At 40.1% G+C, this 72,089-nt stretch overlaps 2 protein-coding genes across 2 annotated transcripts; one reads left to right on the forward strand and one right to left on the reverse strand.

The window, feature by feature from the left end:
- Nucleotides 1-5,999: 5,999 nt before the first annotated feature.
- On the forward strand, nt 6,000-21,441 carry LOC308380995 (aromatic-L-amino-acid decarboxylase-like; the record flags this gene model as incomplete). The annotated part of the gene is made up of 13 exons (XM_080858477.1): nt 6,000-6,284; nt 7,774-7,887; nt 8,226-8,345; nt 9,681-9,815; nt 10,348-10,491; nt 11,086-11,152; nt 11,299-11,393; nt 12,710-12,777; nt 14,046-14,122; nt 15,957-15,976; nt 16,302-16,400; nt 20,913-21,014; nt 21,241-21,441. The coding sequence occupies 13 exons, from the start codon at nt 6,000-6,002 to the stop codon at nt 21,439-21,441; spliced, it is 1,527 nt and encodes a 508-aa protein (XP_080714603.1).
- A 42,652-nt stretch (nt 21,442-64,093) lies between these two features.
- On the reverse strand, nt 64,094-67,331 carry LOC308380617 (single-strand DNA endonuclease ASTE1-like; the record flags this gene model as incomplete). Its single annotated transcript, XM_080858025.1, has 4 exons — nt 64,094-64,415; nt 65,125-65,272; nt 65,692-65,905; nt 66,024-67,331. The coding sequence occupies 4 exons, from the start codon at nt 67,329-67,331 to the stop codon at nt 64,094-64,096; spliced, it is 1,992 nt and encodes a 663-aa protein (XP_080714151.1).
- Nucleotides 67,332-72,089: the final 4,758 nt, after the last annotated feature.

Here is a 72,089-nt window from a genome sequence, read left to right on the forward strand (position 1 = left end):
CACCAACCAGTGTGGTCCTAGTGTGTGCCTGCAACAAGGTACTGAAAACCTCCTGATCAAGTGTCCCGCTTCACAGGAATACTTTTACCTACCCTAAAAGTCTTTTTGAAAGACAAATGCTATGTCTTGTTATGTATGAAATTTACATTAGTATGTAAAATATGTTATGTTATAATTTAACTGCACAAATGTCTATGAAAGATTGTCAATGTGAACACAACCTTTTTGAAACCATACCTACATATAGTCCAACATGGAAAAAGAGTGTATCGGCAAAACATATAGTATACGCAAACACATTTGATCACAAACACACCAGATTTTTCATGTGTGGATGTTTAAATGATAGTGCTATTCCACCAGAGGGAGCAAGAGAGTTTTGACTGGTTGACTGAAAAAGAAGCATGAACAAAAACAGACACTACCCATTTTAAAACACATGCCATCAGAAGCATACTCTTTGGTTATGGTTTTTCGATGGAAGTGTGATATTTGAGAAGAAAAAAGAGGGTTGAAGAGAAAAGAAGAGCAATAACCAGCATTTTAGGTATGATGCCATTTTAGGAGGAATTTAATGCGAGTTACAAAAATCTCAAATGGAATGATGACAAATAAACATCTATAAATGGTATTTATGGACCATTTATTTATTTCACCAATCAACACACTTTAGCTTAAGTTCTCTAAACATGTAAAATCAAGGTTAAAACTGAGTCACAAATATTGATGTTTCTGTCCCACAGAAGCAAGAACATCCTAATCGTGTTTTTGATTTTTACTTGTGCAGAGTCATAAAAGGGTCATACACCAAGATGATTAACTATCCAGCAATTGTTACTTTCCACTTTATGTGGTCATGTGAATGTTAATAGACTTGTAACATGGACATCCTGAGGTTCCATAGATAAAAGGGATTTATTTAATTCCGGTATGTTAGTATGTTAAGGCTGCACATATGAAAAATAGAATTTCCCATAGGGAATCAATAAAGTTCATCAAAAGAACGAAATATGTCATTAACAAACAGTTTACAACTCTGATGAATGTAATGATGAAGCATATACAGTACAGTGCCCTCCACAATTATTGGCATCCTTAGTCAATATGAGCAAAACAGGCTATGAAAAGTTAAATTATTGAAAGAAAAAGAAACTGTAGACTTTAAATAAATATTTTTTTCCAAAGCATGTGTGCCACAATTATTGGCAACCTTGGAAAATCTAACTGAAGTATATTTCCAGTCATGTTTTATATTTTTAAGTTCACCTGTTTGATTAAGAAGTCTTAAAGTGGTCAACCATGACTTCCATCTTCACTGAAGTATAAATATGAAGTGACACAGGCCAAATTCCCATAGTCTTTCATCACTATGGGAAAGACCCAAGAACAAAGTGACGATGGGTGACGAAAGGTTGTTGAGCTGCACAAATCAGGAAATGGATATAAGACCATCTCTGAACAGTTGAAAATACCCATGTCCACTATCATGGAAATAATAAAGAAGTTTAAAGCAACAGGAGATGTTAAGAATCAGCCTGGAAGAGGACATGTGTGTTCATTGACCCCACACACTGTGAGGAGGATGGTTCGACTGGCAAAATAATCTCCAAGGATCTCAGCTGGAGAATTGCAGAGGTTAGTTGAGTCTTGGGGTCAGAAAGTCTCCAAAACTACAATCAGACACCGCCTACATCACCCAAGTTGTTATTGAGGGTTGCCAGAAAAAAAGACTCTGCTGTCAATCAACAACAAACTAAAGTGCCTACAGTTTGCCAAGGTTAAGTCAGACTTTCAATGGGACAAAGTTATATGGTCAGATGAGATGAGATAATTCTTTTTGGCAACAAACATCAAATGTGGGTTTGGCGTAGACAGACAGATAGCCATACAGAAAAGCACCTCATACCCATTGTGAAGTATGGTGGCGGATCCTTGATGGGCTGTGGGGCTGTTTTTCTTCCAAAGGCCCTGGACATTTTGTTAGGATACATGGTATCATGGACTCCATCAAAAACATGGGCAGTGGTTGGACCTTCCAGCAAGACAATGATCTGAAGAACACCACAAACCCTGAAAACACACAATGTTACATGGAGCTCAGGGCTGAAAGAACACCCTGTAGCTAAATGGTTACATATTGCTCCCCAAAACACTGTCTCCTTCCTGTCCACAAAACTTCTTTCACATTTGTCTCCTAAACCCAATACTGGGGAATGGGATCGATCGATGGGGCTTAGAGGGAGAACTATACATTGGGAAACAAGCTGGCATAATATATGTAGAAGCTCCCACAATCCTAATCATCGATTCATTCACATGAAGATTGCCGATAGAGCATATCTTACCCCTAGAGTCAGACACTTAATAGGACTAGCACCACATCCATTATATACTTTTTGTTCACAGAATACGTTAGGGACATTCATGCATGTAATGTCGGACTGTCCCAAAATATATGATTTCTGGATTAGAGTACTAGATTGTTTGGCTGATCTGATCGGTTTACAACTTCCCATAGACCCTGCTCTACACCTTCTCAGTGATGACTCTCTAATTAGTTTGAATGAAAGATCTAGGAAAATCGGGCTTGCCGGTTTAACAGCAGCCAAGAAGATTATTGTACAAGTCTGGGTGCCACCCCACAATTTATCATTCGATCACTGGTTGAATACCCTTTCGGACATTCTTTTTCTTGAGCTTTCCTCTGCCAAAGTAAATGGTGCAACCCCAAAAACACTTAAAACCTGGAACAATGGCAACTCCAAAGTGAAGGCTGCATTATAATGAAAAATAACTAATTTGAATGTGAAACCTGTTGCCATTAGTGTGCTTTGATGATATGATTTGTTACATGAATATATCTCATGTGAGTAAGGGGGGACGGGGTGGGAGGGTTATGACATGTTTGGGATATGTTATGGCATACAGTATATGCTTGAAATATTGTATGAAATATAAGTATGAAATATTGTAATCCCAATTTAAACCAATACAAAATAATTGCCAATAATTGTGGTACACCTGTTTTGGTGGATATTAATATTTATTTTGAATGTCAAAAAAAAAAATTGTTTCAATAATTTTACTTAATTGAAAAGGTAAGAGTTTTGTTAATCTTTTGAGTGAAAGACCAAGAGGATAAACAGCAAAGACATATTTTTTCATAGCCTGTTGCTCACATTCACTAAGGGTGAAAATAATTGTGGAAGGCACTGTACAAGTTACCTTGGTACATGATACTGGTACATATTACTAGTTAAATCACAAGAAACGCATCATCATGTACAAATTTGTCACCAATGCAACTAGTGGTCAGATTGGTCAATCCAACCTTTGATCAAACAAGACAAAAATCCTCCTGAATTGTTGTTCCTAAGAGCCCTCTGCATGGAAAGTGAGAATGATCTTATTAACCCTATTGTGAATCAACCCTTCCGGCTTGCACACGCCACTCTCTGGCTAAGTGCCACCCTTCCATTGGCTGGCTCCAGGGAGCCCTCAGCTGATAAAGGCTCAGTCTGCCTCTCCTGCTCCCCATCACTCTGCTGAGTCTGCCTCTTGGAGTGAAAGTGTGAGATAGGGACTGACGACAGAGCGGAGGACAGTCCAGTGCTTGATAGTGTAAGTACCCTCTATCCTCACCTTACCTAATCCTCTTGAGGTGGGCAGGCTCTTACTCTTAGTGTATCTCTGTGTGTCAATTTATTTGTTCTGTTTGTAGGCTATTTGGTTGTGACAAGGGAGATCTCCTGAATCATTATTGTGTAAGATAGAGTGTCTGTGTATAACCTTAAAGAGATACAGTGTACTAACATGACTTGGTGTGCCTGTGTATGTGGGGGGTGGAGAGAGATAGGTAGCACTTGTTGAATGATGAGATTATTAGCCATGGTCAGCGTCCACAGAAAACGCACATGAGCGCGAGCCAGAAAGAAGATCACTGTACCTGTGTTTGGCGCTAGAAACGTATTGGTAATGTCATGGCTGGATGTGGGAGTGGCGTTTTATATATTTGTTCAGGAGCAACTACACGTTATAATATTAGGCAACAACAAATATATATATATTTTTATAGGCTAATTACTCTCTCGGCAAGTAGGGACAGGGCAAGACGTAGCCTAAAACCAACAGACGGCTCGAAAAAGATCTTAGGTACAATTCTTACATTCCACGATCGTTTGACTACAGTATAAAGGTTTGAGCTATAAGTAGTGAAGTGATTGGGGTAAATAATTTAACACTGAACTATTTCAACCGTAGCAGAAATTTCCCAAAGTTGGCCACAGTAATATCTCCTCACCAAGCAATTTACTTTTAATCCCAAACTTAAATGGAAAAGTCGCCTGCATACCTCGCCAATATGTCTGCAGTCCCCGTTTCATACAGGTGTTGTACCCGATTCAGCCCCCCCCTGTTCAATTCTACTAGGAAGGTGTCACATGCATGAAACTCACTGTGCTTACTCATAGGCTACTAGTCCCATGTCTGTACTCTGAAAAGCATATGATGATCGGATCAACAGAATTATTTTAAAGGGGGGGGGGGGGGGGGGGGGGGGGCATATCACGACAGGCCTATTTTCACACCAGTCAGATTGCTATTATCCGAGGTTTTTGGAAGAAAAACATCGGTTGTTTGTACTCTTTAGAACAGTTCTAAAGACTGTAATCACTTGTGTTCTTCTCTTCCATCTCTTTCACAAATAATGAAATCGTAGTATAGTATTTTCCCATGCGTTTATTTAGGCGAACTGCTTTCCTTTCCGATCAAGGGGGGGGGGGGCTTATTCTGACGGGGGGGGGGCTGAATCGGGTACATCAAATGCTTTTCAGAGTACAGACATGGGACTATGAGTAAGCACAGTGAGTTTCATGCATGTGACACCTTCCTAGTAGAATTGAACAGGGGGGGGGGGGGCTTATTCTGACGGGGGGGCTGAATCGGGTACAACACCGGCCATAGTTTTAGACCTGATAGCATTCAACACATGCTCTGTTTCGGGCAGCAGTTGTGAAGTTTATCTGAACGACAGTTGGCATCAGGCTATTGTAACCCCAAGGCGGCTTTCGGTCACTTCACCATTGCTCGACATAATACATCACCTGAACAGAAGTGTTACAGTTTGGCGGTGGTTTCAGCTGTGGGATCCAGATCACAATCTGCAAGGCGATGGAACATCTGCTTTTTGTGCTTTTGAAGAACTTTAGGCAAAGTTCATAATTTATTAGTGCGGTCTTATTCATCGTAAGATCCTCCGAGGGCTGTCAGGTGATTTTCTTAGCCTATCGGAAAACAGTTAACAGCCTACCACTAGAATAAATCTGACCGATATAACAATAGACCACACCACAGCATCATGTGTTGTAATATTTCAGCACGTTTAGGATGTGATTATTATGGGAAGGGATAGCTATAGGGATAGGAGTTTTTTTTCCTTTCGTTTTTGATTTTATTGGAGACACTGTGCAAATATTTCGTTGTATGAACGTACTAAGGGCTTGTCGGATGCCAGACCTGGAAGGACCCATCACTCACCTGTATTAGTGTGCATTACATTGGATTAGACGCAGAAAGTGTTTACGCTGGTGAATCCGGGGCAGGGAGAATGGATTAGAGGCCTTTGTAATCACACTGGCTCAACGGGGGCATAGGCTGATACACACAAAATGTAGACTTGTTTATGTATACCCGAGGTAATGATGAGGTGACAATATAATTCACACTCTATAATTCATTTGAAACGAAGAGCACTTTCCAGGTTTAGCGGTAGAGACTGAAAATTAGGCCCACCTGAGTAAGTTATAGTCTGAGCTAAAAACGTGTAACCATCTAAAAATATTCAGCACTGCCCATGCTGAATGGAATCAGGTAAGATGTCTGTATTCTTAGCATAGCCATGGATACAACAAATGTGCATATGTGCAATGTGCAGATTCTACACTGAAAACACTTCTATTGTTTTTTATTTGATAGCTTTCATTGAGTTAATTTCCTACATTATGGAACATCGCCACCAAAGCCCTGACACACCTGGAAGCTGTTTTAACCTGTTCCACATGTGTCATTGTGTTTTAGCAGTGGAGATGGATGCAACAGAGTTCCGGAGACGTGGGAAAGAGATGGTGGACTTCATTGCAGATTATATGGAGAACATTGAGCAGAGGCAGGTCTACCCAGATGTGGAACCAGGCTACCTCAGGTGTCTGATCCCACAAGAGGCTCCTGAGGACCCAGACACCTATGACAATGTGGTCAAGGACATCGAAAGAGTCATCATGCCGGGGGTAAGAACGGATAGGCTACCTGTTGAATCATGTTGAAAAATGAGCACATCCATAGGTATGGCAGGTCACATTTGAACATTTGAGTTGCGGGTGATGACAATGAAAGTCCATATATCTGATAACTGTCATTTTGCTTTAAATATGGTAGAATGTAAAGCGTATTTGCTGTGACGAGATCTTAAAGTCACTCAAGACTTTATTTGGTTAGATTTATCCTGTTGGATTAATGATTTATCCAGCTGCTGTGTCCCAGTCTTCTACTACAAATGTATCCTAAATGTTCAAAGTTCATAAGGCCTATTGCATAATTGGCTTTTTTATCGTGAAATATCTGAACTTCAGAGCCTTCTCATTTGACTGCACAATAATTCTATCAAACTATCACAGTCATAGACTCTTGCCTCATGACCTCCTAATAAATTATTTTCATCCAGTCATAAAGTGTTCCGTTTTATTCCCTTTCATTCCATTTATTCCGTTTGACTGTCTAAAATGAATTTTCCCCCCAACACCTCTTTCTAAGTGATTTAAGATACGTAAGTTAATGAGTGACTCACCCCTGGAAAATCCTGCAAGGAAGGCAGAGCTATAGACTGCCTCAGGCCTCTCTCTCTTTCTCTCTCTCTCTCTGTCTCCCTCTCTCTCTTTCTCTCTCCCTCTCCCTCTCCCTCTCTCTCTCTCTCTCTCTCTCTCTCTCTCTCTCTCTCTCTCCCTCTCTCTCTCTTCTCTCTCTCTCCCCCTTTGCAATGATTAATTCTATTTGACCCTGCCAAGTCACTAGGTGAAATGTTGTTTGTGTGCATGCAAGCTGCAGCCATAACAGAACAGAAATGGAATTGAACAAAGATGTGAGCAATTATCCTTCAAGAAGAATGATGTCTTTTAGCTGTACATTATCAGCATGTTGCTGTCTTCCATGGCAGAGACAAATGTGCGGAAAATAAATGTTGTATTGTTCTCCAGTTTAGTAGATTTACTAATTAGTAGGAGATGTGACAACACCAAAAACATAAACAAAGATTTCCATACCACTGTTATTGCAGTGCATGGGCTGCCATGGCACCTCTTGTACTGGGAAACACCTCGTGAAAAAATAGGTTAATTGAAAATGTTTTGTTCCAGTGTAGAGGCCAATGTTTTGCTAGGTAGAGAGAGTGAGAGAGTACATGACAGGAATCAGATGACAGGAGTTTATTCAGAGTCAGAACTGTTTAGAGTAAATACTGTATATAATTTGTGACTACAGCTGAGATCTCACCTGATCTGAAGTGTAGGCCACAAGTTTGGACATTTTGTCAGCCTCAGTGCGCTCAGGCTGCTCAGCTAGGATAAGTTGGTCCTTCCTGGGTCGAGTGTCAAATAGGGATCATTTGGAGATAATTTCCAAACTGGTGGCCTACACTCTGTTTAATCCTAGTGTTTCTCTTTTCATTTTCATACTGCACTATTTCTGTGTCTTTATACTGAGGAAATTCCTTCTGCCTCATAGGTAACCCACTGGCACAGTCCATATTTTTACGCTTACTTCCCCACAGCCAGCTCATATCCGGCAATGCTGGCTGACATGCTGTCTGGTGCTATTGGCTGCATCGGCTTTTCCTGGGTATGACAAATACGTCTTTGTTTCTTTGTGGTTTCTTTGTGCAATTTTTTTATCTGCCATTTGTGCTGTTAAATAGTCATAGAGTGGCAAAAATACTGAAATGGCTGCCATTTACACTTGCAATTACATGAACACAGTGTTTGAATTTAGACACATACACACACAAAGTAGATACATGTTCACACACACAAAGCTTAGAGTGCAGACTACTTAGAAAGTCAAAGTCAAGTCAAATGTATTTATAAAGCACATTTAAAAAACATCTCACATACTGAGAAAGCTGCTATCGGAATAACAGTGAATAAGTTTAAAGCTTGTGGCCATTTTGTATTCTCTAGGCTGCCAGTCCAGCCTGCACTGAATTGGAGACAGTGATGCTGGATTGGCTGGGGAAGATGCTGAACCTGCCGGAGGACTTCATAGCTGGCACCACTGGAAAGGGGGGCGGAGTCATACAGGTGAGCTGGACCATTAACATTTACCAGTCAAAGTGAGACGCAGATGTATGTGTTCAGTTTATTGATTTAATAATCATGTAAGGTAACAGGGCGAGAGAGATTCACGGCACATTCGTACTCAAATTTAAGCTAAGGTAAACACTGAATCTCAGATTACGCTATTGATGTCACCATAAACATCTAACTGGCTTCTTCATCGATATTACATTAGAAAGCATAACTGACAAGACGATTGCTTATGGATTGATGGGCTACTGCTGTACAAAATGAAAGGAGCATTTCAGTGATTCCACAGTGGTCGTGTTGCTGCTCATTATATTCAGGTTTTTGTTTGTTGTCTCCATGCACTTGAAATAACATGACATTTTTGTGTGGATCATGACAACAACAAAAAATCTCAAGGTTGAAAGCTGGTCCGGCGATATTTTGTTTTGTCTGGCAGAATGATATCCTTCCCTTGCTTCAAACATACAGCAAACAATAGAGAGATTGGGAAAAACAAACAAGTAGTGTAATTTGTTGTATAGCCACAGTTTGTCATTGATTGCTACCCTCTAGCGTCACCATGCCTGGAAAAATGGCAGGAAATTGCCTTTTAACCTGTCGATCGAAAGCAAATGGTGGCGAAGCGTATCGTGACAAGGGCAGTTTCCCATTCATTATTGGCCAGTCAACACCGCCATGCAGCTGTGGTGTGATGATGACAGATCAGTTTATTCCTCTTCAGCGTGGCCTCTACCTCTCCTCCTCCTCCTCTGTGTACAACATGTCTGCCTCACTTACCGAGGGTCCTTGCCATGGCAACAAATGACACTAGCTTGCAAGACTAATGAGCCCCCTTTTGTCATTTTGAAGCCTTTGCTTATTATAGAGCAAAGCTTGTTTGAATAAATTAAAAGGTGAGACAAACAAAACTGAAGGGGATTTTATTGACATTTGACAACATGTAGTTGAAACATAAATTGAAGATGAGATGGCTATGAAAGAATCTAAGGGAGGTGTAACATGTACAGATGTGCCCCTGTGTCACAACCCCCACCCCCAAACAAAAGTTTTTGTGCTAATACACCTGCCATTGAAACTGACTTGATTGTTTCTGGTATGTAACATTTTGTAAAGCTACAAAGAAATGATTAGATGATGAATGATCCAGACACTGGGCTCTGTAAAGCGCCTTGAGAACATTTCATTGATTTGGTGCTATATATACTGTATAAAATTGAATTGAATTGAATTAGCCACAAATATTCTCCGAAACAGAACAGAACTTAACATTTAAATCTTGACGTACATGCTTTGATGACTGACCTTCTAATATACACCGTGTGAATTCAGGGCAGTGCCAGTGAAGCCACGCTGGTAGCCCTACTTGCCGCTCGGCGCAGGAAAGTCCAACTGGTCCTAGCTGAGCAACCTGAGCGCACTGAGGCTGATATAATTTCCAAACTGGTGGCCTACACTTCAGATCAGGTGAGATCTCAGCATTAGTCCTCTTCAAACATGGAGCTCTTCACAAAATATATATTTACTCTAAACAGTTCTGACTTACACTAAATTCCTGTCATCTGATTCCTGGCGGTTGCATGAAAGATAACCTGTTAAATGAATTAATGTACTTTTAGTAAAGAGGAGTTTAGAGGGTAAGAACATATCCAAATATACCAGAATGGAAATAAATATCAGTATTGTTTTTTGGAGAACATTTGTTCTTTTTTAGAAAATGTAATTTACACCCACTCACACTGTGCTGTTTAATGCACAATAAAACCTTTTGCTTCATCTATCTGTTGTGGAATAATTCTGTACTCACATGACGACAAAACTCACAAGCTGGAGTGTAAGGCTGTGAACAGCCTTGGAACCAGTTACACCTGTAACCCGTTAATATCATTGTGCATAGGTGCACTAAACGCACCAAAATGATCTTTCAGTCTTTTCCTTTCTGTTATTTAAGCCTTTCCACACACTGGTGTATTGACCATGACGTGGTTTTCTCTTGCAGGCCCACTCCTCTGTCGAGCGAGCTGGTCTAATCGGTGGCATGAGGATGCGTAAGGTTCCTACTGATGAAAAATTTGCAATTGGGGGAGAGGATTTGATAAGGATCATTGAAGAGGACAAAAAGGCTGGCCTTATACCCTCCTTTGTGAGTGAGCAAGAGTTCTCATTAGCTGCCGGGGGGGGGGGGGGGGGGAGAGCTGCTCATTTCCTGATTTGGGTGAGTGCCCAATTCCGTTGCTTCTATATTCAGTGACTTTCTCCACGAATGTGATAGTAAACCAAGCAACCTTGCCAGTGTTAGAGAGGACTTTGCATGACTTGAGTAAGAGGTCATCCAGACTCTGTTGCTGTGTTTAAGACATAATCGCATCATCCTCTACTTTCTCTCTGAAACTGTTGCCTGAGGCCTATCTGACCACTAATATAATCAGTGAAGGCTTTCTCGCCATCATAAGTGAATCATGAGGTCACCATCTAGTCTTAAACCCTGGTGGACAGGCCTGTGTAACAAGAGTTTGGTGAAGATTTTTTTTTTCAAAATGTAAAATATTTCAGCATATTCACCGAAACAATACTGACATTGCCAGAGTGAAATGAAACCAGGAACCCTTTTACAGTTCATATGGCATGGAATTACTTTTCTTATTTTTTTTTGCTTCAAAAGACAAAAGCCAATACAAAGACGTTCTGAAATGTTTCACATGCATTAACTAATATGTTCTTAAATCTGTATTTGCAGTTCTGTGCCACACTGGGAACGACTCCATCGTGTGCTTTTGACCACATCACAGAGCTGGGACCTATTTGTGAGCATTACATTTCATATTACCTTTGTCTTTGGGATAGCTAATCTACAAAATATATATGTAAGTGGTACCTAGGAATATATATACACATCAAATGCCTGGCGAGGTTCTAGGATTAACACTTGGATTCATACACTCTGGCCCAGGTAATGCAGAGAACATGTGGATGCATATTGATGCCGCCTACGCCGGGAGCTCATTCATCTGTCCAGAATTCAGGCCCCTTCTGGATGGTATTGAGGTAACAACAGCAGCACAACATCACACGCATAATGAAGCATATCAGGTTTTCTTAGATCAGACATTTTTTTAAATGGGAAGGGTTCCACAAGCAGTGGTGTGTCCAGTGTATGGATTATGGCCGAACTAATATTTTCTTCCTTTTCCTGCTGAAGTATTTCAGAGTATTTCTATAACTCCTGTATAAAACACATTTCTCAAATGTGTTAGACCATTTAAAGGATAGTTCAGACTAAATAAATACAAAATGTCAGATATATTGATATAGAACTATATTCAAATATGTATATTCCATTGTATCCATCCTCACAAACTAATGCAAAGAAAGGCTCAGTATGCTCTGAGGCTAACAGGGGCTGCCTGCACTTGCATGGACAGAGCAGCATTTAAATGTCAGGAGAGGGGTTCACAGGGTGAGTGATGTGTTTAGAAATCTGTGCAAAATTAGACATTCTTAATCTTCCATTGAATTTCAAAGCCTCTCCTGCTCCTGCTGTGCAGTATTGCTAGTGTGATAAGGGTAAAGTAATTTCCTGAGGCACCAGCAGACCTTTAGATAAGTCACCAGCGGAAATATCACTGTTTATTGTCAGCATGAGTTCAAGCAATGGTGGGGAATAGGGCTCATCTGTATGGAGAAAAGACCTAGCCGTTATCTATGACTTGAACAACAGTTGTGTCCAGTAGGGTCCGGAAGTGTCCTGCCTTAGTTACGGTTTCCAGGAAGTGAAGATAGACCCTGCAAAAAGAAAGCCTTCTCATAATGTCTGTGCTGTCCTTTTGTCTTCCACTGACTGTTTTTATTGCAGCAGATGGAGAGGATATTTGAAAAGCAGAACAGCAAACAGATGAAAAGCAGATATGCCAGATCTCCATCATGATAGTGGACAAGTGTGAACCGGGATTATTAAACTAAATAATTATGCACAAGTGTTTACAAAAAAAAACCCGGCAGAATTGAAATTGACATTGCTAAAATGTAAAATGTTATGATGAAGGCCTGATGACAAAACAGTGGTAGTGTGCCCATGAATTACACTGTAATGCACTTGATACAACCTATACAAACTTTTCTGAAAGCGCTACCGGCTCTATTTTCTCTTATTATATAATTTTACATGATGTTCGTCATTAAAAGTGGGTAGATGCTCATCACCTACAATTAAGCAATTAGATGATTAGAAGTGAAGCCCTAGAATGCCTCCAGCTGCATCAATATCACAACCTCCCATTACCCATTTAATGGCATTTGTTATTGTGGATGGTGGGGAACTATGGTTTGTGTACCTTACTATTAGTCATTTTTGTTCCTTTCAGTTCGCAGACTCGTTCAATTTCAACCCTCACAAATGGCTTTTGGTCAACTTTGACTGCTCTACAATGTGGTGAGCAAACAGCATTTTCTTTCTCTCTGATGTTATAATAGATTAAATGGATTAGTCTTATAAACTCATACACAGCATGCAGCTGTTCTACATTTACTACCCCACCCATGTGCCTAACTTTGATTTTAGTTGTGAATTTGTATTTTAACTTGCAAGAAAAATAAATATTCAAATTAATGATTACAATTGAACAAGTTGACAACGTGACAGACAAAATGCAAAAGTATTAAACCCCCTGAAAGTCATTCCTACTTTTGCAATTACAAAAGTTACTATCACATATTTTCCCAATCAAATTGCGATTTTTCACTATGCTCTAGTATATTTCCAAAGGCAAAAAAACATTATTTGTCTACTAACATTAAAAAATAAATAAATTAAAAGTATACTGCTTGCATTAGTGCTGTTGAGTTCCATATTTAGAAAGAAGACAAATTACTACCTAAAGTAAAGATCTCCTTCTGCATAAAAAAGTGACCTTGGAATGTGTTTCCCAAAAGCATAGGTGCTACCTACACAATAGTTTGAACTATCAAGGTAACTACGTAACTTACATAGTATGAACTGTCGTTAACTGATGAAGGTGTTTCTCAAAACCATAGTTCAACCGAACATTCGCAAACACATAAAAACATAGTAACAGAGGATTACAAAGATGAATACGCACAATTAAGAATCACTTAATGCAGGAATTGAACCACGACCAATGAAGATTAACCTACTGAACCACAGATTTCACAAGGACTTTGTGTTCATTTGTAAATACCACAATAGACAAACGCTCAATGTAAATATGTAAAGACCTATAAAAGATAATTCAACGGTGACAGCAATTTTCCAAGGTAAGCCTACGTAAACAAATTAATTTGCTAGGTGACCTAGAAATTCTGAAAATTATTCAGGGATGAAATTAAGGTATATCCAAAAGTCTCCGCGATTTATCCCTCATTAAAACACACGTGCCAGTCCATGTGCTACACTGCGTCATTAACCAAGTACGTTGTAACTACTAACAAACATGGTTCAAACTTACGTAGTACGATTTTGGTACAACAGTCCAGTGAAACAGTTGCAGTTTCGATCTTAGTTTAACAATTCATCGTCCCATGTTAGTTCAGTGCTCACCACTGGTCACATGTAATAATTCGGAAACCATATCAAGGCATGTGTTATCAAATCACACCTTCACTTCTGGGCACCTCCTTTATTACTGGGACATTATTTTTACAGGCCATACCATAATATTATGTTCCCCTGCTCATCTAAAGGGTGAAGAGGAGATCAGACCTGATTGGGGCCTTCAAAATGGATCCTGTCTACCTTAAACATGATCATCAAGAATCAGGTAATACATGTATGACCTTCACAATAACTGGCAAAACCTTTTACATGACTAATTCACCATGAATAATTAAAAAAAAATAATCTAGCACAATTTATAGGTTTATATTCTAACTTAAGGTTTACTAATGCAATATGGTTAGCACTTCCCCCCCTTATGTTCTAATGTTCTACGATTCTGGCGAAAGGCTGTTGATATTTAATATAATTTTATAAATGACACCCCTCCCCTCTCTGCTACCGGGGCAACTTGTTGATTGGCTGGAATTGTCTGACACACTATGTTTAGTTATACACAGCGCCAGGACTGTGTACGAACACCAGAGTTTTTTTTTAATCGCACACATTGACCAGACCAGCCAGCCAGAGGTCGGTGAGGAGCAATTCCCTAAATTTGACAAAAGGATTATTGGATCAGAATTGCGGACCTCTCCTTTAATTACCCTAGTCCAAAGCTTACACATAATCAATGATGGTGCGTCATGAGTCTAGCTGACTGGAGTGAGCTACCAAATGATTTGATAGCTGGTAAAAGCATGTGCTTCTGGCCTCCTGTGGAGAGTCCATATGTGCAATTACTTTTGTGCCCACGTCATAACCAAGAATCTATCCGCTTAGTCACCTGAAAGCCAGCCCCCCCCCCCCCCCCCTCTTTTGGCCTCATACTGAGCAGAGAAACAGTGGTGATAAAGATCAAATAAACACTGACCAGAGCAAGCACCCAAATACAATACATTGTGTGTGTGTGTGTGTGTGTGTGTGTGTGTGTGTGTGTGTGTGTGTGTGTGTGTGTGTGTGTGTGTGTGTGTGTGTGTGTGCTTGTGTGTGTGTGTGTGTGTGTGTGGGTGTGTCAGTGTGTGTGTGTGTCTGTGTGTGTGTGTGTGTGTGTGTGTGTGTGTGGTGTGTGTGTGTGTGTGTGTCAGTGTGTGTGTGTGTGTGTGTGTGTGTGTGTGTGTGTGTGTGTGGGTGTGTGTGTGTGTGTGTGTGTGGGTGTGTGGGTGTGTCTGTGTGTGTGGTTGTGTGTGGGTGTGTGTTCGGTGACAAGCAAGAGAGAAGAAGCAAATAGTTGGCAAAGATCTTTCTGGTGTGTCAGTAATGCACTGCTCCCACCAAGAAAGACTGTGAGGATTTTGCCTCTCAGCTTGTCAGTGGAATTACCTGGAATGTAGAGAGAGAGAAGCACCTGCTTGTACCTGTAGTGGATCTCCTCCTCCTCCATCCATGCTCATCTCTCTGCCGCTGTGGCTCCTGAATGAGATGCAGATAAAAGCAGCGCCTCTGTAGCGGCCAGCCTGCAGCTGTGCCTGCTGCAGCACCATAATTGCGTTGACAGGAAGACAAAAGACGTAGCCTCTTCCCTCCCACGACCTGCCAGGCAGCTGACCCTTACTGAGCTCACAGAGACAAAGCCAGTGTATATTCTTCTTGTAGAGTGAGAAAGGGAAAGAGAGAAAGAGCAAACAAAACAGGCAAATGAGATTAGAGGTTATTGCCTGCGCTGCAGAGCTGAGGGTTCTCTCTGTTTAGCGGCAGTGCACAGACATCTGTCAATCTGTGGTTTGTGTACAGTACAAGAACATAGCCCATGCAACCACTTAACCATAACCTCCAAAACAGGCGTTTTTTCATACAATTATGGCCTGTGTTGTAAGAAAGAATTATTAGTCAGTGAGTGACACAATAATTATTATATCAAATAAAGGAGCTGGTTATTTCTTTACTGTTGTTGATACATGAAGTATTGATTGAAATGTCTGATACATACTATTTTAAATAATGAATGAATAGTCCATTATCAGCTTTGGCATGTTTTATTTCTGTTCTTCCGTTTCTTTCAGGACTGGTCACAGATTACAGAGTAAGTGAAAAAATCTCTAGTATTTATGTTTTAAACCCTTTTGCTTCCACCAAAATGAGTTACATTCAGAGAATGGAAATTTGAATTTAAAAATGTACACAGCGATCTGAAACCTTCACATTCAGTAAAGCTGTCAATTTATGACACATTGTGCAGTTTTCTTTATTTTCAAGAAAGGGGCATTTCATATAAGTAGATGTGTATCTATTTTGGGTTAAGACGTCTGTAGTTGTGAGTGCAACGTGTGTGAATGTGTGTTTGTGCACGTGTTCTGATAAAGTAACCAGACATGTCATTTCTAATAGTGTCTCTCTGACCCCCGCAGCACTGGCAGATTCCACTGGGCCGACGCTTCCGCTCTCTGAAGATGTGGTTTGTCTTCCGCATGTATGGAGTCAAAGGCCTGCAGGACTACATCCGTCAGGTAACAGCTATTCACTGGCTCTTGTCAATCAAATTGGCCAGGCTGTCTCTATGCTAAATTAGGCTCTAGTGCAAGGATGCCAGTTATTAGGCCTTCGTCTGTTTCACTCTATATGCGCACTCAAGCGCTCAATGTGTGCAGCGACTTGCCCATCAACACAGAAATTGGTGTTCAACACAAACTTTAACAGTTCTCTGTATATTCTTTTTTTGTGCCATCTCAGGCTTGATAAACACCAGCTATATCACACCTACACATATTAGGCTAGCGTCTGCCTGCCTAGCTTACTTGGGACATGTGCCTGAAACAGCTGGAAACATTTCTGAACCAGTGGTTGAAATGAATTAATCTAATACAGTAACACCTGAATCAACTAAACCTTATTCCTAATAGTAACCAAACAAACAAAAGCTACTGGGTCTCAAAGTATAACCCAGAACTGGGTTTATACACACACACCACTAAAACACCTCCAATCTGACCCAGAACTGGGTTTAAACACACACCACTAAAACACCTCCAATCTGAATCTCCATAAACAGGGTAATTATTCGACCAGTTGTATAATCAGCTCGTCCTAATTAGCAGTAGTAGCAATCCCACATCTTGTCCTAAGTCTAAAGAAATGACAGGCCTTTCCACTGGAGAGAAAGGCCAGCATGTAACAATCTGTATCCAGTTTCATCATTTCTAAAAGGAAGCGCTAATAACATGATGATAAATCCAGAGTTTAAGATGAAACCATAGCATTACATCCCTTTGTGCAAGCCCCCCTCCTGTGTTCTTGAATCACTCCTTATTAAAAACCACAGCTCTTTGTCAACCTCAGTCTTGAGGGTATAAGAAAAAGGAAGTGGTCAGTTATTCACAAATTCAGGTAGCTGCTAATGATGAAATGTGAAAATGTATGCCACTAGCGGAATAGAAATGTATGAATCAGTACATTGAGCTGGCATTTTTAGACCTTGGATGTGAAGGATAATACTGCCCCCCAATGGCTGCATGAGGAACTGTTCTGTTAGAAATGGTCTGTTAGATCAGGGGTTTTCAAAGTGGGTGGGTGCCGCGGAATGGCCCAAGGCTTGATCATTTAATGACATGGAACTGGACAACCATGCTAAACTTAATGGGATACATGTGCCCGTCTTTGACTGCAGATTTTGCTAATGCGAGGAGGGATTGTGGACAGTGCAACAACTGAAGGCCGATTTAGGGTCGCTTTAGACGCAGAGACGTAAGCACGTAAGATACATAACCCCCCCTTGCACGGTAAAATATCCCCCCTTACGTGCTTAAGTGCGTCGCCCAAAATTCCTGACTATGCGACTAAAACACTACGGCCCTACGCAGCTCGCAAAGTCTGTGATTGGCCGGCTACCACAGCCTTTCACAGAGTCTCACATTTCCGGGTTAATAGCATTCTTTTTTAGACCCAGACATTTTTTTAAATCATGAATACCCTGCAGACCGTCTCACAAGCCTTTTCTTATGGATTAGGAACAAACATAACAGAAGAGGTCCGAAGACATGAACTCCTTTACAAATACTCTTTAAACACTTATGAGGACGCTCAAATTACCGCGAATGTATGGAGAGAATATCCCATTCTCACCCGCGATTGTTTGGAGAGAATGTGGTAATTCACGAACAAATAGGTACTTTCATATTCATTTTCCGCCACTTGTGAGTCATGGTGATATCTTTCATTGAGTTCATATTGACGTGAATCAATCAATTGCACCCGCGATTTTGATAGAATGAGCCCGGTCTGCTCATATACAAAAGTTAACATTAACCTGCCGCTACCTTGTGGCCAGCACCATTGTAGTTACAAGCATTGACAACATGATGAGATTCGCCAGCCGTTTACCGCCTCATCTTTGAATAATGTAACTCATAAACACATCGTTTTAAAGTCTGTCGCAGTCATTAAAAGATGTGTCACAATAAACGAACTTTTGCGTCATGTGATCTGTCTTTTTCGCCACTGGTACTGAATTGCCAACATTTGTATTTTGTGTAACACATGTATTCATAACATCAAGCCTTTCGCCCACTTCACTTTCATGCTCCGGTAAGTTTTTTTCCTTTGTCCTGCTGCAATAAATACGCTTACTTAACTCAAAATAAATCTACAGTTCTGGCGTCAATTTGCTTTGCAACACGCAACACGGCTCACAAGCCTTGCAACACGGCTCTGCGTCTAAAACGAACCTTAAATCAAAACTTGTCTAAAACAAGTTCCTCGTGTAAATTACGTGCTTACGGCTCTGCGTCTAAAACGACCCTAAATTGGCCTTGAGGCAAAGGCTGTCAGTTGAACAGGACCTCCGTGTTGCACTGTCCACAATCCCTCCTACACCTGAGGCAAAGGCTGTCAGTTGAACAGGACATCCGTGTTGCACTGTCCACAATCCCTCCTACACCTGAGGCAAAGGCTGTCAGTTGAAAAGGACCTCTGTGTTGCACTGTGTCAACAAACCCTCCTCGCATTAACAAACTCTGCAGTCAGAGACATGTGACATTAAGTTGACAAGTTGTCTGTGGAGGCGAGAATAACTATATTTTTGTGAACTTTATATTGAAGGTTTGTTCCTGCTATGTTTTGTTACTGCCAGCTAATTTATTGATTATTACCAATACGTATTTTGGCTGTGATATAGTTGTGAGAGGGACAGACTTTGTCTGTTCATATTCTGTTCACTATTTATTCAAAAGTTCTATTAAATGAGTTGTATTAAAGAGAGTGGTTCATTTGAATATAACAAGAATGAGATAAACCTAACCTTCTCAATGTAATGCCTTTAATCAAATGGCATTAAGTAAAAATATGACATAAAAAATAGGGGTGCCGTGGATGGAGAGAGATATGTTTAGAGGTGCCGTGAGCCAGAAAAGTTTGGGAACCACTGTGTTAGATAATGTTACATTTGAATTGGCAGTCAAAGCAGCACTACGTAGAATTTATTAAAATATTAAAATAGGTAAAAAAAAAAAAAAAAAAATCCGATACAATCAAATTCATTATGATGTCCTAAGGCTTCAGATATAGTCATCCAGAGGGTTTGTTGTCACTACACAGTTTTGACAGGAACTTGAATTAGGCCATTGTAAGGATTATTTGTGGCACAATGGAAATGTCTCATTAGAGTTATCTAAGGAACCAATTTTCTAAACCAATGGCGGATCTGGGAGTGGCTAAAGGTTTCTGCGTGTTTGTCTTTCTGCGCTTTGCTGAGGTTTCTGCGTGTTCGTCTTTCTGCGCTTTGCTGAAATATAATATTTATTAAAGGACCCTGTCTTGGTAAACTTAATTAATCTGGCACCACTCAATTAGGAACTCAGCCTTAGTTCCTGTTTTTCTAATGTTATATTGCTACCCTTGAGGTAGGCTGACCTAGGGTCATTTCTTTGGATGTCTACAATCTGTTTTAACTAATACCCCTCTTACTTTTTAATAACTGGTTTCTTCTAGGAATAGTGTTGCTCATACTGCCATGGCCATATTTCTAGATTTTGGCAAATTCCACAGACTCAACCTGTATAGTTAATAGCTCAGTGCTGCCACAGGGTTTACCAGTATGTTAGACTGAACCGGTTCAGGAACTGAGTGCTAGGCTGCTGTGGGATCTCAGGATAACCATTCGATCCCGTGCAGAGGCTGGATAGCAATGCACCTCTGTATAATACAGTGTAACAGTTCTTCTGCAGCGTGTCCAATTCAGGTCATTAGCCAGGTACCTCAAGACTTCCATCACTGCTTTAAGGTTTGAAGCTGATCCTAGCCAGTCGTTGCGGAAACACCGCTACCGAGCAATACTTCTCTTGTTAATCATTTCTTAAGAGACCACAGTGGGTCAGAGCATCATAATGTTTTTGTCAGGTGCAAGTTATTGATTCAGCTACACATTCAAACTAGCCTAAAGTGAATAATCTAAAGTTACAAATATCTAAGAGAAAACATATGAAACATCCAAACATTAAGAGAGTATGTACATACCTGTTTTTTCAGAGGGTGATGGCTACACACATAGAGTGCTGGATTATCTGGCTGCAGATAGTTGACTATCTTCCCCCTAAAAACCCAGTTCATTTAGTCCTAAATTAAGTCCCAAAATAATAATTTTGACTGAGACCATTCAAATGAACCCAAACATGACAAAGACACAATTTTACAATGCAATGCAACACTCAGTACCCTTCATTTTACCTTTGTGTGGAAAGGTACAGGGAGTGAACCAGAGACAGAGGGTAGATATAAGAATCTGGGGTATGAGAAACCTAGTGGAACAATGCATTTCTGGAATGTTTTTAGAGACATAATCGGTAAACAGCTGACCCACATCTAATTACTAGTAATAACTAGAGTAATTGCAACTAGGCCATCTATGTTTTACAATCCAAAGATTCTCGGCCTGCCACTAATTTTAGATTCTTCTCAAGCTGTTTATGTAACCGAAACCAACGTTTTTTTAACAGCAGTTCATTGTTGACCACTCTTTCCTCTTACAGCATGTGCGTTTGGCTAAAGAATTTGAGAACATGGTTCGAGATGATCCCCGCTTTGAGATCAGCGCAGATGTTGTACTAGGCCTTGTCTGCTTCAGATTGAAGGTAAGAATGGGATAGCACTGCCCCGTCAATAGCTAAGATACATTTCATACGTTCGATTATTGACTTCAAACCAATAAATGTAGACTTGCCAATCAATTTGCCATTATATCAAAAAACATAGTAGTTAATAGCTACATAATAGCTAAGATTGACTACTGAATTCACACTTAGCATGTGTGTCCTCATATGTATTCCCAGCATTTTAAGTGTTCACATTCTTCAACAGGGATCAAACGAACTAAACGAAACTCTGCTAAAGCGGCTCAACAGTGCCCGCAGGATCCACCTGGTCCCTTGTCAGCTGGCAGGCAACTTTGTGCTCCGTTTTGCCGTCTGTGCCCGCACCACAGAGTCACGGCACGTGCAGGTGGCGTGGCACCACATCCGTGAGCTAGCGTCAGAGCTACTGCTTGAGAAAGGGCACTAACCATCAGCTGGCACCGACCAGCTCTAAACTAAACACATACTGTCTTACAATACCCTGCCACTCTGCTTTCTCTGTGTGTGTGTGTGTGTGTGTTTGTGTGTGTGTGTGCATATATGTGTGAGTCCATGTGTCACCATATTATTTATTGGATGGGTTTGGCCTTGGCTTTTTGCTCGCACTCAAATATGACTCAAGTATGACTCAAACAAAAATGAAACCTCAATTGAAATGGTCATGGCATTGTGCCTGGTCCTATGGTTTTACTCCCATTCTGGTCTGGTCTTTGTGGTTCAGGATGATGGAAAGCCCAGATCCCAAGCTTTGACCTCTTATATTTATGGTATAATAAATACTGACAGATTGTTGTTAGCTGAAACTTTTCATGAAGTACGGAATGTGTCCAAAGCTAAGTACTCTGTGTCATCTACATACCAGTGATATTCAGTGTTTTGAGGTTTAGACTGGTATTAGTATATCAGAAAACTCAATTAGATTGGAAGGTAATTTCCATGCATTTTTGTTCCAAAGTTTAAGGTCTAAGCCCACTAGAGAAAACATAAATATAGTAACAACCTCCTAAAAATCTTTAACTTTTTTGGGAAAGAGTTACTACACAGCTAATTCACAATATACCAAAGAAAAAATAGAAGAACTATTCAACATTAGTGGTGAAATCTGGCAATAGTTACTTGTTACTTGTAAAATGGGACCCAAATAGGACACAAATTGTCTTGTCAACCTGGCATTGTCGTAACCAAATACTGTCAAAACCAAAATATTTAGAAAATATGAAGAAAAAAAGAACCAATTCCAACTTTCATTAGTCAGTGGTAATGTGTGTGTGTTAAAACAAACCTACATGTGATAACATGAGTGACGGTCTATTGAACCGGGTGAAAATATTTATTTTTAAACACGTATATGTCTTCATGTTGGTGATATTGCACACTGAATGTCATTTACTGTCTACGTTAAAGTGTCTATATGTGTGTTTGGTGTGTAAGAAAGCTGATGTAGGTGCTTAGGTTTTTGCAAAGGATGGAAAAGGTTATATTTGTATGTATGTTTTGTTTTGATTGTACGTGGTGTTTATAATGAAAGCTTATAAGATATCCATCCGAGTGCTATGGATCAAACTGCATACATCTGTTAGTGTTGACATAAATGTTTAAACAATAAACGTACGATGTAACATAAGTAATGCAACATTGTTATAGCTGTGGTCCTTGATGCTGGTAAAAGACTGTTGATATATTTGAACTCAACATTGAAGCACCTCTTGTTGTTGATTGGTTGGAACAGTGTGTTGCTTGGTCTGTTCTACTTAGTTTCCCATTTACAGAACAAGGAGTGTGTACAGAGACCAATACAACTTTTAAAAATTATTATTTGTACTTATATGGCCTATTTTTACTTATCTGATAATAGCTGTGATGAGCAGACTCAGACTGCACAGTGAACAGTAATAATTCACTTTTATACAGAAAAGCTTCCAATCATTAATGCTTAGGCCAACCCATGTCTAGAAAGATAAATAGATGGATACAGGGCCTTCCAGACTTATTGAAACCCTCTATTAAAAATGAGCAAAACGAGTTGCGAAAAAATGTCTTTCTTGTTTTGGCTCATTTGTTCCCACGGTTATGAATGACTCAATATTCCTTTGTCAAAAATCAGAGCAAAACCATTATTGCTGTCTTGAGCTATTCAATTGCTGTAATTCTCCCCTACTTAACATCCGGTTTCATTGCAATTGATTGGGAAGACATTTTCCAGAGAAAGTTACATGCACTAGTAGTGTAGTCGTATCATACAAGATTCCCATTCTTGTGACCCGTGTTCGATTCCCGGCTAGTGCAGATCTTTAATTAATGCAACTGCAATGTCTACGTCACATTTCCAAAAGGTTATGTCACTTCAGCATGCATCTTCAAAGGTTCATAAACTCAGACCAATACCGTGTGGAATTCCTGGAAGAGACAGAGTCAGGAATATCATGTCGTTAGAAGGTTATGAAAGGCGTACATTTCTTTCCACAGTTATGAATGATTCAATATTCCTGTGTCAAAAATCAGAGCAAAACCATTATTGCTGTCTTGAGCTTTTCAATGGCTGTGATGCTCCCCTACTTAACATCCGGTTTCCTTGCAATTGATTGGAAAGACATTTTCCAGAGAAAGTTACATGCACTAGTAGTGTAGTGGTATCATACAAGATTCCCATTCTTGTGACCCGGGGTCGATTCCCGGCTAGTGCAGATCTTTAATTAATGCAACTGCAATGTCTAAGTCACATTTCCAAAAGGTTATGTCACTTCAGCATGCATCTTCAAAGGTTCATAAAGTCAGACCAATACCGTGTGGAATTCCTGGAAGAGCCAGAGTCAGGAATATCAGGTCATCAGAAGGTTATGAAAGGCGTACATTTCTTTCCACAGTTATGAATGATTCAATATTCCTGTGTCAAAAATCAGAGCAAAACCATTATTGCTGTCTTGAGCTTTTCAATTGCTGTGATGCTCCCCTACTTAACATCCGGTTTCCTTGCAATTGATTGGAAAGACATTTTCCAGAGAAAGTTACATGCACTAGTAGTGTAGTGGTATCATACAAGTTTCCCATTCTTGTGACCCGGGGTCGATTCCCGGCTAGTGCAGATCTTTAATTAATGCAACTGCAATGTCTAAGTCACATTTCCAAAAGGTTATGTCACTTCAGCATGCATCTTCAAAGGTTCATAAAGTCAGACCAATACCGTGTGGAATTCCTGGAAGAGCCAGAGTCAGGAATATCACGTCATCAGAAGGTTATGAAAGGCGTACATTTCTTTCCACAGTTATGAATGATTCAATATTCCTGTGTCAAAAATCAGAGCAAAACCATTATTGCTGTCTTGAGCTTTTCAATTGCTGTGATGCTCCCCTATTTAACATCCGGTTTCCTTGCAATTGATTGGAAAGACATTTTCCAGAGAAAGTTACATGCACTAGTAGTGTAGTGGTATCATACAAGATTCCCATTCTTGTGACCCGGGTTCGATTCCCGGCTAGTGCAGATCTTTAATTAATGCAACTGCAATGTCTACGTCACATTTCCAAAAGGTTATGTCACTTCAGCATGCATCTTCAAAGGTTCATAAACTCAGACCAATACCGTGTGGAATTCTTGGACGAGACAGAGTCAGGAATATCATGTCGTTAGAAGGTTATGAAAGGCGTACATTTCTTTCCACAGTTATGAATGATTCAATATTCCTGTGTCAAAAATCAGAGCAAAACCATTATTGCTGTCTTGAGCTTTTCAATTGCTGTGATGCTCCCCTACTTAACATCCGGTTTCCTTGCAATTGATTGGAAAGACATTTTCCAGAGAAAGTTACATGCACTAGTAGTGTAGTGGTATCATACAAGATTCCCATTCTTGTGACCCGGGTTCGATTCCCGGCTAGTGCAGATCTTTAATTAATGCAACTGCAATGTCTACGTCTCATTTCCAAAAGGTTATGTCACTTCAGCATGCATCTTCAAAGGTTCATCCATATGCCGTGTGGAATTCCTGGAAGAGACAGAGTCAGGAATATCAGGTCATCAGAAGGTTATGAAAGGGGTACATTTCTTTCCACAGTTATGAATGATTCAATATTCCTGTATCAAAAATCAGAGCAAAACCATTATTGCTGTCTTGAGCTTTTCAATTGCTGTGATGCTCCCCTACTTAACATCCGGTTTCCTTGCAATTGATTGGAAAGACATTTTCCAGAGAGAGTTACATGCACTAGTAGTGTAGTGGTATCATACAAGATTCCCATTCTTGTGACCCGGGTTCGATTCCCGGCTAGTGCAGATCTTTAATTAATGCAACTGCAATGTCTACGTCACATTTCCAAAAGGTTAGGTCACTTCAGCATGCATCTTCAAAGGTTCATAAACTCAGACCAATACCGTGTGGAATTCCTGGAAGAGACAGAGTCAGGAATATCATGTCGTTAGAAGGTTATGAAAGGCGTACATTTCTTTCCACAGTTATGAATGATTCAATATTCCTGTGTCAAAAATCAGAGCAAAACCATTATTGCTGTCTTGAGCTTTTCAATTGCTGTGATGCTCCCCTACTTAACATCCGGTTCCCTTGCAATTGATTGGGAAGACATTTTCCAGAGAAAGTTACATGCACTAGTAGTGTAGTGGTATCATACAAGATTCCCATTCTTGTGACCCGGGTTCGATTCCCGGCTAGTGCAGATCTTTAATTAATGCAACTGCAATGTCTACGTCACATTTCCAAAGGTTATGTCACTGCAGCATGCATCTTCAAAGGTTCATAAACTCAGACCAATACCGTGTGGAATTCCTGGAAGAGACAGAGTCAGGAATATCATGTCGTTAGAAGGTTATGAAAGGCGTACATTTCTTTCCACAGTTATGAATGATTCAATATTCCTGTGTCAAAAATCAGAGCAAAACCATTATTGCTGTCTTGAGCTTTTCAATTGCTGTGATGCTCCCCTACTTAACATCCGGTTCCCTTGCAATTGATTGGGAAGACATTTTCCAGAGAAAGTTACATGCACTAGTAGTGTAGTGGTATCATACAAGATTCCCATTCTTGTGACCCGGGTTCGATTCCCGGCTAGTGCAGATCTTTAATTAATGCAACTGCAATGTCTACGTCTCATTTCCAAAAGGTTATGTCACTTCAGCATGCATCTTCAAAGGTTCATCCATATGCCGTGTGGAATTCCTGGAAGAGACAGAGTCAGGAATATCAGGTCATCAGAAGGTTATGAAAGGGGTACATTTCTTTCCACAGTTATGAATGATTCAATATTCCTGTATCAAAAATCAGAGCAAAACCATTATTGCTGTCTTGAGCTTTTCAATTGCTGTGATGCTCCCCTACTTAACATCCGGTTTCCTTGCAATTGATTGGAAAGACATTTTCCAGAGAGAGTTACATGCACTAGTAGTGTAGTGGTATCATACAAGATTCCCATTCTTGTGACCCGGGTTCGATTCCCGGCTAGTGCAGATCTTTAATTAATGCAACTGCAATGTCTACGTCACATTTCCAAAAGTTTAGGTCACTTCAGCATGCATCTTCAAAGGTTCATAAACTCAGACCAATACCGTGTGGAATTCCTGGAAGAGACAGAGTCAGGAATATCATGTCGTTAGAAGGTTATGAAAGGCGTACATTTCTTTCCACAGTTATGAATGATTCAATATTCCTGTGTCAAAAATCAGAGCAAAACCATTATTGCTGTCTTGAGCTTTTCAATTGCTGTGATGCTCCCCTACTTAACATCCGGTTTCCTTGCAATTGATTGGAAAGACATTTTCCAGAGAAAGTTACATGCACTAGTAGTGTAGTGGTATCATACAAGATTCCCATTCTTGTGACCCGGGTTCGATTCCCGGCTAGTGCAGATCTTTAATTAATGCAACTGCAATGTCTACGTCACATTTCCAAAAGGTTATGTCACTTCAGCATGCATCTTCAAAGGTTCATCCATATGCCGTGTGGAATTCCTGGAAGAGACAGAGTCAGGAATATCAGGTCATCAGAAGGTTATGAAAGGGGTACATTTCTTTCCACAGTTATGAATGATTCAATATTCCTGTATCAAAAATCAGAGCAAAACCATTATTGCTGTCTTGAGCTTTTCAATTGCTGTGATGCTCCCCTACTTAACATCCGGTTTCCTTGAAATTGATTGGAAAGACATTTTCCAGAGAGAGTTACATGCACTAGTAGTGTAGTGGTATCATACAAGATTCCCATTCTTGTGACCCGGGTTCGATTCCCGGCTAGTGCAGATCTTTAATTAATGCAACTGCAATGTCTACGTCACATTTCCAAAAGTTTAGGTCACTTCAGCATGCATCTTCAAAGGTTCATAAACTCAGACCAATACCGTGTGGAATTCCTGGAAGAGACAGAGTCAGGAATATCATGTCGTTAGAAGGTTATGAAAGGCGTACATTTCTTTCCACAGTTATGAATGATTCAATATTCCTGTGTCAAAAATCAGAGCAAAACCATTATTGCTGTCTTGAGCTTTTCAATTGCTGTGATGCTCCCCTACTTAACATCCAGTTTCCTTGCAATTGATTGGGAAGACATTTTCCAGAGAAAGTTACATGCACTAGTAGTGTAGTGGTATCATACAAGATTCCCATTCTTGTGACCTGGGTTCGATTCCCGGCTAGTGCAGATCTTTAATTAATGCAACTGCAATGTCTACGTCACATTTCCAAAAGGTTAGGTCACTTCAGCATGCATCTTCAAAGGTTCATAAACTCAGACCAATACCGTGTGGAATTCCTGGAAGAGACAGAGTCAGGAATATCATGTCGTTAGAAGGTTATGAAAGGCGTACATTTCTTTCCACAGTTATGAATGATTCAATATTCCTGTGTCAAAAATCAGAGCAAAACCATTATTGCTGTCTTGAGCTTTTCAATTGCTGTGATGCTCCCCTACTTAACATCCGGTTTCCTTGCAATTGATTGGAAAGACATTTTCCAGAGAAAGTTACATGCACTAGTAGTGTAGTGGTATCATACAAGATTCCCATTCTTGTGACCTGGGTTCGATTCCCGGCTAGTGCAGATCTTTAATTAATGCAACTGCAATGTCTACGTCACATTTCCAAAAGGTTAGGTCACTTCAGCATGCATCTTCAAAGGTTCATAAACTCAGACCAATACCGTGTGGAATTCCTGGAAGAGACAGAGTCAGGAATATCATGTCGTTAGAAGGTTATGAAAGGCGTACATTTCTTTCCACAGTTATGAATGATTCAATATTCCTGTGTCAAAAATCAGAGCAAAACCATTATTGCTGTCTTGAGCTTTTCAATTGCTGTGATGCTCCCCTACTTAACATCCGGTTTCCTTGCAATTGATTGGAAAGACATTTTCCAGAGAAAGTTACATGCACTAGTAGTGTAGTGGTATCATACAAGATTCCCATTCTTGTGACCCGGGTTCGATTCCCGGCTAGTGCAGATCTTTAATTAATGCAACTGCAATGTCTACGTCACATTTCCAAAAGGTTAGGTCACTTCAGCATGCATCTTCAAAGATTCATAAACTCAGACCAATACTGTGTGGAATTCCTGCAAGAGACAGAGTCAGGAATATCATGTCGTTAGAAGGTTATGAAAGGCGTACATTTCTTTCCACAGTTATGAATGATTCAATATTCCTGTGTCAAAAATCAGAGCAAAACCATTATTGCTGTCTTGAGCTTTTCAATTGCTGTGATGCTCCCCTACTTAACATCCGGTTTCCTTGCAATTGATTGGAAAGACATTTTCCAGAGAAAGTTACATGCACTAGTAGTGTAGTGGTATCATACAAGATTCCCATTCTTGTGACCCGGGTTCGATTCCCGGCTAGTGCAGATCTTTAATTAATGCAACTGCAATGTCTACGTCACATTTCCAAAGGTTATGTCACTGCAGCATGCATCTTCAAAGGTTCATAAACTCAGACCAATACCGTGTGGAATTCCTGGAAGAGACAGAGTCAGGAATATCATGTCGTTAGAAGGTTATGAAAGGCGTACATTTCTTTCCACAGTTATGAATGATTCAATATTCCTGTGTCAAAAATCAGAGCAAAACCATTATTGCTGTCTTGAGCTTTTCAATTGCTGTGATGCTCCCCTACTTAACATCCGGTTCCCTTGCAATTGATTGGGAAGACATTTTCCAGAGAAAGTTACATGCACTAGTAGTGTAGTGGTATCATACAAGATTCCCATTCTTGTGACCCGGGTTCGATTCCCGGCTAGTGCAGATCTTTAATTAATGCAACTGCAATGTCTACGTCACATTTCCAAAGGTTATGTCACTGCAGCATGCATCTTCAAAGGTTCATAAACTCAGACCAATACCGTGTGGAATTCCTGGAAGAGACAGAGTCAGGAATATCATGTCGTTAGAAGGTTATGAAAGGCGTACATTTCTTTCCACAGTTATGAATGATTCAATATTCCTGTGTCAAAAATCAGAGCAAAACCATTATTGCTGTCTTGAGCTTTTCAATTGCTGTGATGCTCCCCTACTTAACATCCGGTTCCTTTGCAATTGATTGGGAAGACATTTTCCAGAGAAAGTTACATGCACTAGTAGTGTAGTGGTATCATACAAGATTCCCATTCTTGTGACCCGGGTTCGATTCCCGGCTAGTGCAGATCTTTAATTAATGCAACTGCAATGTCTACGTCTCATTTCCAAAAGGTTATGTCACTTCAGCATGCATCTTCAAAGGTTCATCCATATGCCGTGTGGAATTCCTGGAAGAGACAGAGTCAGGAATATCAGGTCATCAGAAGGTTATGAAAGGGGTACATTTCTTTCCACAGTTATGAATGATTCAATATTCCTGTATCAAAAATCAGAGCAAAACCATTATTGCTGTCTTGAGCTTTTCAATTGCTGTGATGCTCCCCTACTTAACATCCGGTTTCCTTGCAATTGATTGGAAAGACATTTTCCAGAGAGAGTTACATGCACTAGTAGTGTAGTGGTATCATACAAGATTCCCATTCTTGTGACCCGGGTTCGATTCCCGGCTAGTGCAGATCTTTAATTAATGCAACTGCAATGTCTACGTCACATTTCCAAAAGTTTAGGTCACTTCAGCATGCATCTTCAAAGGTTCATAAACTCAGACCAATACCGTGTGGAATTCCTGGAAGAGACAGAGTCAGGAATATCATGTCGTTAGAAGGTTATGAAAGGCGTACATTTCTTTCCACAGTTATGAATGATTCAATATTCCTGTGTCAAAAATCAGAGCAAAACCATTATTGCTGTCTTGAGCTTTTCAATTGCTGTGATGCTCCCCTACTTAACATCCGGTTTCCTTGCAATTGATTGGAAAGACATTTTCCAGAGAAAGTTACATGCACTAGTAGTGTAGTGGTATCATACAAGATTCCCATTCTTGTGACCCGGGTTCGATTCCCGGCTAGTGCAGATCTTTAATTAATGCAACTGCAATGTCTACGTCACATTTCCAAAAGGTTATGTCACTTCAGCATGCATCTTCAAAGGTTCATCCATATGCCGTGTGGAATTCCTGGAAGAGACAGAGTCAGGAATATCAGGTCATCAGAAGGTTATGAAAGGGGTACATTTCTTTCCACAGTTATGAATGATTCAATATTCCTGTATCAAAAATCAGAGCAAAACCATTATTGCTGTCTTGAGCTTTTCAATTGCTGTGATGCTCCCCTACTTAACATCCGGTTTCCTTGAAATTGATTGGAAAGACATTTTCCAGAGAGAGTTACATGCACTAGTAGTGTAGTGGTATCATACAAGATTCCCATTCTTGTGACCCGGGTTCGATTCCCGGCTAGTGCAGATCTTTAATTAATGCAACTGCAATGTCTACGTCACATTTCCAAAAGTTTAGGTCACTTCAGCATGCATCTTCAAAGGTTCATAAACTCAGACCAATACCGTGTGGAATTCCTGGAAGAGACAGAGTCAGGAATATCATGTCGTTAGAAGGTTATGAAAGGCGTACATTTCTTTCCACAGTTATGAATGATTCAATATTCCTGTGTCAAAAATCAGAGCAAAACCATTATTGCTGTCTTGAGCTTTTCAATTGCTGTGATGCTCCCCTACTTAACATCCAGTTTCCTTGCAATTGATTGGGAAGACATTTTCCAGAGAAAGTTACATGCACTAGTAGTGTAGTGGTATCATACAAGATTCCCATTCTTGTGACCTGGGTTCGATTCCCGGCTAGTGCAGATCTTTAATTAATGCAACTGCAATGTCTACGTCACATTTCCAAAAGGTTAGGTCACTTCAGCATGCATCTTCAAAGGTTCATAAACTCAGACCAATACCGTGTGGAATTCCTGGAAGAGACAGAGTCAGGAATATCATGTCGTTAGAAGGTTATGAAAGGCGTACATTTCTTTCCACAGTTATGAATGATTCAATATTCCTGTGTCAAAAATCAGAGCAAAACCATTATTGCTGTCTTGAGCTTTTCAATTGCTGTGATGCTCCCCTACTTAACATCCGGTTTCCTTGCAATTGATTGGAAAGACATTTTCCAGAGAAAGTTACATGCACTAGTAGTGTAGTGGTATCATACAAGATTCCCATTCTTGTGACCTGGGTTCGATTCCCGGCTAGTGCAGATCTTTAATTAATGCAACTGCAATGTCTACGTCACATTTCCAAAAGGTTAGGTCACTTCAGCATGCATCTTCAAAGGTTCATAAACTCAGACCAATACCGTGTGGAATTCCTGGAAGAGACAGAGTCAGGAATATCATGTCGTTAGAAGGTTATGAAAGGCGTACATTTCTTTCCACAGTTATGAATGATTCAATATTCCTGTGTCAAAAATCAGAGCAAAACCATTATTGCTGTCTTGAGCTTTTCAATTGCTGTGATGCTCCCCTACTTAACATCCGGTTTCCTTGCAATTGATTGGAAAGACATTTTCCAGAGAAAGTTACATGCACTAGTAGTGTAGTGGTATCATACAAGATTCCCATTCTTGTGACCCGGGTTCGATTCCCGGCTAGTGCAGATCTTTAATTAATGCAACTGCAATGTCTACGTCACATTTCCAAAAGGTTAGGTCACTTCAGCATGCATCTTCAAAGATTCATAAACTCAGACCAATACTGTGTGGAATTCCTGCAAGAGACAGAGTCAGGAATATCATGTCGTTAGAAGGTTATGAAAGGCGTACATTTCTTTCCACAGTTATGAATGATTCAATATTCCTGTGTCAAAAATCAGAGCAAAACCATTATTGCTGTCTTGAGCTTTTCAATTGCTGTGATGCTCCCCTACTTAACATCCGGTTTCCTTGCAATTGATTGGAAAGACATTTTCCAGAGAAAGTTACATGCACTAGTAGTGTAGTGGTATCATACAAGATTCCCATTCTTGTGACCCGGGTTCGATTCCCGGCTAGTGCAGATCTTTAATTAATGCAACTGCAATGTCTACGTCACATTTCCAAAGGTTATGTCACTGCAGCATGCATCTTCAAAGGTTCATAAACTCAGACCAATACCGTGTGGAATTCCTGGAAGAGACAGAGTCAGGAATATCATGTCGTTAGAAGGTTATGAAAGGCGTACATTTCTTTCCACAGTTATGAATGATTCAATATTCCTGTGTCAAAAATCAGAGCAAAACCCTTATTGCTGTCTTGAGCTTTTCAATTGCTGTGATGCTCCCCTACTTAACATCCGGTTTCCTTGCAATTGATTGGAAAGACATTTTCCAGAGAAAGTTACATGCACTAGTAGTGTAGTGGTATCATACAAGATTCCCATTCTTGTGACCTGGGTTCGATTCCCGGCTAGTGCAGATCTTTAATTAATGCAACTGCAATGTCTACGTCACATTTCCAAAAGGTTAGGTCACTTCAGCATGCATCTTCAAAGGTTCATAAACTCAGACCAATACCGTGTGGAATTCCTGGAAGAGACAGAGTCAGGAATATCATGTCGTTAGAAGGTTATGAAAGGCGTACATTTCTTTCCACAGTTATGAATGATTCAATATTCCTGTGTCAAAAATCAGAGCAAAACCATTATTGCTGTCTTGAGCTTTTCAATTGCTGTGATGCTCCCCTACTTAACATCCGGTTTCCTTGCAATTGATTGGAAAGACATTTTCCAGAGAAAGTTACATGCACTAGTAGTGTAGTGGTATCATACAAGATTCCCATTCTTGTGACCCGGGTTCGATTCCCGGCTAGTGCAGATCTTTAATTAATGCAACTGCAATGTCTACGTCACATTTCCAAAAGGTTAGGTCACTTCAGCATGCATCTTCAAAGATTCATAAACTCAGACCAATACTGTGTGGAATTCCTGCAAGAGACAGAGTCAGGAATATCATGTCGTTAGAAGGTTATGAAAGGCGTACATTTCTTTCCACAGTTATGAATGATTCAATATTCCTGTGTCAAAAATCAGAGCAAAACCATTATTGCTGTCTTGAGCTTTTCAATTGCTGTGATGCTCCCCTACTTAACATCCGGTTTCCTTGCAATTGATTGGAAAGACATTTTCCAGAGAAAGTTACATGCACTAGTAGTGTAGTGGTATCATACAAGATTCCCATTCTTGTGACCTGGATTCGATTCCCGGCTAGTGCAGATCTTTAATTAATGCAACTGCAATGTCTACGTCACATTTCCAAAAGGTTAGGTCACTTCAGCATGCATCTTCAAAGGTTCATAAACTCAGACCAATACCGTGTGGAATTCCTGGAAGAGACAGAGTCAGGAATATCATGTCGTTAGAAGGTTATGAAAGGCGTACATTTCTTTCCACAGTTATGAATGATTCAATATTCCTGTGTCAAAAATCAGAGCAAAACCATTATTGCTGTCTTGAGCTTTTCAATTGCTGTGATGCTCCCCTACTTAACATCCGGTTTCCTTGCAATTGATTGGAAAGACATTTTCCAGAGAAAGTTACATGCACTAGTAGTGTAGTGGTATCATACAAGATTCCCATTCTTGTGACCTGGGTTCGATTCCCGGCTAGTGCAGATCTTTAATTAATGCAACTGCAATGTCTACGTCACATTTCCAAAAGGTTAGGTCACTTCAGCATGCATCTTCAAAGGTTCATAAACTCAGACCAATACCGTGTGGAATTCCTGGAAGAGACAGAGTCAGGAATATCATGTCGTTAGAAGGTTATGAAAGGCGTACATTTCTTTCCACAGTTATGAATGATTCAATATTCCTGTGTCAAAAATCAGAGCAAAACCATTATTGCTGTCTTGAGCTTTTCAATTGCTGTGATGCTCCCCTACTTAACATCCGGTTTCCTTGCAATTGATTGGAAAGACATTTTCCAGAGAAAGTTACATGCACTAGTAGTGTAGTGGTATCATACAAGATTCCCATTCTTGTGACCCGGGTTCGATTCCCGGCTAGTGCAGATCTTTAATTAATGCAACTGCAATGTCTACGTCACATTTCCAAAAGGTTAGGTCACTTCAGCATGCATCTTCAAAGATTCATAAACTCAGACCAATACTGTGTGGAATTCCTGCAAGAGACAGAGTCAGGAATATCATGTCGTTAGAAGGTTATGAAAGGCGTACATTTCTTTCCACAGTTATGAATGATTCAATATTCCTGTGTCAAAAATCAGAGCAAAACCATTATTGCTGTCTTGAGCTTTTCAATTGCTGTGATGCTCCCCTACTTAACATCCGGTTTCCTTGCAATTGATTGGAAAGACATTTTCCAGAGAAAGTTACATGCACTAGTAGTGTAGTGGTATCATACAAGATTCCCATTCTTGTGACCTGGATTCGATTCCCGGCTAGTGCAGATCTTTAATTAATGCAACTGCAATGTCTACGTCACATTTCCAAAAGTTTAGGTCACTTCAGCATGCATCTTCAAAGGTTCATAAACTCAGATCAATACCGTGTGGAATTCCTGGAAGAGACAGAGTCAGGAATATCATGTCGTTAGAAGGTTATGAAAGGCGTACATTTCTTTCCACAGTTATGAATGATTCAATATTCCTGTGTCAAAAATCAGAGCAAAACCATTATTGCTGTCTTGAGCTTTTCAATTGCTGTGATGCTCCCCTACTTAACATCCGGTTTCCTTGCAATTGATTGGAAAGACATTTTCCAGAGAAAGTTACATGCACTAGTAGTGTAGTGGTATCATACAAGATTCCCATTCTTGTGACCCGGGTTCGATTCCCGGCTAGTGCAGATCTTTAATTAATGCAACTGCAATGTCTACGTCACATTTCCAAAAGGTTATGTCACTTCAGCATGCATCTTCAAAGGTTCATCCATATGCCGTGTGGAATTCCTGGAAGAGACAAAGTCAGGAATATCAGGTCATCAGAAGGTTATGAAAGGGGTACATTTCTTTCCACAGTTATGAATGATTCAATATTCCTGTATCAAAAATCAGAGCAAAACCATTATTGCTGTCTTGAGCTTTTCAATTGCTGTGATGCTCCCCTACTTAACATCCGGTTTCCTTGCAATTGATTGGAAAGACATTTTCCAGAGAGAGTTACATGCACTAGTAGTGTAGTGGTATCATACAAGATTCCCATTCTTGTGACCCGGGTTCGATTCCCGGCTAGTGCAGATCTTTAATTAATGCAACTGCAATGTCTACGTCACATTTCCAAAAGTTTAGGTCACTTCAGCATGCATCTTCAAAGGTTCATAAACTCAGACCAATACCGTGTGGAATTCCTGGAAGAGACAGAGTCAGGAATATCATGTCGTTAGAAGGTTATGAAAGGCGTACATTTCTTTCCACAGTTATGAATGATTCAATATTCCTGTGTCAAAAATCAAAACAAAACCATTATTGCTGTCTTGAGCTTTTCAATTGCTGTGATGCTCCCCTACTTAACATCCTGTTTCCTTGCAATTGATTGGGAAGACATTTTCCAGAGAAAGTTACATGCACTAGTAGTGTATTGGTATCATACAAGATTCCCATTCTTGTGACCCGGGTTCGATTCCCGGCTAGTGCAGATCTTTAATTAATGCAACTGCAATGTCTACGTCACATTTCCAAAGGTTATGTCACTGCAGCATGCATCTTCAAAGGTTCATAAACTCAGACCAATACCGTGTGGAATTCCTGGAAGAGACAGAGTCAGGAATATCATGTCGTTAGAAGGTTATGAAAGGCGTACATTTCTTTCCACAGTTATGAATGATTCAATATTCCTGTGTCAAAAATCAGAGCAAAACCATTATTGCTGTCTTGAGCTTTTCAATTGCTGTGATGCTCCCCTACTTAACATCCGGTTCCCTTGCAATTGATTGGGAAGACATTTTCCAGAGAAAGTTACATGCACTAGTAGTGTAGTGGTATCATACAAGATTCCCATTCTTGTGACCCGGGTTCGATTCCCGGCTAGTGCAGATCTTTAATTAATGCAACTGCAATGTCTACGTCACATTTCCAAAGGTTATGTCACTGCAGCATGCATCTTCAAAGGTTCATAAACTCAGACCAATACCGTGTGGAATTCCTGGAAGAGACAGAGTCAGGAATATCATGTCGTTAGAAGGTTATGAAAGGCGTACATTTCTTTCCACAGTTATGAATGATTCAATATTCCTGTGTCAAAAATCAGAGCAAAACCATTATTGCTGTCTTGAGCTTTTCAATTGCTGTGATGCTCCCCTACTTAACATCCGGTTTCCTTGCAATTGATTGGAAAGACATTTTCCAGAGAAAGTTACATGCACTAGTAGTGTAGTGGTATCATACAAGATTCCCATTCTTGTGACCTGGGTTCGATTCCCGGCTAGTGCAGATCTTTAATTAATGCAACTGCAATGTCTACGTCACATTTCCAAAAGGTTAGGTCACTTCAGCATGCATCTTCAAAGGTTCATAAACTCAGACCAATACCGTGTGGAATTCCTGGAAGAGACAGAGTCAGGAATATCATGTCGTTAGAAGGTTATGAAAGGCGTACATTTCTTTCCACAGTTATGAATGATTCAATATTCCTGTGTCAAAAATCAGAGCAAAACCATTATTGCTGTCTTGAGCTTTTCAATTGCTGTGATGCTCCCCTACTTAACATCCGGTTTCCTTGCAATTGATTGGAAAGACATTTTCCAGAGAAAGTTAAATGCACTAGTAGTGTAGTGGTATCATACAAGATTCCCATTCTTGTGACCCGGGTTCGATTCCCGGCTAGTGCAGATCTTTAATTAATGCAACTGCAATGTCTACGTCACATTTCCAAAAGGTTAGGTCACTTCAGCATGCATCTTCAAAGATTCATAAACTCAGACCAATACTGTGTGGAATTCCTGCAAGAGACAGAGTCAGGAATATCATGTCGTTAGAAGGTTATGAAAGGCGTACATTTCTTTCCACAGTTATGAATGATTCAATATTCCTGTGTCAAAAATCAGAGCAAAACCATTATTGCTGTCTTGAGCTTTTCAATTGCTGTGATGCTCCCCTACTTAACATCCGGTTTCCTTGCAATTGATTGGAAAGACATTTTCCAGAGAAAGTTACATGCACTAGTAGTGTAGTGGTATCATACAAGATTCCCATTCTTGTGACCTGGATTCGATTCCCGGCTAGTGCAGATCTTTAATTAATGCAACTGCAATGTCTACGTCACATTTCCAAAAGGTTAGGTCACTTCAGCATGCATCTTCAAAGGTTCATAAACTCAGACCAATACCGTGTGGAATTCCTGGAAGAGACAGAGTCAGGAATATCATGTCGTTAGAAGGTTATGAAAGGCGTACATTTCTTTCCACAGTTATGAATGATTCAATATTCCTGTGTCAAAAATCAGAGCAAAACCATTATTGCTGTCTTGAGCTTTTCAATTGCTGTGATGCTCCCCTACTTAACATCCGGTTTCCTTGCAATTGATTGGAAAGACATTTTCCAGAGAAAGTTACATGCACTAGTAGTGTAGTGGTATCATACAAGATTCCCATTCTTGTGACCCGGGTTCGATTCCCGGCTAGTGCAGATCTTTAATTAATGCAACTGCAATGTCTACGTCACATTTCCAAAAGGTTAGGTCACTTCAGCATGCATCTTCAAAGATTCATAAACTCAGACCAATACTGTGTGGAATTCCTGCAAGAGACAGAGTCAGGAATATCATGTCGTTAGAAGGTTATGAAAGGCGTACATTTCTTTCCACAGTTATGAATGATTCAATATTCCTGTGTCAAAAATCAGAGCAAAACCATTATTGCTGTCTAGAGCTTTTCAATTGCTGTGATGCTCCCCTACTTAACATCCGGTTTCCTTGCAATTGATTGGAAAGACATTTTCCAGAGAAAGGCACATGCACTAGTAGTGTAGTGGTATCATACAAGATTCCCATTCTTGTGACCCGGGTTCGATTCCCGGCTAGTGCAGATCTTTAATTAATGCAACTGCAATGTCTACGTCACATTTCCAAAGGTTAGGTCACTTCAGCATGCATCTTCAAAGGTTCATAAACTCAGACCAATACCGTGTGGAATTCCTGGAAGAGACAGAGTCAGGAATATCATGTCGTTAGAAGGTTATGAAAGGCGTACATTTCTTTCCACAGTTATGAATGATTCAATATTCCTGTGTCAAAAATCAGAGCGAAACCATTATTGCTGTCTTGAGCTTTTCAATTGCTGTGATGCTCCCCTACTTAACATCCGGTTTCCTTGCAATTGATTGGAAAGACATTTTCCAGAGAAAGTCACATGCATTAGTAGTGTAGTGGTATCATACAAGATTCCCATTCTTGTGACCCGGGTTCGATTCCTGGCTAGTGCAGATCTTTAATTAATGCAACTGCAATGTCTACGTCACATTTCCAAAGGTTAGGTCACTTCAGCATGCATCTTCAAAGGTTCATAAACTCAGACCAATACCGTGTGGAATTCCTGGAAGAGACAGAGTCAGGAATATCATGTCGTTAGAAGGTTATGAAAGGCGTACATTTCTTTCCACAGTTATGAATGATTCAATATTCCTGTGTCAAAAATCAGAGCAAAACCATTATTGCTGTCTTGAGCTTTTCAATTGCTGTGATGCTCCCCTACTTAACATCCGGTTTCCTTGCAATTGATTGGAAAGACATTTTCCAGAGAAAGTTACATGCACTAGTAGTGTAGAGGTATCATACAAGATTCCCATTTTGTGACCCGGGTTCGATTCCCGGCTAGTGCAGATCTTTAATTAATGCAACTGCAATGTCTACGTCACATTTCCAAAAGGTTATGTCACTTCAGCATGCATCTTGAAAGGTTCATCCATATGCCGTGTGGAATTCCTGGAAGAGACAGAGTCAGGAATATCAGGTCATCAGAAGGTTATGAAAGGGCTACAATTCTTTCCACAGTTATGAATGATTCAATATTCCTGTGTCAAAAATCAGAGCAAAACCATTATTGCTGTCTTGAGCTTTTCAATTGCTGTGATGCTCCCCTACTTAACATCCGGTTTCCTTGAAATTGATTGGAAAGACATTTTCCAGATAAAGTTACATGCACTAGTAGTGTAGTGGTATCATACAAGATTCCCATTCTTGTGACCCGGGTTCGATTCCCGGCTAGTGCAGATCTTTAATTAATGCAACTGCAATGTCTACGTCACATTTCCAAAAGGTTATGTCACTTCAGCATGCATCTTCAAAGGTTCATCCATATGCCGTGTGGAATTCCTGGAAGAGACAGAGTCAGGAATATCAGGTCATCAGAAGGTTATGAAAGGGGTACATTTTTTTCCACAGTTATGAATGATTCAATATTCCTCTGTCAAAAATCAGAGCAAAACCATTTTTGCTGTCTTGAGCTTTTCAATTGCTGTGATGCTCCCCTACTTAACATCCGGTTTCCTTGCAATTGATTGGAAAGATATTTTCCAGAGAAAGTTACATGCACTAGTAGTGTAGTGGTATCATACAAGATTCCCATTCTTGTGACCCGGGTTCGATTCCCGGCTAGTGCAGATCTTTAATTAATGCAACTGCAATGTCTACGTCACATTTCCAAAGGTTAGGTCACTTCAGCATGCATCTTCAAAGGTTCATAAACTCAGACCAATACTGTGTGGAATTCCTGCAAGAGACAGAGTCAGGAATATCATGTCGTTAGAAGGTTATGAAAGGCGTACATTTCTTTCCACAGTTATGAATGATTCAATATTCCTGTGTCAAAAATCAGAGCAAAACCATTATTGCTGTCTTGAGCTTTTCAATTGCTGTGATGCTCCCCTACTTAACATCCGGTTTCCTTGCAATTGATTGGAAAGACATTTTCCAGAGAAAGTTACATGCACTAGTAGTGTAGTGGTATCATACAAGATTCCCATTCTTGTGACCCGGGTTCGATTCCCGGCTAGTGCAGATCTTTAATTAATGCAACTGCAATGTCTACGTCACATTTCCAAAAGGTTATGTCACTTCAGCATGCATCTTCAAAGGTTCATCCATATGCCGTGTGGAATTCCTGGAAGAGACAGAGTCAGGAATATCAGGTCATCAGAAGGTTATGAAAGGGGTACATTTCTTTCCACAGTTATGAATGATTCAATATTCCTGTATCAAAAATCAGAGCAAAACCATTATTGCTGTCTTGAGCTTTTCAATTGCTGTGATACTCCCCTACTTAACATCCGGTTTCCTTGAAATTGATTGGAAAGACATTTTCCAGAGAGAGTTACATGCACTAGTAGTGTAGTGGTATCATACAAGATTCCCATTCTTGTGACCCGGGTTCGATTCCCGGCTAGTGCAGATCTTTAATTAATGCAACTGCAATGTCTACGTCACATTTCCAAAAGTTTAGGTCACTTCAGCATGCATCTTCAAAGGTTCATAAACTCAGACCAATACCGTGTGGAATTCCTGGAAGAGACAGAGTCAGGAATATCATGTCGTTAGAAGGTTATGAAAGGCGTACATTTCTTTCCACAGTTATGAATGATTCAATATTCCTGTGTCAAAAATCAGAGCAAAACCATTATTGCTGTCTTGAGCTTTTCAATTGCTGTGATGCTCCCCTACTTAACATCCAGTTTCCTTGCAATTGATTGGGAAGACATTTTCCAGAGAAAGTTACATGCACTAGTAGTGTAGTGGTATCATACAAGATTCCCATTTTTGTGACCTGGGTTCGATTCCCGGCTAGTGCAGATCTTTAATTAATGCAACTGCAATGTCTACGTCACATTTCCAAAAGGTTAGGTCACTTCAGCATGCATCTTCAAAGGTTCATAAACTCAGACCAATACCGTGTGGAATTCCTGGAAGAGACAGAGTCAGGAATATCATGTCGTTAGAAGGTTATGAAAGGCGTACATTTCTTTCCACAGTTATGAATGATTCAATATTCCTGTGTCAAAAATCAGAGCAAAACCATTATTGCTGTCTTGAGCTTTTCAATTGCTGTGATGCTCCCCTACTTAACATCCGGTTTCCTTGCAATTGATTGGAAAGACATTTTCCAGAGAAAGTTACATGCACTAGTAGTGTAGTGGTATCATACAAGATTCCCATTCTTGTGACCCGGGTTCGATTCCCGGCTAGTGCAGATCTTTAATTAATGCAACTGCAATGTCTACGTCTCATTTCCAAAAGGTTATGTCACTTCAGCATGCATCTTCAAAGGTTCATCCATATGCCGTGTGGAATTCCTGGAAGAGACAGAGTCAGGAATATCAGGTCATCAGAAGGTTATGAAAGGGGTATATTTCTTTCCACAGTTATGAATGATTCAATATTCCTGTATCAAAAATCAGAGCAAAACCATTATTGCTGTCTTGAGCTTTTCAATTGCTGTGATGCTCCCCTACTTAACATCCGGTTTCCTTGCAATTGATTGGAAAGACATTTTCCAGAGAGAGTTACATGCACTAGTAGTGTAGTGGTATCATACAAGATTCCCATTCTTGTGACCCGGGTTCGATTCCCGGCTAGTGCAGATCTTTAATTAATGCAACTGCAATGTCTACGTCACATTTCCAAAAGGTTAGGTCACTTCAGCATGCATCTTCAAAGGTCCATAAACTCAGACCAATACCGTGTGGAATTCCTGGAAGAGACAGAGTCAGGAATATCATGTCGTTAGAAGGTTATGAAAGGCGTACATTTCTTTCCACAGTTATGAATGATTCAATATTCCTGTGTCAAAAATCAGAGCAAAACCATTATTGCTGTCTTGAGCTTTTCAATTGCTGTGATGCTCCCCTACTTAACATCCGGTTCCCTTGCAATTGATTGGGAAGACATTTTCCAGAGAAAGTTACATGCACTAGTAGTGTAGTGGTATCATACAAGATTCCCATTCTTGTGACCCGGGTTCGATTCCCGGCTAGTGCAGATCTTTAATTAATGCAACTGCAATGTCTACGTCACATTTCCAAAGGTTATGTCACTGCAGCATGCATCTTCAAAGGTTCATAAACTCAGACCAATACCGTGTGGAATTCCTGGGAGAGACATAGTCAGGAATATCATGTCGTTAGAAGGTTATGAAAGGCGTACATTTCTTTCCACAGTTATGAATGATTCAATATTCCTGTGTCAAAAATCAGAGCAAAACCATTATTGCTGTCTTGAGCTTTTCAATTGCTGTGATGCTCCCCTACTTAACATCCGGTTCCCTTGCAATTGATTGGGAAGACATTTTCCAGAGAAAGTTACATGCACTAGTAGTGTAGTGGTATCATACAAGATTCCCATTCTTGTGACCCGGGTTCGATTCCCGGCTAGTGCAGATCTTTAATTAATGCAACTGCAATGTCTACGTCACATTTCCAAAAGGTTATGTCACTTCAGCATGCATCTTCAAAGGTTCATCCATATGCCGTGTGGAATTCCTGGAAGAGACAGAGTCAGGAATATCAGGTCATCAGAAGGTTATGAAAGGGGTACATTTCTTTCCACAGTTATGAATGATTCAATATTCCTGTGTCAAAAATCAGAGCAAAACCATTATTGCTGTCTTGAGCTTTTCAATTGCTGTGATGCTCCCCTACTTAACATCCGGTTTCCTTGCAATTGATTGGGAAGACATTTTCCAGAGAAAGTTACATGCACTAGTAGTGTAGTGGTATCATACAAGATTCCCATTCTTGTGACCCGGGTTCGATTCCCGGCTAGTGCAGAGCTTTAATTAATGCAACTGCAATGTCTACGTCACATTTCCAAAGGTTATGTCACTGCAGCATGCATCTTCAAAGGTTCATAAACTCAGACCAATACCGTGTGGAATTCCTGGAAGAGACAGAGTCAGGAATATCATGTCGTTAGAAGGTTATGAAAGGCGTACATTTCTTTCCACAGTTATGAATGATTCAATATTCCTGTGTCAAAAATCAGAGCAAAACCATTATTGCTGTCTTGAGCTTTTCAATTGCTGTGATGCTCCCCTACTTAACATCCGGTTTCCTTGCAATTGATTGGGAAGACATTTTCCAGAGAAAGTTACATGCACTAGTAGTGTAGTGGTATCATACAAGATTCCCATTCTTGTGACCCGGGTTCGATTCCCGGCTAGTGCAGATCTTTAATTAATGCAACTGCAATGTCTACGTCACATTTCCAAAGGTTATGTCACTGCAGCATGCATCTTCAAAGGTTCATAAACTCAGACCAATACCGTGTGGAATTCCTGGAAGAGACAGAGTCAGGAATATCATGTCGTTAGAAGGTTATGAAAGGCGTACATTTCTTTCCACAGTTATGAATGATTCAATATTCCTGTGTCAAAAATCAGAGCAAAACCATTATTGCTGTCTTGAGCTTTTCAATTGCTGTGATGCTCCCCTACTTAACATCCGGTTCCCTTGCAATTGATTGGGAAGACATTTTCCAGAGAAAGTTACATGCACTAGTAGTGTAGTGGTATCATACAAGATTCCCATTCTTGTGACCCGGGTTCGATTCCCGGCTAGTGCAGATCTTTAATTAATGCAACTGCAATGTCTACGTCACATTTCCAAAGGTTATGTCACTGCAGCATGCATCTTCAAAGGTTCATAAACTCAGACCAATACCGTGTGGAATTCCTGGGAGAGACATAGTCAGGAATATCATGTCGTTAGAAGGTTATGAAAGGCGTACATTTCTTTCCACAGTTATGAATGATTCAATATTCCTGTGTCAAAAATCAGAGCAAAACCATTATTGCTGTCTTGAGCTTTTCAATTGCTGTGATGCTCCCCTACTTAACATCCGGTTCCCTTGCAATTGATTGGGAAGACATTTTCCAGAGAAAGTTACATGCACTAGTAGTGTAGTGGTATCATACAAGATTCCCATTCTTGTGACCCGGGTTCGATTCCCGGCTAGTGCAGATCTTTAATTAATGCAACTGCAATGTCTACGTCACATTTCCAAAAGGTTATGTCACTTCAGCATGCATCTTCAAAGGTTCATCCATATGCCGTGTGGAATTCCTGGAAGAGACAGAGTCAGGAATATCAGGTCATCAGAAGGTTATGAAAGGGGTACATTTCTTTCCACAGTTATGAATGATTCAATATTCCTGTGTCAAAAATCAGAGCAAAACCATTATTGCTGTCTTGAGCTTTTCAATTGCTGTGATGCTCCCCTACTTAACATCCGGTTTCCTTGCAATTGATTGGGAAGACATTTTCCAGAGAAAGTTACATGCACTAGTAGTGTAGTGGTATCATACAAGATTCCCATTCTTGTGACCCGGGTTCGATTCCCGGCTAGTGCAGAGCTTTAATTAATGCAACTGCAATGTCTACGTCACATTTCCAAAGGTTATGTCACTGCAGCATGCATCTTCAAAGGTTCATAAACTCAGACCAATACCGTGTGGAATTCCTGGAAGAGACAGAGTCAGGAATATCATGTCGTTAGAAGGTTATGAAAGGCGTACATTTCTTTCCACAGTTATGAATGATTCAATATTCCTGTGTCAAAAATCAGAGCAAAACCATTATTGCTGTCTTGAGCTTTTCAATTGCTGTGATGCTCCCCTACTTAACATCCGGTTTCCTTGCAATTGATTGGGAAGACATTTTCCAGAGAAAGTTACATGCACTAGTAGTGTAGTGGTATCATACAAGATTCCCATTCTTGTGACCCGGGTTCGATTCCCGGCTAGTGCAGATCTTTAATTAATGCAACTGCAATGTCTACGTCACATTTCCAAAGGTTATGTCACTGCAGCATGCATCTTCAAAGGTTCATAAACTCAGACCAATACCGTGTGGAATTCCTGGAAGAGACAGAGTCAGGAATATCATGTCGTTAGAAGGTTATGAAAGGCGTACATTTCTTTCCACAGTTATGAATGATTCAATATTCCTGTGTCAAAAATCAGAGCAAAACCATTATTGCTGTCTTGAGCTTTTCAATTGCTGTGATGCTCCCCTACTTAACATCCGGTTCCCTTGCAATTGATTGGGAAGACATTTTCCAGAGAAAGTTACATGCACTAGTAGTGTAGTGGTATCATACAAGATTCCCATTCTTGTGACCCGGGTTCGATTCCCGGCTAGTGCAGATCTTTAATTAATGCAACTGCAATGTCTACGTCTCATTTCCAAAAGGTTATGTCACTTCAGCATGCATCTTCAAAGGTTCATCCATATGCCGTGTGGAATTCCTGGAAGAGACAGAGTCAGGAATATCAGGTCATCAGAAGGTTATGAAAGGGGTACATTTCTTTCCACAGTTATGAATGATTCAATATTCCTGTATCAAAAATCAGAGCAAAACCATTATTGCTGTCTTGAGCTTTTCAATTGCTGTGATGCTCCCCTACTTAACATCCGGTTTCCTTGCAATTGATTGGAAAGACATTTTCCAGAGAGAGTTACATGCACTAGTAGTGTAGTGGTATCATACAAGATTCCCATTCTTGTGACCCGGGTTCGATTCCCGGCTAGTGCAGATCTTTAATTAATGCAACTGCAATGTCTACGTCACATTTCCAAAAGTTTAGGTCACTTCAGCATGCATCTTCAAAGGTTCATAAACTCAGACCAATACCGTGTGGAATTCCTGAAAGAGACAGAGTCAGGAATATCATGTCGTTAGAAGGTTATGAAAGGCGTACATTTCTTTCCACAGTTATGAATGATTCAATATTCCTGTGTCAAAAATCAGAGCAAAACCATTATTGCTGTCTTGAGCTTTTCAATTGCTGTGATGCTCCCCTACTTAACATCCGGTTTCCTTGCAATTGATTGGAAAGACATTTTCCAGAGAAAGTTACATGCACTAGTAGTGTAGTGGTATCATACAAGATTCCCATTCTTGTGACCCGGGTTCGATTCCCGGCTAGTGCAGATCTTTAATTAATGCAACTGCAATGTCTACGTCACATTTCCAAAAGGTTATGTCACTTCAGCATGCATCTTCAAAGGTTCATCCATATGCCGTGTGGAATTCCTGGAAGAGACAGAGTCAGGAATATCAGGTCATCAGAAGGTTATGAAAGGGGTACATTTCTTTCCACAGTTATGAATGATTCAATATTCCTGTATCAAAAATCAGAGCAAAACCATTATTGCTGTCTTGAGCTTTTCAATTGCTGTGATGCTCCCCTACTTAACATCCGGTTTCCTTGAAATTGATTGGAAAGACATTTTCCAGAGAGAGTTACATGCACTAGTAGTGTAGTGGTATCATACAAGATTCCCATTCTTGTGACCCGGGTTCGATTCCCGGCTAGTGCAGATCTTTAATTAATGCAACTGCAATGTCTACGTCACATTTCCAAAAGTTTAGGTCACTTCAGCATGCATCTTCAAAGGTTCATAAACTCAGACCAATACCGTGTGGAATTCCTGGAAGAGACAGAGTCAGGAATATCATGTCGTTAGAAGGTTATGAAAGGCGTACATTTCTTTCCACAGTTATGAATGATTCAATATTCCTGTGTCAAAAATCAGAGCAAAACCATTATTGCTGTCTTGAGCTTTTCAATTGCTGTGATGCTCCCCTACTTAACATCCAGTTTCCTTGCAATTGATTGGGAAGACATTTTCCAGAGAAAGTTACATGCACTAGTAGTGTAGTGGTATCATACAAGATTCCCATTCTTGTGACCTGGGTTCGATTCCCGGCTAGTGCAGATCTTTAATTAATGCAACTGCAATGTCTACGTCACATTTCCAAAAGGTTAGGTCACTTCAGCATGCATCTTCAAAGGTTCATAAACTCAGACCAATACCGTGTGGAATTCCTGGAAGAGACAGAGTCAGGAATATCATGTCGTTAGAAGGTTATGAAAGGCGTACATTTCTTTCCACAGTTATGAATGATTCAATATTCCTGTGTCAAAAATCAGAGCAAAACCATTATTGCTGTCTTGAGCTTTTCAATTGCTGTGATGCTCCCCTACTTAACATCCGGTTTCCTTGCAATTGATTGGAAAGACATTTTCCAGAGAAAGTTACATGCACTAGTAGTGTAGTGGTATCATACAAGATTCCCATTCTTGTGACCCGGGTTCGATTCCCGGCTAGTGCAGATCTTTAATTAATGCAACTGCAATGTCTACGTCACATTTCCAAAAGTTTAGGTCACTTCAGCATGCATCTTCAAAGGTTCATAAACTCAGATCAATACCGTGTGGAATTCCTGGAAGAGACAGAGTCAGGAATATCATGTCGTTAGAAGGTTATGAAAGGCGTACATTTCTTTCCACAGTTATGAATGATTCAATATTCCTGTGTCAAAAATCAGAGCAAAACCATTATTGCTGTCTTGAGCTTTTCAATTGCTGTGATGCTCCCCTACTTAACATCCGGTTTCCTTGCAATTGATTGGAAAGACATTTTCCAGAGAAAGTTACATGCACTAGTAGTGTAGTGGTATCATACAAGATTCCCATTCTTGTGACCCGGGTTCGATTCCCGGCTAGTGCAGATCTTTAATTAATGCAACTGCAATGTCTACGTCACATTTCCAAAAGGTTATGTCACTTCAGCATGCATCTTCAAAGGTTCATCCATATGCCGTGTGGAATTCCTGGAAGAGACAAAGTCAGGAATATCAGGTCATCAGAAGGTTATGAAAGGGGTACATTTCTTTCCACAGTTATGAATGATTCAATATTCCTGTATCAAAAATCAGAGCAAAACCATTATTGCTGTCTTGAGCTTTTCAATTGCTGTGATGCTCCCCTACTTAACATCCGGTTTCCTTGCAATTGATTGGAAAGACATTTTCCAGAGAGAGTTACATGCACTAGTAGTGTAGTGGTATCATACAAGATTCCCATTCTTGTGACCCGGGTTCGATTCCCGGCTAGTGCAGATCTTTAATTAATGCAACTGCAATGTCTACGTCACATTTCCAAAAGTTTAGGTCACTTCAGCATGCATCTTCAAAGGTTCATAAACTCAGACCAATACCGTGTGGAATTCCTGGAAGAGACAGAGTCAGGAATATCATGTCGTTAGAAGGTTATGAAAGGCGTACATTTCTTTCCACAGTTATGAATGATTCAATATTCCTGTGTCAAAAATCAGAGCAAAACCATTATTGCTGTCTTGAGCTTTTCAATTGCTGTGATGCTCCCCTACTTAACATCCAGTTTCCTTGCAATTGATTGGGAAGACATTTTCCAGAGAAAGTTACATGCACTAGTAGTGTATTGGTATCATACAAGATTCCCATTCTTGTGACCCGGGTTCGATTCCCGGCTAGTGCAGATCTTTAATTAATGCAACTGCAATGTCTACGTCACATTTCCAAAGGTTATGTCACTGCAGCATGCATCTTCAAAGGTTCATAAACTCAGACCAATACCGTGTGGAATTCCTGGAAGAGACAGAGTCAGGAATATCATGTCGTTAGAAGGTTATGAAAGGCGTACATTTCTTTCCACAGTTATGAATGATTCAATATTCCTGTGTCAAAAATCAGAGCAAAACCATTATTGCTGTCTTGAGCTTTTCAATTGCTGTGATGCTCCCCTACTTAACATCCGGTTCCCTTGCAATTGATTGGGAAGACATTTTCCAGAGAAAGTTACATGCACTAGTAGTGTAGTGGTATCATACAAGATTCCCATTCTTGTGACCCGGGTTCGATTCCCGGCTAGTGCAGATCTTTAATTAATGCAACTGCAATGTCTACGTCACATTTCCAAAGGTTATGTCACTGCAGCATGCATCTTCAAAGGTTCATAAACTCAGACCAATACCGTGTGGAATTCCTGGAAGAGACAGAGTCAGGAATATCATGTCGTTAGAAGGTTATGAAAGGCGTACATTTCTTTCCACAGTTATGAATGATTCAATATTCCTGTGTCAAAAATCAGAGCAAAACCATTATTGCTGTCTTGAGCTTTTCAATTGCTGTGATGCTCCCCTACTTAACATCCGGTTTCCTTGCAATTGATTGGAAAGACATTTTCCAGAGAAAGTTACATGCACTAGTAGTGTAGTGGTATCATACAAGATTCCCATTCTTGTGACCTGGGTTCGATTCCCGGCTAGTGCAGATCTTTAATTAATGCAACTGCAATGTCTACGTCACATTTCCAAAAGGTTAGGTCACTTCAGCATGCATCTTCAAAGGTTCATAAACTCAGACCAATACCGTGTGGAATTCCTGGAAGAGACAGAGTCAGGAATATCATGTCGTTAGAAGGTTATGAAAGGCGTACATTTCTTTCCACAGTTATGAATGATTCAATATTCCTGTGTCAAAAATCAGAGCAAAACCATTATTGCTGTCTTGAGCTTTTCAATTGCTGTGATGCTCCCCTACTTAACATCCGGTTTCCTTGCAATTGATTGGAAAGACATTTTCCAGAGAAAGTTAAATGCACTAGTAGTGTAGTGGTATCATACAAGATTCCCATTCTTGTGACCCGGGTTCGATTCCCGGCTAGTGCAGATCTTTAATTAATGCAACTGCAATGTCTACGTCACATTTCCAAAAGGTTAGGTCACTTCAGCATGCATCTTCAAAGATTCATAAACTCAGACCAATACTGTGTGGAATTCCTGCAAGAGACAGAGTCAGGAATATCATGTCGTTAGAAGGTTATGAAAGGCGTACATTTCTTTCCACAGTTATGAATGATTCAATATTCCTGTGTCAAAAATCAGAGCAAAACCATTATTGCTGTCTTGAGCTTTTCAATTGCTGTGATGCTCCCCTACTTAACATCCGGTTTCCTTGCAATTGATTGGAAAGACATTTTCCAGAGAAAGTTACATGCACTAGTAGTGTAGTGGTATCATACAAGATTCCCATTCTTGTGACCTGGATTCGATTCCCGGCTAGTGCAGATCTTTAATTAATGCAACTGCAATGTCTACGTCACATTTCCAAAAGGTTAGGTCACTTCAGCATGCATCTTCAAAGGTTCATAAACTCAGACCAATACCGTGTGGAATTCCTGGAAGAGACAGAGTCAGGAATATCATGTCGTTAGAAGGTTATGAAAGGCGTACATTTCTTTCCACAGTTATGAATGATTCAATATTCCTGTGTCAAAAATCAGAGCAAAACCATTATTGCTGTCTTGAGCTTTTCAATTGCTGTGATGCTCCCCTACTTAACATCCGGTTTCCTTGCAATTGATTGGAAAGACATTTTCCAGAGAAAGTTACATGCACTAGTAGTGTAGTGGTATCATACAAGATTCCCATTCTTGTGACCCGGGTTCGATTCCCGGCTAGTGCAGATCTTTAATTAATGCAACTGCAATGTCTACGTCACATTTCCAAAAGGTTAGGTCACTTCAGCATGCATCTTCAAAGATTCATAAACTCAGACCAATACTGTGTGGAATTCCTGCAAGAGACAGAGTCAGGAATATCATGTCGTTAGAAGGTTATGAAAGGCGTACATTTCTTTCCACAGTTATGAATGATTCAATATTCCTGTGTCAAAAATCAGAGCAAAACCATTATTGCTGTCTAGAGCTTTTCAATTGCTGTGATGCTCCCCTACTTAACATCCGGTTTCCTTGCAATTGATTGGAAAGACATTTTCCAGAGAAAGGCACATGCACTAGTAGTGTAGTGGTATCATACAAGATTCCCATTCTTGTGACCCGGGTTCGATTCCCGGCTAGTGCAGATCTTTAATTAATGCAACTGCAATGTCTACGTCACATTTCCAAAGGTTAGGTCACTTCAGCATGCATCTTCAAAGGTTCATAAACTCAGACCAATACCGTGTGGAATTCCTGGAAGAGACAGAGTCAGGAATATCATGTCGTTAGAAGGTTATGAAAGGCGTACATTTCTTTCCACAGTTATGAATGATTCAATATTCCTGTGTCAAAAATCAGAGCGAAACCATTATTGCTGTCTTGAGCTTTTCAATTGCTGTGATGCTCCCCTACTTAACATCCGGTTTCCTTGCAATTGATTGGAAAGACATTTTCCAGAGAAAGTCACATGCATTAGTAGTGTAGTGGTATCATACAAGATTCCCATTCTTGTGACCCGGGTTCGATTCCTGGCTAGTGCAGATCTTTAATTAATGCAACTGCAATGTCTACGTCACATTTCCAAAGGTTAGGTCACTTCAGCATGCATCTTCAAAGGTTCATAAACTCAGACCAATACCGTGTGGAATTCCTGGAAGAGACAGAGTCAGGAATATCATGTCGTTAGAAGGTTATGAAAGGCGTACATTTCTTTCCACAGTTATGAATGATTCAATATTCCTGTGTCAAAAATCAGAGCAAAACCATTATTGCTGTCTTGAGCTTTTCAATTGCTGTGATGCTCCCCTACTTAACATCCGGTTTCCTTGCAATTGATTGGAAAGACATTTTCCAGAGAAAGTTACATGCACTAGTAGTGTAGAGGTATCATACAAGATTCCCATTTTGTGACCCGGGTTCGATTCCCGGCTAGTGCAGATCTTTAATTAATGCAACTGCAATGTCTACGTCACATTTCCAAAAGGTTATGTCACTTCAGCATGCATCTTGAAAGGTTCATCCATATGCCGTGTGGAATTCCTGGAAGAGACAGAGTCAGGAATATCAGGTCATCAGAAGGTTATGAAAGGGCTACAATTCTTTCCACAGTTATGAATGATTCAATATTCCTGTGTCAAAAATCAGAGCAAAACCATTATTGCTGTCTTGAGCTTTTCAATTGCTGTGATGCTCCCCTACTTAACATCCGGTTTCCTTGAAATTGATTGGAAAGACATTTTCCAGATAAAGTTACATGCACTAGTAGTGTAGTGGTATCATACAAGATTCCCATTCTTGTGACCCGGGTTCGATTCCCGGCTAGTGCAGATCTTTAATTAATGCAACTGCAATGTCTACGTCACATTTCCAAAAGGTTATGTCACTTCAGCATGCATCTTCAAAGGTTCATCCATATGCCGTGTGGAATTCCTGGAAGAGACAGAGTCAGGAATATCAGGTCATCAGAAGGTTATGAAAGGGGTACATTTTTTTCCACAGTTATGAATGATTCAATATTCCTCTGTCAAAAATCAGAGCAAAACCATTTTTGCTGTCTTGAGCTTTTCAATTGCTGTGATGCTCCCCTACTTAACATCCGGTTTCCTTGCAATTGATTGGAAAGACATTTTCCAGAGAAAGTTACATGCACTAGTAGTGTAGTGGTATCATACAAGATTCCCATTCTTGTGACCCGGGTTCGATTCCCGGCTAGTGCAGATCTTTAATTAATGCAACTGCAATGTCTACGTCACATTTCCAAAGGTTAGGTCACTTCAGCATGCATCTTCAAAGGTTCATAAACTCAGACCAATACTGTGTGGAATTCCTGCAAGAGACAGAGTCAGGAATATCATGTCGTTAGAAGGTTATGAAAGGCGTACATTTCTTTCCACAGTTATGAATGATTCAATATTCCTGTGTCAAAAATCAGAGCAAAACCATTATTGCTGTCTAGAGCTTTTCAATTGCTGTGATGCTCCCCTACTTAACATCCGGTTTCCTTGCAATTGATTGGAAAGACATTTTCCAGAGAAAGGCACATGCACTAGTAGTGTAGTGGTATCATACAAGATTCCCATTCTTGTGACCCGGGTTCGATTCCCGGCTAGTGCAGATCTTTAATTAATGCAACTGCAATGTCTACGTCACATTTCCAAAGGTTAGGTCACTTCAGCATGCATCTTCAAAGGTTCATAAACTCAGACCAATACCGTGTGGAATTCCTGGAAGAGACAGAGTCAGGAATATCATGTCGTTAGAAGGTTATGAAAGGCGTACATTTCTTTCCACAGTTATGAATGATTCAATATTCCTGTGTCAAAAATCAGAGCAAAACCATTATTGCTGTCTTGAGCTTTTCAATTGCTGTGATGCTCCCCTACTTAACATCCGGTTTCCTTGCAATTGATTGGAAAGACATTTTCCAGAGAAAGTCACATGCATTAGTAGTGTAGTGGTATCATACAAGATTCCCATTCTTGTGAAACGGGTTCGATTCCTGGCTAGTGCAGATCTTTAATTAATGCAACTGCAATGTCTACGTCACATTTCCAAAAGGTTATGTCACTTCAGCATGCATCTTGAAAGGTTCATCCATATGCCGTGTGGAATTCCTGGAAGAGACAGAGTCAGGAATATCAGGTCATCAGAAGGTTATGAAAGGGGTACATTTCTTTCCACAGTTATGAATGATTCAATATTCCTGTGTCAAAATCAGAGCAAAACCATTATTGCTGTCTTGAGCTTTTCAATTGCTGTGATGCTCCCCTACTTAACATCCGGTTTCCTTGCAATTGATTGGAAGACATTTTCCAGAGAAAGTTACATGCACTAGTAGTGTAGTGGTATCATACAAGATTCCCATTCTTGTGACCCGGGTTCGATTCCCGGCTAGTGCAGATCATTAATTAATGCAACTGCAATGTCTACGTCACATTTCCAAAAGGTTATGTCACTGCAGCATGCATCTTCAAAGGTTCATAAACTCAGACCAATGCCGTGTGGAATTCCTGGAAGAGACAGAGTCAGGAATATCATGTCGTTAGAAGGTTATGAAAGGCGTACATTTCTTTCCACAGTTATGAATGATTCAATATTCCTGTGTCAAAAATCAGAGCAAAACCATTATTGCTGTCTTGAGCTTTTCAATTGCTGTGATGCTCCCCTACTTAACATCCGGTTTCCTTGCAATTGATTGGAAAGACATTTTCCAGAGAAAGTTACATGCACTAGTAGTGTAGTGGTATCATACAAGATTCCCATTCTTGTGACCCGGGTTCGATTCCCGGCTAGTGCAGATCTTTAATTAATGCAACTGCAATGTCTACGTCACATTTCCAAAAGCTTATGTCACTGCAGCATGCATCTTCAAAGGTTCGTAAAGTCAGACCAATACCGTGTGGAATTCCTGGAAGAGACAGAGTCAGGAATATCATGTCGTTAGAAGGTTATGAAAGGCGTACATTTCTTTCCACAGTTATGAATGATTCAATATTCCTGTGTCAAAAATCAGAGCAAAACCATTATTGCTGTCTTGAGCTTTTCAATTGCTGTGATGCTCCCCTACTTAACATCCGGTTTCCTTGCAATTGATTGGAAGACATTTTCCAGAGAAAGTTACATGCACTAGTAGTGTAGTGGTATCATACAAGATTCCCATTCTTGTGACCCGGGTTCGATTCCCGGCTAGTGCAGATCATTAATTAATGCAACTGCAATGTCTACGTCACATTTCCAAAAGGTTATGTCACTGCAGCATGCATCTTCAAAGGTTCATAAACTCAGACCAATGCCGTGTGGAATTCCTGGAAGAGACAGAGTCAGGAATATCATGTCGTTAGAAGGTTATGAAAGGCGTACATTTCTTTCCACAGTTATGAATGATTCAATATTCCTGTGTCAAAAATCAGAGCAAAACCATTATTGCTGTCTTGAGCTTTTCAATTGCTGTGATGCTCCCCTACTTAACATCCGGTTTCCTTGCAATTGATTGGAAAGACATTTTCCAGAGAAAGTTACATGCACTAGTAGTGTAGTGGTATCATACAAGATTCCCATTCTTGTGACCCGGGTTCGATTCCCGGCTAGTGCAGATCTTTAATTAATGCAACTGCAATGTCTACGTCACATTTCCAAAAGGTTATGTCACTTCAGCATGCATCTTCAAAGGTTCATCCATATACCGTGTGGAATTCCTGGAAGAGACAGAGTCAGGAATATCAGGTCATCAGAAGGTTATGAAAGGGGTACATTTCTTTCCACAGTTATGAATGATTCAATATTCCTGTGTCAAAAATCAGAGCAAAACCATTATTGCTGTCTTGAGCTTTTCAATTGCTGTGATGCTCCCCTACTTAACATCCGGTTTCCTTGCAATTGATTGGAAAGACATTTTCCAGAGAAAGTTACATGCACTAGTAGTGTAGTGGTATCATACAAGATTCCCATTCTTGTGACCCGGGTTCGATTCCCGGCTAGTGCAGATCTTTAATTAATGCAACTGCAATGTCTACGTCACATTTCCAAAAGCTTATGTCACTGCAGCATGCATCTTCAAAGGTTCGTAAAGTCAGACCAATACCGTGTGGAATTCCTGGAAGAGACAGAGTCAGGAATATCATGTCGTTAGAAGGTTATGAAAGGCGTACATTTCTTTCCACAGTTATGAATGATTCAATATCCCTGTGTCAAAAATCAGAGCAAAACCATTATTACTGTCTTGAGCTTTTCAATTGCTGTGATGCTCCCCTACTTAACATCCGGTTTCCTTGCAATTGATTGGAAGACATTTTCCAGAGAAAGTTACATGCACTAGTAGTGTAGTGGTATCATACAAGATTCCCATTCTTGTGACCCGGGTTCGATTCCCGGCTACGATTCCCGGCTAGTGCAGATCATTAATTAATGCAACTGCAATGTCTACGTCACATTTCCAAAAGGTTATGTCACTGCAGCATGCATCTTCAAAGGTTCATAAACTCAGACCAATGCCGTGTGGAATTCCTGGAAGAGACAGAGTCAGGAATATCATGTCGTTAGAAGGTTATGAAAGGCGTACATTTCTTTCCACAGTTATGAATGATTCAATATTCCTGTGTCAAAAATCAGAGCAAAACCATTATTGCTGTCTTGAGCTTTTCAATTGCTGTGATGCTCCCCTACTTAACATCCGGTTTCCTTGCAATTGATTGGAAAGACATTTTCCAGAGAAAGTTACATGCACTAGTAGTGTAGTGGTATCATACAAGATTCCCATTCTTGTGACCCGGGTTCGATTCCCGGCTAGTGCAGATCTTTAATTAATGCAACTGCAATGTCTACGTCACATTTCCAAAAGGTTATGTCACTTCAGCATGCATCTTCAAAGGTTCATCCATATGCCGTGTGGAATTCCTGGAAGAGACAGAGTCAGGAATATCAGGTCATCAGAAGGTTATGAAAGGGGTACATTTCTTTCCACAGTTATGAATGATTCAATATTCCTGTGTCAAAAATCAGAGCAAAACCATTATTGCTGTCTTGAGCTTTTCAATTGCTGTGATGCTCCCCTACTTAACATCCGGTTTCCTTGCAATTGATTGGAAAGACATTTTCCAGAGAAAGTTACATGCACTAGTAGTGTAGTGGTATCATACAAGATTCCCATTCTTGTGACCCGGGTTCGATTCCCGGCTACGATTCCCGGCTAGTGCAGATCATTAATTAATGCAACTGCAATGTCTACGTCACATTTCCAAAAGGTTATGTCACTGCAGCATGCATCTTCAAAGGTTCATAAACTCAGACCAATGCCGTGTGGAATTCCTGGAAGAGACAGAGTCAGGAATATCATGTCGTTAGAAGGTTATGAAAGGCGTACATTTCTTTCCACAGTTATGAATGATTCAATATTCCTGTGTCAAAAATCAGAGCAAAACCATTATTGCTGTCTTGAGCTTTTCAATTGCTGTGATGCTCCCCTACTTAACATCCGGTTTCCTTGCAATTGATTGGAAAGACATTTTCCAGAGAAAGTTACATGCACTAGTAGTGTAGTGGTATCATACAAGATTCCCATTCTTGTGACCCGGGTTCGATTCCCGGCTAGTGCAGATCTTTAATTAATGCAACTGCAATGTCTACGTCACATTTCCAAAAGGTTATGTCACTTCAGCATGCATCTTCAAAGGTTCATCCATATGCCGTGTGGAATTCCTGGAAGAGACAGAGTCAGGAATATCAGGTCATCAGAAGGTTATGAAAGGGGTACATTTCTTTCCACAGTTATGAATGATTCAATATTCCTGTGTCAAAAATCAGAGCAAAACCATTATTGCTGTCTTGAGCTTTTCAATTGCTGTGATGCTCCCCTACTTAACATCCGGTTTCCTTGCAATTGATTGGAAAGACATTTTCCAGAGAAAGTTACATGCACTAGTAGTGTAGTGGTATCATACAAGATTCCCATTCTTGTGACCCGGGTTCGATTCCCGGCTAGTGCAGATCTTTAATTAATGCAACTGCAATGTCTACGTCACATTTCCAAAAGCTTATGTCACTTCAGCCTGCATCTTCAAAGGTTCATCCATATGCAGTGTGGAATTCCTGGAAGAGACAGAGTCAGGAATATCAGGTCATCAGAAGGTTATGAAAGGGGTACATTTCTTTCCACAGTTATGAATGATTCAATATTCCTGTGTCAAAAATCAGAGCAAAACCATTATTGCTGTCTTGAGCTTTTCAATTGCTGTGATGCTCCCCTACTTAACATCCGGTTTCCTTGCAATTGATTGGAAAGACATTTTCCTGAGAAAGTTACATGCACTAGTAGTGTAGTGGTATCATACAAGATTCCCATTCTTGTGACCCGGGTTCGATTCCCGGCTAGTGCAGATCTTTAATTAATGCAACTGCAATGTCTACGTCACATTTCCAAAAGGTTATGTCACTTCAGCATGCATCTTCAAAGGTTCATCCATATGCCGTGTGGAATTCCTGGAAGAGACAGAGTCAGGAATATCATGTCGTTAGAAGGTTATGAAAGGCGTACATTTCTTTCCACAGTTATGAATGATTCAATATTCCTGTGTCAAAAATCAGAGCAAAACCATTATTGCTGTCTAGAGCTTTTCAATTGCTGTGATGCTCCCCTACTTAACATCCGGTTTCCTTGCAATTGATTGGAAAGACATTTTCCAGAGAAAGTCACATGCACTAGTAGTGTAGTGGTATCATACAAGATTCCCATTCTTGTGACCCTGGTTCGATTCCCGGCTAGTGCAGATCTTTAATTAATGCAACTGCAATGTCTACGTCACATTTCCAAAGGTTATGTCACTTCAGCATGCATCTTCAAAGGTTCATAAACTCAGACCAATACCGTGTGGAATTCCTGGAAGAGACAGAGTCAGGAATATCATGTCGTTAGAAGGTTATGAAAGGCGTACATTTCTTTCCACAGTTATGAATGATTCAATATTCCTGTGTCAAAAATCAGAGCAAAACCATTATTGCTGTCTTGAGCTTTTCAATTGCTGTGATGCTCCCCTACTTAACATCCGGTTTCCTTGCAATTGATTGGAAAGACATTTTCCAGAGAAAGTTACATGCACTAGTAGTGTAGTGGTATCATACAAGATTCCCGGCTAGTGCAGATCTTTAATTAATGCAACTGCAATGTCTACGTCACATTTCCAAAAGGTTATGTCACTTCAGCATGCATCTTGAAAGGTTCATCCATATGCCGTGTGGAATTCCTGGAAGAGACAGAGTCAGGAATATCAGGTCATCAGAAGGTTATGAAAGGGGTACATTTCTTTCCACAGTTATGAATGATTCAATATTCCTGTGTCAAAAATCAGAGCAAAACCATTATTGCTGTCTTGAGTTTTTCAATTGCTGTGATGCTCCCCTACTTAACATCCGGTTTCCTTGCAATTGATTGGAAAGACATTTTCCAGAGAAAGTTACATACACTAGTAGTGTAGTGGTATCATACAAGATTCCCATTCTTGTGACCCGGGTTCGATTCCCGGCTAGTGCAGATCTTTGATTAATGCAACTGCAATGTCTACGTCACATTTCCAAAAGGTTAGGTCACTTCAGCATGCATCTTGAAAGGTTCATCCATATGCCGTGTGGAATTCCTGGAAGAGACAGAGTCAGGAATATCAGGTCATCAGAAGGTTATGAAAGGGGTACAATTCTTTCCACAGTTATGAATGATTCAATATTCCTGTGTCAAAAATCAGAGCAAAACCATTATTGCTGTCTTGAGCTTTTCAATTGCTGTGATGCTCCCCTACTTAACATCCGGTTTCCTTGCAATTGATTGGAAAGACATTTTCCAGAGAAAGTTACATGCACTAGTAGTGTAGTGGTATCATACAAGATTCCCATTCTTGTGACCCGGGTTCGATTCCCGGCTAGTGCAGATCTTTAATTAATGCAACTGCAATGTCTACGTCACATTTCCAAAAGCTTATGTCACTTCAGCCTGCATCTTCAAAGGTTCATCCATATGCAGTGTGGAATTCCTGGAAGAGACAGAGTCAGGAATATCAGGTCATCAGAAGGTTATGAAAGGCGTACATTTCTTTCCACAGTTATGAATGATTCAATATTCCTGTGTCAAAAATCAGAGCAAAACCATTATTGCTGTCTTGAGCTTTTCAATTGCTGTGATGCTCCCCTACTTAACATCCGGTTTCCTTGCAATTGATTGGAAAGACATTTTCCTGAGAAAGTTACATGCACTAGTAGTGTAGTGGTATCATACAAGATTCCCATTCTTGTGACCCGGGTTCGATTCCCGGCTAGTGCAGATCTTTAATTAATGCAACTGCAATGTCTACGTCACATTTCCAAAAGGTTATGTCACTTCAGCATGCATCTTCAAAGGTTCATCCATATGCCGTGTGGAATTCCTGGAAGAGACAGAGTCAGGAATATCATGTCGTTAGAAGGTTATGAAAGGCGTACATTTCTTTCCACAGTTATGAATGATTCAATATTCCTGTGTCAAAAATCAGAGCAAAACCATTATTGCTGTCTAGAGCTTTTCAATTGCTGTGATGCTCCCCTACTTAACATCCGGTTTCCTTGCAATTGATTGGAAAGACATTTTCCAGAGAAAGTCACATGCACTAGTAGTGTAGTGGTATCATACAAGATTCCCATTCTTGTGACCCTGGTTCGATTCCCGGCTAGTGCAGATCTTTAATTAATGCAACTGCAATGTCTACGTCACATTTCCAAAGGTTATGTCACTTCAGCATGCATCTTCAAAGGTTCATAAACTCAGACCAATACCGTGTGGAATTCCTGGAAGAGACAGAGTCAGGAATATCATGTCGTTAGAAGGTTATGAAAGGCGTACATTTCTTTCCACAGTTATGAATGATTCAATATTCCTGTGTCAAAAATCAGAGCAAAACCATTATTGCTGTCTTGAGCTTTTCAATTGCTGTGATGCTCCCCTACTTAACATCCGGTTTCCTTGCAATTGATTGGAAAGACATTTTCCAGAGAAAGTTACATGCACTAGTAGTGTAGTGGTATCATACAAGATTCCCGGCTAGTGCAGATCTTTAATTAATGCAACTGCAATGTCTACGTCACATTTCCAAAAGGTTATGTCACTTCAGCATGCATCTTGAAAGGTTCATCCATATGCCGTGTGGAATTCCTGGAAGAGACAGAGTCAGGAATATCAGGTCATCAGAAGGTTATGAAAGGGGTACATTTCTTTCCACAGTTATGAATGATTCAATATTCCTGTGTCAAAAATCAGAGCAAAACCATTATTGCTGTCTTGAGTTTTTCAATTGCTGTGATGCTCCCCTACTTAACATCCGGTTTCCTTGCAATTGATTGGAAAGACATTTTCCAGAGAAAGTTACATACACTAGTAGTGTAGTGGTATCATACAAGATTCCCATTCTTGTGACCCGGGTTCGATTCCCGGCTAGTGCAGATCTTTGATTAATGCAACTGCAATGTCTACGTCACATTTCCAAAAGGTTAGGTCACTTCAGCATGCATCTTGAAAGGTTCATCCATATGCCGTGTGGAATTCCTGGAAGAGACAGAGTCAGGAATATCAGGTCATCAGAAGGTTATGAAAGGGGTACAATTCTTTCCACAGTTATGAATGATTCAATATTCCTGTGTCAAAAATCAGAGCAAAACCATTATTGCTGTCTTGAGCTTTTCAATTGCTGTGATGCTCCCCTACTTAACATCCGGTTTCCTTGCAATTGATTGGAAAGACATTTTCCAGAGAAAGTTACATGCACTAGTAGTGTAGTGGTATCATACAAGATTCCCATTCTTGTGACCCGGGTTCGATTCCTGGCTAGTGCAGATCTTTAATTAATGCAACTGCAATGTCTACGTCACATTTCCAAAAGGTTATGTCACTTCAGCATGCATCTTCAAAGGTTCATCCATATGCCGTGTGGAATTCCTGGAAGAGACAGAGTCAGGAATATCAGGTCATCAGAAGGTTATGAAAGGGGTACATTTCTTTCCACAGTTATGATTCAATATTCCTGTGTCAAAAATCAGAGCAAAACCATTATTGCTGTCTTGAGCTTTTCAATTGCTGTGATGCTCCCCTACTTAACATCCGGTTTCCTTGCAATTGATTGGAAAGACATTTTCCAGAGAAAGTTACATGCACTAGTAGTGTAGTGGTATCATACAAGATTCCCATTCTTGTGACCCGGGTTCGATTCCCGGCTAGTGCAGATCTTTAATTAATGCAACTGCAATGTCTACGTCACATTTCCAAAGGTTAGGTCACTTCAGCATGCATCTTCAAAGGTTCATCCATATGCCGTGTGGAATTCCTGGAAGAGACAGAGTCAGGAATATCAGGTCATCAGAAGGTTATGAAAGGGGTACAATTCTTTCCACAGTTATGAATGATTCAATATTCCTGTGTCAAAAATCAGAGCAAAACCATTATTGCTGTCTTGAGCTTTTCAATTGCTGTGATGCTCCCCTACTTAAGATCCGGTTTCCTTGCAATTGATTGGAAAGACATTTTCCAGAGAAAGTTACATGCACTAGTAGTGTAGTGGTATCATACAAGATTCCCATTCTTGTGACCCGGGTTCGATTCCCGGCTAGTGCAGATCTTTAATTAATGCAACTGCAATGTCTACGTCACATTTCCAAAAGGTTATGTCACTTCAGCATGCATCTTCAAAGGTTCATCCATATGCCGTGTGGAATTCCTGGAAGAGACAGAGTCAGGAATATCAGGTCATCAGAAGGTTATGAAAGGGGTACATTTCTTTCCACAGTTATGAATGTCTACGTCACATTTCCAAAAGGTTATGTCACTTCAGCATGCATCTTCAAAGGTTCAAAACCCTTATTGCTCTCTTGACCTTTTCAATTGCTGTAATGGTCTCCTACTTAACATCCGGTTTTCTTGCAATTGATTGGAAAGTCATTTTCCAGAGAACCTTCCATGCTCTAGTAGTGTAGAGGTATCATACAAGATTCCCATTCTTGTGACCAGGGTTCAGTTCGCGACTAGTGCAGATCATTAATTAATGCAACTACAATGTCTAAGTCAAATTTCTAAAAGGTTATGTATTTATAAATGAGTCACAATGTATTCATGAACATGTTTCAAATAATTTGCTAATGGTTTATAACATCATTTATAAGGATAATGGTTAGCTCATATTTAATAAATCCTTTAGAAATGACAAATCAACCATTTATAAATGATATACTAATGATTTATAAAAAGTATGTGATAATTCACTATTCACCATTCTTGGGTCATTTTTAATAACCTTTATCATTCATTAGCTATTTTCTAGTTCATGATTGAATTCATAAATGTTTGCACATGTAGCAATACGTCAGTTGATGCTTAACATGGGTTTTTAGAAACCATGTATTAATCATTAGTAAAGTGTTTTGCAGTGATTGATCTAAAGCGGGCACTATTTATACTTTATAAACATTCATAATTGGCCCGTTGCTGAGGGACATACTATAGAAACCATTTACTAATCATTCTTAAAGTGTTTTGCAAGGCTTGATCTAAAGCGGGCACTATCTATACTTTATAAACCTTTATAAATGGCCCGTTACTGAGGGACATACTATAGAAACCATTTACTATTCATTCTTAAAGTGTTTTGCAAGGCTTGATCTAAAGCAGGCACTATCTATACTTTATAAACATTTATAAATGGCCTGTGACTCAGGGACATACCATTAGTAGATACTCCTGCAGCAAGTCTCCAAAAATGACCTCAGACGTTAAGATGTTGAACATATCAATGGCAAAAACACACAACACAGCGTCGAGGAAATAAAGTGAGATATTTTATTGGGAAACATACAAAAGGACAAACTTAAAAAGGAAACAGAGACATATAGCCTACAGTGGAAAGTGTTTTCATCGTGTAAAGTGTGAAGTGTGAAGTGTTTTTCAGCAGCTAAAGTGTACACACAGTTTCAAAATGTCCACCCTTTGTTGCCTTACAGCCTGAAATTAAAACACATTACACACTTTCTAAACCCCTGAACACCATGAAGAGAAGTAATCGAGTGATTGATGAATCAGTTCGTCTACCAATAGGTAGCAAGCCAAACTACTGCTCCTTAGTGAGCTGCAGTGGTTAGCTAGCTAACCAGCTACTAACATTAGTGCTAGCTAGCTGTCTTACAAAGATATACTCCATATTGTGATGTCTTTTGTTCTCCCTGTCAAGTTCTATTGGCTGGCACATCAATGCTTTATTTGTTTTACCTACTGATATATTTTCTCACTTCTTTATAACAAAAACTAATTGCCTTTTATCCTGACTATGTGTACTAACATTAATGCTTCCTAGCTTGCCATCAACAGCTGTCACTTATATAGAAATGTCTATGGTCCAAGTCTCTACCTGATACAAGTCGCGCATGCTCATAAGGAGTGAGGGTAAAGGCAAATAGTTTGTGTTATGAAGAAGTGAGAGTCTAAAGCGTAACCCCATATAATAATACATACAATAGACCATCAATCTAAAGTCTAAAACAATATTCTCCTTCACATATACTATCGTTTTGAATATAGTTCAGTACAACATAAAACCTGCAGATCACAATAGATTATAAATTGTAAGTCTAAAACAATGAAAATCATTAAAACATTAAACGATTAGCAAATATTTATCCTAGTGTGCATTTCATGGAGTCCAAAACTTTCTCTCTCGTTTCTTCAGCTGAACTGGACTGTGTCCTGACGTCCATCCTCATCCTCAGTCTTTGCCTTGCCATCCTCCGCTTCAAACATCTGTGCGAATCGCATGGCCAGTTCATCCACGTCCCCTACAGACTGGGATTTTCTCTCCCTTAGGTGATCTTGTTGTGATGCTTCCTGTAACCTGGACCGAACATCGTCATCCAGGGAGTCCAGCACAGCATGCTCTAGATCTCTGAAGAGCTGCATGGCGTTGGGCCCTGCACTGAGCAACAACTCTGGGGTAACGCCTCTCTTCAGCCTCAGAGCAGCTTGGTGCACCAAGGGTCCACAGTAAAGCCTGATAAAGACAGGAGGTTGAGACCAGAGGTAAGTAAATAAGTAAGACTTTATTAATGCAGCACATTTCGTACAAGAGTTGCAGTTCAAAGTGCTTTACATCAAATCAATAAAAGCAAGCAGCAAAAACAATACATTGAGTAAAATAGTGATCAACATCGTATCAGAACCTGATGATCCAATAGGCTTCTTTGATTACTAAAATCATGATAAATGGTATAAAAGTAATAAAACCCTCCTGCCTGGCCTTTAGCTCAGTCAGAACCATAGTGTTGCTTCATAGATCCTGCCTTACCCTGTTAAATATTTAGAGGTGATGCTTTCCTGGAATCATACTTTACTGACTAGGGGGAGTGGGTTATTATGGTATCTAAAAACGGTCACTGGCCCTTGTCGTTCCACAAACTAGAGCCAGTGACAAGTGGTAGTCTTTTGAATAATTTAAGGAATTAATATAAATAACATTAAATAAATAACATAGCAAGTGTGCAACACATCAACATGACTTAAAAGGCACAAATATACTCATTCTGACCAATATGTTAAAAGGTGAGGCCACACATTATGACAGGGTAATAATCATAGAAGAGCTGAACACATAGAGATGTGGTATTGAGGAAGAACCTCAGCTTCCTAAGGATCTTGCACACCAATCTGTAATTTTATGGTAGTGTGCAGTAAGTTAAAGGGCCACAGGGAGGTAAACATACCGTGCAAGTTCTGGCTCAGGCAGAGGGAGGCACAACAGTTGGTTGAGCGTGTAACTGTCTCTCATGCACCCCTGCCATTGGCTGTAGGTGTGAGCTGCCTCAAGGTCAGGGCCTTCATTCGTAGGACTATTCCACACCAGTGGTTTACCTGCAGAAACAAAACCACATTGTTTAGAGGAGGGCACATTGCTGATTTTCCTTACTCTCTGTTCCCTCGCCTATGCTCATTGAGAGGAACTAAACTTCTACTGCATGTACTGCTGTGCTGTACGATTTATTCTGCGTACAGTTATTTAATTACGGAAACTTTAATCGTGCCTACCCAGTCTTTCAAAGGGCAAACATCTGAAACCAGTGGTGGTAGCTAGCCAACTCTAGACTATAGCACTTGCTTCTTCATCTTTCCTGTGCCCACAGAATGATTTCATGAATAAGGAGGATGTGATTCCCTATGCAGCTTCCCTTCCTAAAATCTACTACTGTGATTTTCAGTGCTATTGTCTTCTGAAATGTCTGGTTCAATGGTCACACTAGCAGCTGAGTAATGTATTAAGGATTGACCATTACCTTTCTGGCCCTTGTATTGGCCACTCAGCTCCCCAAACACAAATCCCAACAGCAGAGACCGCAGGTGCTCTATATGTGGCTGTGGGTCAGCTTTACTCAGCCAATAGCATGTGACGTAGACAGGTAGCTGGAATTTGGCTGCAATGGATGTTGAAATGGTATTAGGCACACCGAGTGTGTCACAGAGAACTTGCAGTCGTGGTTCTTGTGGTTCCTAGAACACCAAGACAGACATCACCGTCAATTCAGAGCTTTGTTGAAATGTTTGTTTCACTGGGTTTATCAACCCAATGAATCTCTTATGACCGGTGAATCATACTTATATACTGTACCTCATTCAGTGTTTCCAGATGTAGATTCTTCCCACTAGCAGGACAGGCAGCCTTTACCCAGAAAGTGCCCAGACTCAATCTCTCCCTGTCATATTCTTCCACATAGCACTCTCCTGGGGCCACATGGGCCACACTGGGCTTCCTATCATCCCTCTGCTTCTGTCCAGACAACAGCAGGCCATAAAGCACCTGGCGAATAGGCCTTGAGATCGCATTGCTGCTGGGGAGATCAAAATTCTCAACTTGAGATTTTAATCGGAATCTCTGCAAAACCATGACATCAATGACAACCGAGCTCATTTTCCCCTCCGACAGTGGCATGCGGATCCAGCCAGGGAGAACCTGCAGTTCCATTGGCAGCCCGCTGGGGGCGACACCAGTCAAGAAGAACTGGGCAAGGTTGCCTTCTGTCAGTTTATATTCATTCTGGCACGCAGTGAGAGCCTCCCGGACTGGATCCCTGTCATTCCGATCTTTGAGCAAACCAAGCACAGCTCCAATAGCTCTCTCTGTATTTGGGAAGCCAGACAACCAACGCAAGACACCGTCAAGACGAGCATGGGATCTGGAGAAAGAAGCACTGCGGCTGGAGAATTTCTCCCACTTGAAATATCCAATCTTAGTATGTATGTTTACATAGTCATTCCCTGCTAAGGCAGCAAAGAGAGGGAGAAGCTTCTTGTTCATGTTGTTGAAACACTTAAAGAAATCTGAGACTGAAAATATTTTGGCTGGGATGAACTTCTTGGGGAGACCTGTGTCCCACTGGAAATGTGTAATGGGTAGAACTCCTGCTGTCAGGTCAAAGATAAAGAAGTCACTGTCATCGGACAGAACTGGACAATTCAACTGATTTGCCAAAGCAGCAATTTCCCAATCAGCCTCTCCCATGCACTGAACAAATGGAATCTTCAGATGAATGAGGATCTGTATGAAAACACTTTCCAAGAGTAGAGGCTTAACACCACCAGTGTAACAACTCCGCCCTAAAGATAAATCTTTGTTAGTTTGAATACGGTCTCGGGCACGTTGCTTGAGGGTTTCCAGTTTTTTGTCACTGTGGTCACTTCCTCCATCAAGGATAACATAGGGCTCTATGTTGCAGTTTTCCAAAGCCTCAAAAAAGCCCTTGATCAAAATCTCAAAAGCATAATAATCTCCACCATGGCTCAGATCATATTTTGATCCATCGTAAAGACTATTACACAGATTACAACCATCTATAACTATCTTGCTACCTTTAAAATGGCAGTCTTTTAAAAACTGACTAGTTCCCTCTATATAAGTCTTAAATCCTCTGACTCCCATGATGTCTGTCTTCCAGGTTGTCGGCAACACTGCCAGAAAGAAAAAAGGGGAAAACATTAATTCATAACTCATTCGCTTTCCTCTATTTTCACCCCATTGTCCCTGTTTATCATCTAATATATCTAAGCTCATGACTACACTCAGAAACAGTGTAATCTCACCATGACCCATAATCCACCATATTAGCTATTTTATTTAATGATCTTTAACTTTTATCTTTTCTCTGTTTAAAATATATATTGCATTGTATGGAAGCACATCTCTACCACTTGAAAAAAATCTCTCTTAGTGTCTCATAATTATGATATTTACTATCTGATAATAATGTCTTAATAAAGGCCTCACACAAATTCAAACACCGGAACTAGTAACAAACTCCTTGCACTGAAGTCCACCATTTATGCTCCTCTATGCTTATTCTTGACTCTACCAGCCTAACAGAAAATCCTCAACCTAGCCAACATTGTGTCTTTATTCTCAACATTAAAATGGTATTTCAACTTTATTCTCGACATTTCAACTTTAGTTTTGAAACTAATCACTCACCAAGGTTATCAGAAGAGGAAGAAAAATGGCCAATAGTCCACTATAGGTTTTTTCTTGTCTGCTATTTTTCGTATGTCTCTCAAAACTATAACTCCAAACTTCATTTCCAAACGCGCTAGATTCACTTATTTTACTGCTTGATCTCCTTATATCTCTACCCCTTCTCGTGACACGGGTAAACCTATTCCTCATCTCGACCCATCTCTGACCCCGCCCTTCTTAAATATTCAAACTGTAGATTTCCTGCCTCTCCTGTTTTCCAGGTTTATATAACTGGAAACCTTATGGCGAAGGTTATCAAATGTAATCATAGGCTGAGTTTGGGAAACTAAATGTATGAATAATCCCTAGGGTTGCTCAGGAACGTCAGACAACAAACGAAACATTAGAATACAGAAGGCTTCAATCTGTGACTGAATGAATGCGTAAGTTATTAAATAACTAAATAAACAATCAAAATAGTTGGAATGTAGGCCTTGGCTGCAACAACCATGTAGCAGGCCTCGTCTGAAGAAGAATTGAAAAAAAAAGCCTGCTAAAATATCCTTTATTGCAGAAATGTCACTACAAATAACGCCATTTCGTTATTTTGCACCAGGAATGACATACAATATAAACTGAGGAACCTTTTGGAGGCTAAAATGTAATTGAATGCAGTGGACTGTAGGCCTACTTGAATGTAAGCTACTCATGTGTCCAGGACTTTAACTGCTGTAAGTGCAAGTTAAGCTCTAGTAGAAGTGCAAGAAAGTACATATGTATAAACTATGGGAAGTTTTAGTCTCTTTAAATCCTATCTGGATATAAATCATAAGAATTCTACACAACAAAGGTGTTTTTTTTCTCTTTTTTTAAGCCAATTCCCTTTTGATTTCATCAGTATGTTCACTGGCCATATCCCTCACTGTGCTGTCCCCTAATTGGTGACTGTTTGCTTTGGTCCTGAGCACCAATTTCAGAAACCTGTTTCGTTATCTTTTTAATTTGGTTGACACATACTGTAATAATTTGGTTGCTATATACTGTAGGTGCACTCTATGAAGTAGATAGACATGTCCTTAAAGTACGAAGCAGAAGCTTTATCTTTCAAAGAAATCTTTCATTTTTGCTTCTGCCACTAACTCAGTTTTTGTGTTTTATTCAAAACCTCTATAGGTTGTGTCAAGGTGAACTGGTCAGTTCAGCTTTGCCGTTGTAACAGCCTCTACAACACGCTCCTCTGTTCCTGCTCCAGTACCTGCAGCTACTCCAGTCCGGGCTCCTGCTCCAGCACCATATGCAACTCTAGTTGGTTCATCCTCCCCAGTGTTAAGTATTTCCCTCCATGTTTAGTTCAGACCTGCAGCCTATGTGTTAAATTAGTTCCTATTGACGCCCTGGACTTTTCCTTTTGTCTTTGTGTGATATAGTTTGTGACTAGCAAGCCGCGAATCCTGTGTCTTGTGTTCTTGCCTTGTTTGCCCATCTTGGCTTTTCGTTTATTCAAAGTAAAACACGTCTTGAGCATTTGTATCCAATAGGCTACCTTGTTTCCAGTCACCGTTCACGTCAACAGTTTTGTCCCCTTCAGCCAACAACCAATAAGGAATGACAATTGAAAAGATTGTTTTTATCTTGTTTATTTATTGCAGTGCATGAAATGCCCTGTATTGTTATTCCTATGCTTCTTATTCTTCTTATTTGTATTCTCTTTACCGCACTTCTGCGCTTAATTCAGCTTGATGTTGTCACGTATGTCTTGTAAAGGATTTTTCAGGATATTAAAGAAAAACTAATAAAAAGTTCTCCCATTGACTTACATTGGTCCATTATGACATCATAATAGGGTAATTAAACTGGCTTGCACCTGTGCTTCACTGACACCTGCGCCAAGGTTCCAAGGCTCCTCTTCTCTCTGTCCCTCTCCATTCAACAGTATAACTAGGGATATTAAGAGACGCCTTCCATCTCTTCATCTTTCCATCTTTCTCTTTATCTCTCTCAGTCTACTTTCTCTCACACTCCATCCCTCCTTCTTTCAATACGTTCCCTGTTCACTCTCTCTTTATCTCTTTATCCATTGCCACTCCTGTTCAGTCTTCTATCATTTCTTCTTTCCATTACTCTGTCGATCAATTCCTACACTTTTTTCAATTTCTTTTTCAGCCTTCTTTGCCTTTACAGTCCTCTATCCTCCCTAACACTCCATCTATCTGCTCCACTCCATTTCCTCTTCTTTCAATATTTTCCCTCTTCACTTTCTCTTTATCTCATTATCCATAGCCACTTATTATCCATAGCCACTCCTGTTCACTCGTCTTGCCTTTCTTCTTTCAATTACTCTGTCCATCAATTCCTACTCCTTCTTCAACTTTTCAGCCTTCTTCAACTGACAGTCCTCAATCCACCCTCACACTCTATCTCTTTGCTTCGCTCAATTTACCCTCCTTCTTTTAATATTTTCCCTGTTCACTCTCTCTTTATCTCATTATCCATAGCCACTCATTATCCATAGCTACTCCTGTTCACTCTTCTTTCTTTTCTTATTACACTTTTGTTCACTCTTCTTTCCTTTCTTCTTCCTCATTTTTAGGGCAGAGTTTTGCATGACCATGAATGAACATCAACATAAATAGGCAACAGTGTGAGGACAGATTAGATTATCTGTGTATCTGGGAAAAGGAACAGTATGAGTTAAAGGACGTTACAAAGGAACTGAGTTCTGTCTTCACTGCTTTTTTGGTGTCATAAAATAAGGCATTTCTTTGAGCTTTTTTGAGCCGTGTTTTGTAAGACAAAATAAAAATAAAAATCTCCAATGCACTCTTCCTAGGGTTAAAGAGTTCATGTTCACCTTATTCACCTGTCATTGCACCAAGGAACTCAGTTCCAGATAGTGCAGTGTTCGCAGATTAATGAGAAAAATGTTTTGCATTTAGCATGTTTTGCATTTTGTACTCCACAGTAGGAGGAATAGAAACTGCATTAACCCCGGTCCGACCAGGATCCTAACCACACCCTGAAATACAGGATCAGGAATGCAGGCAGACAGCAAACACCTGTCATTAATGTTTGATATTCCTCAGCATTAAGATATAACACTGAAAGTCTTGTGGACAGAGATATACCCAGACTATCCAAAGAGTTTAGTAGTGTGTTTGGGTGGAGACTACTAAAAAGTATTTAAATAAAGTGAAATACTCAAATAATATGTGATGACATTAGGACCAGATCCTCCACTTGAAATCTTGACCCTGTTGGGTAATCTCTCATTTTTACCATTGGGCTTTACAGAACTCCAAATCTTACCCTCCCCAACATCATCCATAAGGATGTCATTCATGAGAATGGGAGAGGTTTCCTAAGAAGCTGCCTACTTATTATGTACTGTATGTGGTCATTATTCAATAATCTGTTGCCTTGGAGATGGCGTCTACTTTGGAGGCTTGGTGACAGCAAGGTGTTACTTCTTTCTGTAACTCCCCAACAGTGGAATTTCTTTGCCTCTTTTACCATCTTCTTCACACATGGAAGCAAAATAAACTTGGGTCGTCTTCCAAGCATACCAGATCATTATTAGTCATCCACAAGCAGATGTCATGAATACAGCGTGCTGGGAGAAAGAGAGACACTGCAGATATGTAAAGCTGAGTGTCATCAACAGTGAAAGTGAACACTGTGATGTCAAGGGATATTGCCAAGTGGGAGATGATGGATGATAATAATTCAATGTACAAGCAATATTTTAATAGTTCGTACAAATATTAATTTATTGCACTGCTACTACCACAGTTCATTGTATTAATCCCACAATACTATAACAAAAGTCTGTTAAACTATGATTGAGCTGTTTTGCTGTCACATTAACTGCATCAACAGTTTTTTTTTATTACTGGCATTACTTTTAAGCCATAATTAGTCAGGTATCACTGTCACTAAAGTAACAATGACGCTGAAAGTGAATACAAGTAAATAGTATTTTTACATTTATCTTATAATGTTTCCAATTGTAAAAGAATATCTCTTTAATATCATGCATTAATTAAATAACTGGATTTTCTTTTGTATTGATTTGCGTACTGTCCCAGAGTTGCCATTTACTTTCTGGTAAAGTGAATAAAGTCCTTGAAGTAGAAAGACCACTAGAGGGCAGAAAAACTACGGTGATTAAATGCCAAACCTTACAATACGACAGTGACGTGGCTAGCGGTTTCAGAATCAACGGGCCCCATC

Source organism: Sprattus sprattus (genome assembly GCF_963457725.1).
Source record: "Sprattus sprattus genome assembly, chromosome: 19".
NCBI classification, from domain to species: Eukaryota; Metazoa; Chordata; class Actinopteri; order Clupeiformes; family Clupeidae; genus Sprattus; species Sprattus sprattus.